Source organism: Triticum urartu, chromosome 5A (assembly GCF_056163025.1).
Source record: "Triticum urartu cultivar PI428250 chromosome 5A, HENAU_Tu73, whole genome shotgun sequence".
Taxonomy (NCBI): domain Eukaryota; kingdom Viridiplantae; phylum Streptophyta; class Magnoliopsida; order Poales; family Poaceae; genus Triticum; species Triticum urartu.
Window position 1 is genome coordinate 102,528,746 of NC_141877.1, and position 72,089 is coordinate 102,600,834.

Sequence of the window (72,089 nt, forward strand, 5' to 3'; positions counted from 1 at the left end):
AGGCTCACGGCAAGTATCGTTATTTTCTGACCTTCACAGATGATTTGAGCAGATATGGGTATATCTACTTAATGAAACACAAGTCTGAAACAGTTGAAAAGTTCAAAGAATTTCAGAGTGAACTGGAGAATCATCATAACAAAAATAAAAGTTTCTATGATATGATCGCAGGAGTAAAATATTTGAGTTACGAGTTTGGCCTTCAGTTAAAACAATGTGAAATAGTTTCACTACTCACGCCACCTGGAACACCACAGTGTAATGGTGTGTCCGAACATCGTAACCGTACTTTATTAGATATGGTGCAATCTATGATGTCTCTTACCAATTTACCACTATCATTTTGGGGTTATGCATTAGAGACAGCTACATTCACGTTAAATAGGGCACCATCTAAATCCGTTGAGACAACACCGTATGAACTATGGTTTGGCAAAAAACCTAAGTTGTCGTTTCTTAAAGTTTGAGGTTGCAATGCTTATGTGAAAAAGTTTCAACCTGATAAGCTCAAACCCAAATCGGAGAAGTGCGTCTTCATAGGATACCCAAAAGAAAATGTTGGGTACACCTTCTATCACAGATCCGAAGGCAAGATATTCGTTGCTGAGAATGGATCCTTTCTAGAGAAGGAGTTTCTCTCGAAAGAAGTGAGTGGGAGGAAAGTAGAACTTGATGAGGTAACTGTGCCTGCTCCCTTATTGGAAAGTAGTTCATCACAGAAATCTGTTCCTGTGACTACTACACCAATTAGTGAGGAAGCTGATGATGATGATCATGTAACTTCAGATCAAGTTACTACCGAACCTCGTAGGTAAACCAGAGTGAGATCCGCACCAGAGTGGTATGGTAATCCTACTCTGGAGTTCATGTTACTTGACCATGACGAACCTACGAACTATGAGGAAGCGATGATGAGCCCAGATTCCGCGAGATGGCTTGAGGCCATGAAATCTAAGATGGGATCCATGTATGAGAACAAAGTGTGGACTTTGGTTGACTTGCCTATTGATCGGCAAGCAATTGAGATTAAATGGATCTTCAAGAGGAAGACGGACGCTGATAGTAGTGTTACTATCTACAAAGCTAGAATTGTCGCAAAAGGTTTTCGACGAGTTCAAGGTGTTGACTACGATGAGAGTTTCTCACTCGTATCTATGCTTAAGTCTATCCGAATCATGTTAGCAATTGCCACATTTTATGAAATCTGGCAAATGGATAAACAAAACTACATTCCATAATGGATTTATTAAAGAAGAGTTGTATATGATGCAACAAGAAAGTTTTGTCAATCCTAAAGGTGCTAACAACATGTGCAAGCTCCAGCGATCCATCTATGGACTGGTGCAAGCATCTCGGAGTTGGAATATACGCTTTGATAAGTTGATCAAAGCATATAGTTTTATACAGACTTGTGGTGAAGCCTGTATTTACAAGAAAGTGAGTGGGAGCACTACAGCATTTCTGATAAGTATATGTATGACGTATTGTTGATCGGAGATGATGTAGAATTATTCTGCAAAGCATAAAGGAATGTTTGAAAGGAGTTTTTTCAAAGAAAGACCTCGGTGAAGCTGCTTACATATTGAGCATCAAGATCTATAGAGATAGATCAAGACGCTTGATAAGTTTTTCAATGAGTACATACCTTGACAAGATTTTGAAGTAGTTCAAAATGGAACAGTCAAAGGAGTTCTTGCCTGTGTTACAAGGTGTGAAGTTGAGTAAGACTCAAAACCCAACCACGGCAGAAGATAGAGAGAGAATGAAAGTCATTCCCTATGCCTCAGTCATAGGTTCTATAAAGTATGCCATGCTGTGTACCAGACCTATTGTATACCCTGCCCTGAGTTTGGCAAAGGAGTACAATAGTTATCTAGGAGTAGATCACTGGACATAGTCAAAATTATCCTTAGTGGAATAAGGATATGTTTCTCGATTATGGAAGTGACAAAAGGTTCGTCGTAAAGGGTTACGTCGATGCAAATTTTGACACTGATCCAGATGACTCTAAATCTCAATCTGGATACATATTGAAAGTGGGAGCAATTAGCTAGAGTAGCTCTGTGCAGAGCATTGTTGACATGGAAATTTGCAAAATACTTACGTATCTGAATGTGGCAGACCCATTGACTAAAATTCTCTCACAAGCAAAACATGATCACACCTCAGTACTCTTTGGGTGTTAATCACATAGAGATATGAACTAGATTATTGACTCTATTAAACCCTTTGGGTGTTGGTCACATGTCAATGTGAACTATGGGTGTTAATCACATGGTGATGTGAAATATTGATGTTAAATCACATGGCGATGTGAACTAGATTATTGACTCTAGTGCAAGTGGGAGACTGAAGGAAATATGCCCTAGAGGCAATAATAAAGTTATTGTTTATTTCCTTATATCATGATAAATGTTTATTATTCATGCTAGAATTGTATTAACCAGAAACATAATACATGTGTGAATACATAGATAAACAGTATGTCACTAGTATGCCTCTACTTGACTAGCTCGTTGAATCAAAGATGGTTAAGTTTCCTAGCCATAGACATGAGTTGTCATTTGATTAACGGGATCACATCATTAGGAGAATGATGTGATTGACTTGACCCATTCCGTTAGCATAGCACTTTATCGTTTAGTTTGTTGCTATTGCTTTCTTCATGACTTATACATGTTCCTATGACTATGAGATTATGCAACTCCCGTTTACCAGAGGAACACCTTGTGTGCTACCAAACGTCACAACGTAACTGGGTGATTATAAAGGTGCTCTACAGGTGTCTCCGAAGGTACTTGTTGGGTTGGCGTATTTCGAGATTAGGATTTGTCACTCCGATTGTCGGAGAGGTATCTCTGGGCCCTCTCGGTAATGCACATCACCTAAAGCCTTGCAAGCATTGCAACTAATGAGTTAGTTGCGGAACGAGTAAAGAGACTTGCCGGTAACGAGATTGAACTAGGTATTGAGATACCGACGATCGAATCTCGGGCAAGTAACATACCGATGACAAAGGGAACAACGTATGTTGTTATGCGGTTTGACCGATAAAGATCTTCGTAGAATATGTGGGAGCCAATATGAGCATCCAGGTTCCGCTATTGGTTATTGACCGGAGACGTGTCTCGGTCATGTCTACATTGTTCTCGAACTCGTACGGTCCGCACGCTTAAGGTTTCGATGATAGTTATATTATGAGTTTATGAGTTTTGATATACCGAAGGAGTTCGGAGTCCTGGATGAGATCGGGGAGATGACGAGGAGTCTCGAAATGGTCGAGATGTAAAGATCGATATATTGGACGACTATATTCGGACATCGAAAAGGTTCCGAGTGATTCGGGTATTTTTCGGAGTACCGGAGAGTTACGGGAATTCGCCGGGGAGTATATGGGCCTTATTGGGCCATACGGGAATAGAGGAGAGAGGCCAAAAGGAAGGAGGCGCGCGCCCCCCTCTGGTCCGAATTGGACAAGGGGTGCAGCCCCCTTTTCCTTGTTCCTCTCCCCCTCTTTCCTTCTCTCCTACTCCCGGTGGGAGTAGGACTCCCCCCTTGGCGCGCCCTCCTCCTAGGTCGGCCGCCTCCCCCCTTGCTCCTTTATATACGGGGGCAGGGGCACCCCATAGACACAACAATTGATCATTGATCTCTTAGCCGTGTGCGGTGCCCCCCTCCACCATAATCCTCGATAATATTGTAGCGGTGCTTAGGCGAAGCCCTGCGACGGTAGAACATCAAGATCGTCACCACGCCATCGTGCTGACGAAACTCTTCCCCGACATTCTGCTGGATCGGAGTTCGGGGATCATCATCGAGCTGAAAGTGTGCTAGAACTCGGAAGTGCCGTAGTTTTGGTGCTTGATCGGTCGGGCCGTGAAGACGTACGACTACATCAACCGTGTTGTGCTAACGCTTCCGCTTTCGGTCTACGAAGGTACGTTGAAAGGGCATTTCCCTACCTTATGTTTTGGATGATGATGACAACCCTTTGTGGTCTAATCGTGTGCTATATGTTTCAGGTTCTTGATGCTTAGGTTTACATCGGATTGCTATTGCCTCTCGAAGGAAAAGATCGAAGACGTGTCCTCTACGCTTTTGTTTTCTTTGGTCGTAGAGTACCCATACTATTAAGAGGGAATCCTCATTAGGAAGCTCTAGGGGAATCAGTTCACGTACACTTTTCTCACCCTCTCCTTGCCTTCCTCAGGTGTGTGTGAGAGAGAGAGAGTTTTCCTTGCCTCTTCCCCTCTTTTCTGCTCACTGTGTCTGCCCAGCGGTTGTACCGCTCTCCGGAGCGGTTGTACCGCTGGGTCTTGTCGCTCACCAGCTTCGCTCGAGCGGTTGTACCGCTGCCTCCGGGAGGTGGTACCGCCACCATGCTCTGCAACAGCTGGGGCGGTGGTTCCGTCCATGCACCGCTCAAGTACCGCCCTCGCTTCTGGTGTGATGCGGTTCTTGGGCGGTAGTGGCCCGGTTGGTCCGGTCGTTCCATGATGACCGGTACCACCGGTGGTCTGAGCGGTTCTTCTGCTCAGTACTTAGACGCCCAAGAGCTCAAGGCCATGCGGTTGTTCCGGCCAGGCACCGCCCAAGTACCGGTCAAGCTCCTGTTTTGATGCGGTGGTTGTGCGGTAGCCAGGCGGTTAGTCCGGTTATTTTTCTTAGCCGGTACTACCGCCTGCCTGTCCGGTTGTACCGCTTGGTAGGGTTCTGCAGTTACACCGTGAGTCCCGGTTGTACCGGGACGAGGACCGGTTGTACTGCTGCAGTGCAAAAAACGCAGTAACGGTTGGAAATGAGGGGTGACTATTTAAGGGGGCTTCTCCCACCTACCACTCCTACCTTTGACCTCTCTCACTCCACCATTAATGCCCTTCAAGCTCTCTTGCCTGATCTCTCTCTCTAGCCACTCAAACTTGTTGATTTGCTAGGGATTGAAGGAGGAGACCTAGATCTACACTTCCACCAAAGGATATTTGCTTCCCCCGTACTTTCTTGTGTGGATTTTGTTACTCTTGGGTGTTTGAGCACCCTAGACGGTTGAGGTCACCTCGGAGCCACATTCCATTGTGGTGAAGCTTCGTGGTTTTGTTGGGAGCCTCCAATTAAGTTGTGGAGAGAGCCCCAATCTTGTTTGTAAAGGTTCGGTTGCCACCTTCAAGGGCACCAATAGTGGAATCACGGCATCTCGCATTGTGTGAGGGCGTGAGGAGAATACGGTGGCCCTAGTGGCTTCTTGGGGAGCATTGTGCCTCCACACCGCTCCAACGGAGACGTACTTCCTCTCAAAGGGAAGGAACTTCGGCAACACATCCTCGTCTCCACCGTCTCCACTCTTGGTTATCTCGTGCCTTTATTTAAGCAAGCTTACTTGTTTCATATCTCTTGCTTGCTTGTGTATCTATCCTCGTTGCATCATATAGGTTGCTCACCTAGTTGCATATCTAGACAACCTACTTTGATGCAAAGTTTAAATTGTTAAAGAAAAGCTAAAAATTGTTAGTTGCCTATTCACCCCCCCCCCTCTAGTCAACCATATCGATCCTTTCAATTGGTATCAGAGCCTCGTCTCTTTATTAAGGACTTTACCATCCAAAGAGTATGGTTGATACCATAGACGGTGTGGAGGAACACTCCGGTGTGAATCCGATCTCGTCTACGGGAGATGGGGGAACTTCGGTCTCTCATGAGGAGTTCAATGTGGCCTTGGAGACATTGAAAACCTCCATGACGACCGAAGTCGAAAGCATGTTTACTAAATTTCTTGAGGGGCTTAAACTAAAGTGGGTGATCCCGCCAACAAGGTGACGGATGCTATCCCCGACAAGGGGGGAGCTAGTAGTGAAAAGGCTCCTTCTTCTAGTGGCAAGAATGGCACCGGCATCTTTGCCCATGTGGAACCACCACTTGTTTATGGTGGACCGGTTCCTTCCACTCATTTGAATCATGCCGGTCCTCCCCCTAAGATTGTGAAAAATGAGGATTTTGATTCTTGGGTTTACCACTTTAAATGTCATTTAAATCATGTGAACACTAACCTTTGGAGAATCATTGAAGAAGGTTTCTATCCACATGATCCAAGCAACTTCACTCCTCGAGAAGCCGCGGACAATTAATTCAATGAGAATGCTCTCTTCATCATTCAAGATGCAATTCCACCCGAAGACCTACCTCATCTTCGTCCTTTCGCCTTGGCCAAAGATGCATGGCATTGTGTCGTGTCTCTCTACCGGGGAAGCGCAAGCATTCAACGCTCCAACTATGAAGTGGTACAAGATGAGGCCGGTGAGTTTGCAATGAAGGAAGATGAAGAACCTCGTGAGCTCTATCGGAGAGTAACCAAACTCGCGGTCTCACTACGAGATCACGGGAGCAAGGACACGGATGACAATTGGATCAAGCGCAAATTCCTCAAGGCAAGGATGCCCTATCACAAGGCCATGTCCTCCGTCATTCGTCAAAGACCGGACCTCTACACTTTGACCTCAAGCGAAGTGTTGGATGAGTTTGTGGCCATGAACATTTTGGACAAGACCGCCGACAATGCGGTGCTCCGTTCTCAACGGGCAAAGAAGCCTAACCTTGCATTGAAGGCCAAGCTCATCATGGAAGACGAAGAAGAGGAAGAAGAGGATAGCAACCCCGAAGATACGAAGTATGCATATCATGAACACATGGCACTTGCTTCAAGGCAATTTTGGAGCAAGAAAAACTCGAGGACAAACTTTAGCAAAAACAACTCGAGTGGTACAAGGGGCAAGCAACGTGTAAGGACTTGCTACAATTGCGGCAATGTGAGTCATTTCGTTGCGGAATACCCGTATGAGAAGAGGGAAGACAATGGTGGCAAGCTCATCCGAAAGGACAAGGCCAAGTCGTTCCCCAACAAGAACAACTTCTCCAAGAAGACTCCTCCCAAGGCTTTGGTTGTGCAAGAAGAGTACAATGAGGATGATGACGATGATGAAGATGATGAGTCAGTTGCCATGGCCTCCGTTGCCATTGCAACAACGTCACGGGTGTCTCTCTTTGACTCACCCAACGAGAGCATCACCGCCAAGTGCCTCATGGCTAAAGCCACCAACAAGGTAACCTCCAACATCAAAACTACCATCATTAATCATCCTTCCCCGACGGATTGCATTAATGAACTTGAGGGAGCTAATGTGGAGGCTAACGAGTTTGAGGCCTTTATGGGCAAACTCAAGGGAAAATCCAAGAAGCACTTTGTTGCTCTCTTGGAACAACTTGGTGAAGCCAATGACATGATTGAGGCTCACGAGGACACCATCTCTAAGATGGAAGGGCATAGTCGTGACTATGCCGATGAGATCTCGGATCTTTCCAATGCTCTTGAGGAAGAGCGTGGTCTTCGTTTGGCTCTTGAGGAGTCACACAACGTTGATCATGCTAAGTTAAAGAAAGATTATGATCATGACCTCATTGTTTCTCGTGTGCTAAATTCCGAGAAGGCCAAACTCGGAGTTGATCTTGCTAGACTCAAAGAGGAGTTTGATATACTTGACAAGGCCCACAAGGCCTTGAAGGGTATTCACGCTAGTCTCAAGGAGTCTCATGATCAACTCCAAGTGAAGCTAACTAAGGAGAAAGCAACTTTTCCTCATATGGTTTTAATTGATAATGCAAATGCTACTAACCCGTGTTGTGAGCATATACATCTTGTTGAGGAAAATGCTAAGTTGAAGGAGCAACTTGAGAGAGGTCTTGCGACTTGCAAACAAGGCAAGAAGAACCTCAACGATCTCTTGATCAACCAAAAGGGAGTTGTGGCCAAGGAAGGGGTTGGGTACGTGCCCGACTCCAAGAACAAGAAGAAGAATGACAAGACCAAACGACCTCCTCCTCTCATGCAAACCTTTGTGAGGGAGGGAGAGAGTGCCCCCGAGGAGAAGAAGAAGAACAATGTCAAGAAGGGAAATGTCACCCCTCCCAACAAAGCCGGCGATTTTAATCCTTCTTATGTGTTATGCCGTGCTAGTGATGGGCATGTTTATGCCAAATTTGTTGGTTCTCTTCATGAATACATTGAATGGTCTATTTGGGTTCCTAAGACCCTTGTTGCTAACATCAAAGGACCCATTACAAAATGGGTACCTAAAACCAAGCATTGATCTCTTGTAGGTGTTTGCTTCCGGTGGTGGATCATGGTTGCTTGATAGCGGAGCTACAAATCATATGACCGGAAGCAAGGACTTGATGGTGGACGTGCACAAGGTTCCATCTATGCCCACCAATGTCGAGTGGGGTGACGCCTCATCTTCTAAGGTATTGGGACTTGGCAAGGTGGTCATCTCTCATGATCTCACGATCGAGAAGGTCATGCTTGTTGAGTCCCTTGCATACAATTTACTTTCCGTTCATCAACTTGCAATCATGGGCTTTGCCACTTTCTTTGATATCGATACCGTGGCCCTCTTGTGGAGCAAGACTCTTAAAGTAGCCTTTGTTGGGCATGTCAAGAACGGTCTATATGTGATTAACTTTTCAGAGCGACCCACTAAGACCGCGACATGCCTAATGGCTAAAGTTGATGTGGGATGGCTTTGGCATCGCCGTTTAGCCCATGTCAATATGAGATCTTTGCAAAGTCTCCTCAAGGGGGACCATGTCCGTGGACTAACGAATGTTAGTTTTGCTAAAGATCGTGCTTGCAGTGCCTGTATCGAAGGAAAGCTACATGAGAAGGCTCACCCTCCCACGACTATCATTTATTCAAAGAGGCCTTTGGAGCTCCTTCACATGGATCTCTTTGGGCCTCCATCCTTCGATAGTCTTGGATGTAGGAAGTATTGCTTGGTGATTGTGGATGACTACTCAAGGTACACGTGGGTGTATTTCTTCAAGAGGAAGAGCGAGACCCAACAAACTGTCGTTGACTTTGCAAATGAAGCACAACGTTAACACAATGCAAAGATCTTGACAATAAGAAGTGACAATGGCACCGAGTTCAAGAACTACACCTTGGATGAATTTCTTAGTGATGAGGGAATCAAGCATCAATTTTCCGCACCATACACCCCTCAACAAAATGGTGTTGCGGAAAGGAAGAACCGGACGTTGATGGATGCGGCAAGGACCATGATGGCGGAGTTCAAGTCTCCGTACAACTTTTGGGCCGAAGCCATCAACACCGCGTGTCATGCATCCAATCGGCTCTACCTCCGCAAGGGCTTGAACAAGACTCCATATGAGATACTCACCGGTAACAAGCCCAACCTCAAGTACTTCCGGGTATTCGGGTGTAAGTGTTTCATTCTCAAGAAAGGTGTTCGGTTGTCTAAATTTGAGGCTAGAGCTCATGAGGGCATATTTGTTGGTTATGCTACAAACTCTCATGCTTACCGTGTCCTCAATAAATCCACGGGACTTATTGAGGAGACATGTAACGTGGAGTTTGATGAGAATAACGGCTCCCAAGTGGAGCAAAGTGGCACTTGCGATGTAGGTGATGAAATTCCTCCTCAAGCCATAAGAAGAATGGGTGTTGGTTTTATCCTACCCATTGAGGAACCCCTTGTGGCCGAAGGAGAAGGACAATGCTCCACTCAAGTGGAGCCATCACCAACCCAAGGCCCACACGCTTCCGAAGAACAAAGTGAAGGCCCTCAACCTCATGAACAAGACCAAGGGCAAGATCATACTCAAGACGGTGTTGACACACCAAGTGATGCCCAAGGTCAAGTTCTCTCCCCCGAGCAAGTTCAAGATCAAGAACAAGTTCATGACGGCGCTCAAGATGATCAAGTAACCGCTCCTCAACTCACCACCGAGGAGTAATTAGAGCGTCATGCCGCCAAGATTGCATCCAAGCTCTCCACCAAGGATCATCTCATGACGAATGTGCTTGGAAGCTTAAGAAAGGGGGTAAGCACTCATAGACAATTAGCAAATTATTGTGAGCATCACGCGTTTGTCTCTTGTGTGGAACCCCACAAGGTCTATGAGGCGCTAGAAGATCCGGATTGGCTCAATGCCATGCATGAAGAACTCAACAACTTCGAGCGCAACAAAGTGTGGAGATTGGTGCCAAGGCCAACGGGGAACCACAATGTCATTGGAACCAAGTGGATATTCAAGAACAAGCAAGATGCCCATGGGATTATCATTCGCAACAAGGCTTGTTTGGTAGCACAAGGCTACTCCCAAGTCGAGGGTATCGACTACGGTGAAACCTTTGCTCCCGTTGCTCGTCTTGAATCCATTCGCATGTTAATTGCATATGCTTCTCATCATAATTTTAAGTTACAACAAATGGATGTGAAGAGTGCTTTTCTTAATGGTCCCATTAATGAATTGGTTTACATCAAGCAACCCCCCGGGTTCGAGGATCCCTACTTTCCCGATCATGTGTATCAACTCGATAAGGCGCTCTATGGCCTTAAACAAGCCCCACGTGCGTGGTATGACCACCTTACCGAGTTGTTACAAGACCGTGGTTTTGAAGTTGGGCTAATCGACCCCACTCTTTTTACTAAGAAGGTCAAAGGGGAGTTGTTTGTGTGCCAATTATATGTTGATGATATTATCTTTGGTTCTCCTAACAAAGCTTTCAATGTGGAATTTGTCGCTCTCATGACCTCAAAGTTCGAGATGTCCTCCATGGGAGAGTTGAAGTTCTTTCTAGGGTTCGAAGTGAAGCAAAGAAGAGAAGGAACCTTCATCAATCAATCCAAATACACTCAAGACATGCTCAAGAGATTCAAGCTAAGTGACGTCAAGCCGGCTTCCACTCCAATGCCCACCAAGTGCCAACTTGACTTAGATCCCAATGGTAAAGTGGTGGATCAAAAGGTATATCGTTCCATGATTGGATCCTTGCTTTACCTTTGTGCATCTAGACCGGACATCATGTTGAGTGTGGGAATTTGTGCACGGTTTCAAGCCGCACCTAAGGAAAGTCACTTTGTGGCGGTCAAACGAATCTTTCGATATTTGGCTCATACCCCAAACTTTGGCCTATGGTACCCTAGAGGATCAAACTTCAAGCTTGTAGGGTACTCGGATTCCGATTGGGCGGGAGACAAAGTGGATAGGAAGTCCACTTCCGGAGGGTGCCAAATCCTTGGTTGCTCTTTGGTAAGTTGGTCTTCCAAAAAGCAAAGTTGTGTGTCTCTCTCGTCCACTGAGGCGGAGTATGTTGCCGCCGGTAGTTGTTGTGCTCAACTCCTATGGATGAGGCAAACTTTAAAGGATTACGGTGTCACTTGTGACAAAGTGCCTCTTTGGTGTGACAATGAAAGTGCCATCAAGATCTCTATCAATCTGGTGCAACATTTCAAGACGAAGCATATTGAGATCCGGTATCACTTCATCCGGGATCACATTAGACGAGGAGAGATCGAGCTCAACTATGTCAACACTCATGACAACCTTGCAGATATTTTCACGAAGCCCTTGGATGAAGCAAGATTTCGCGAGTTAAGGCATGAGCTAAATATCATTGATTCGACCAATGTGGCTTGAACCCTTGCACACCCTACCACGCTCAACTTGTTATCTAGTTTAGGTGTAGGCATGGACATAGGGGGAGTGTTGTTCTCTCAATGAACTCTCCCTCCCCCCATTATGCATAAATTGATTGTGTCTTTCACATTAGCCATATTTGATGGTACTTGTGCTTCAAAGACGAGTTTTGGTCATGGACCCAAGGATAATTCTTCGCGGTGCCATACCAATTGACTCAAACATAGGTGGCCTCGGCCACCGTCCTCTCTTCGGGAGGTTGGAGTTAGCCTTGTTGTTCTCGTGTTGTTTTCTCTCTTTCTCTCTTTGCTCTTTGTGTTAGGTTCTCCTAGGGTGTTGTTTCTCTCCTGTTTTGTGCCCCTTCTTCCTCCCTTCGGATTGCACTCATTTGATCTTGGCTTGGGCTTAGGTGGTCGGGCGGTACAACCGGTACCACGAGCGGTTCTACCGCTGGTACCGGGTTGTGCCGTCCCAAGGGTCTCCGTTCGGTGCTTGGGCGGTTCCACCGCATAAACCCATGGTAACCCATGTCCGATACTACCGGTTGATGCCGTGCGGTACTACCGGTGCCTCCCAGGCACCGGAAGTACCGCCTCCATCCACCAGTCTGTACCAGACGAGCGGTACAACCGCTCCCCTAAGCGGTTCTACCGGGGCGTGTGTACGGGCCTATATATACTTGACGGGGCTGAAGGGTTGTCTTTTTCCCTTCGTCCTCGTTCCTCTTTTTCTTGCCCTAGCCGCCGGCCATCTCTACCCCTGCCCCGGAGTGCATCTCGCGCTTCAGATCCTTGGCTCTCCGTGGATTCTCTCCGTGGAGGCCTCCCGATCTCTTCCCATGGATGGTGGTAATGCCTCGTGTTCTTTGTCTCTAGATTTTTTTTGGGGTTCTTCCTTGTCTAGGGCTTTACTTATCTTTTCGCGTTTAGTGTTCGTTCTATGGCTTAGAAGAGTTCTTTGTTAGCCTCCTGTCTTGTTTGCAGCACTTAGAACTCGGAATATTACTTGTGTGATTCATATGCCTCGGTTAGATCTATCTTCCCTGGTAGTGCCACTGTCAGCGGTTCTACCGTCCCTACGGGCGGTACAACCGCTGGAGCGGTACTACCGGCGGAAGATCCGGTACAACCGTAGTATATCAACCACTAAGCACTGTTCTATCTTCTCTGTTGTTGCAACTTGTTCCTTTTCTGCTAGTGGGTGCAATCCTCTCATCCTTGTTGGGTTTTTGTGTGTTCTTTTCGTGTGTGTGTGTGTTCAGGTGGCTCTAGTTCTCGCTCTGCTCCTCGCAAGACCAAGAAGAGGGCACGAAGGACCTTGCGCCCGGTTGTATCTGATGATGAAGAAGAAGTTGTGATTCCCACCAAGCCCACTCGCCGTGAAAAGTCTGCAGCTGCTAAGCAACGTGTGGTTATGCCGTTGCATCGTTGGAAAGCCAAGGATTGGGAAGCCTTCCGCTCAAAGAATCCGTATGAGGTTCCCATTGCTCCCCGTTGGACCACTGTTCAGTTCCGGAATGAGATGCAAGTGTGGATTGTTCATGAACTCTTTGAGCACAACAAGAATAGATATGCCAAGCAGTGGACAATTGATTTTGATCATTGGAGAAACAATATGGAGTATTTTGGTGAGGCGCTAGCTCTCTTCAAGGAGTTTGATCTTGTCAAGATCATGTCAGTCAACTGTGACTTTGATGTTCAACTCATCCATCAGTTCTATGCCACGGTTCATTTTGGGGAAGATGATGCGCGCACTCTCACCTTCATGTGTTGCGATGAATTGTTTCACGTTCCCTGGAGGGCTTTCTGCAATACTATTGGGTACGAGGATACCGGTCTGGAAGGAAGGGGTGGCATTCGCCCTCATGATTTTCCTGAGTTCATGCCTAAGGAGAAGCTTGCCCCTCTATACATTTGGGGTCGTGGGATTATTGGAGAATCCAAGGATTTGGAGAAGGTCTATGACATCATGCACCGAGTGTTCCGAAATGTGCTCTTGCCCAAGGTGGGCAATCAAGATGAGATTCATGGCTATCTGGTTGATTTGATGGTTGCTATGAAGACCATGGTGGGGACAGGGCAACGTTTGATGTGTCAAATTGGCTGTGGCATGAGATGTACAACATGGTCATCTACCGTAAAGTCCCAATCTACGCTCCGTTTGTCATGTGCTTTCTGAACTCTGTGTGGGCTATTCGTCGTCCTGGAGAGCTCCTCACTTCTCCAGACAACCTCACAGTTCATGAGGTCAAGCTCCTTAAGAAGAAGAAGCATGCCGAGCCTCGCTTCCCTGAACATGCTCCTGAGGATGTCTATGCTACTTCTGACAATGAGGACTTTGAGCTGGAGCCAGGGGCCCAGCCTTCGTGGGTGGCCAAACTTACTGCCAAGGTGAAGAAGACCTTTTGTCTCCAGGCTGACATCCAGAAGAAGATGTATGAGGCACATGTCAATGAGAAGCTTGCACGGCGTCGCCAAATTGCAATGATGAAGCACCTCAACATGCAGGTTCAGAGTGGCTCTGAGAAGAGCATCACCCCAGAGGAGCGTTGGATCTCTATCCATAGCACCTGGACTGATGATGAAGCTCCTCCCCAGCCATCATCCTCGTTTGCAGCAGCTGACAATGCCATGGAAGAATCTGATCACGACGACGATGACGACTCTGATGATGAAGATCCAGATGCAACCGAGGAGTCAGAGGAGGACGCCTGAGCTTTGGGTCGCTAGCTTCGCTCTTTTCCTTTTTGGTGTCTTGATGCCAAAGGGGGAGAGGGTTCTATAGGTCTCGGGGTTTTGCTTGAGTTTTTCTCGTGTTTGTGTTTGGTTGTGGACCTGTTTCGTTCCGTGCTGTGTGTGAGACTTGTTTGGTTGTGGACCTGTTTCCGTTCGTAGGTCATTATCGTTTTTATTGCCTCTAAGTATTATATTGTCTATCCTTTTGAGCTTAGAGTGATGAGTCTATAAAATCTAGGGGGAGTCTAGTCCTGAAGGTGTGCCCATGCTTTCTAACAGCTAGTACTTGTTGGGCACACATCCAGGGGGAGTTCCGTCTAGATTTCATTGACTTATCTCTTGCAAATCGTGTTGTTGTCATCATCCACCAAAAAGGGGGAGATTGAAAGGGCATTTCCCTACCTTATGTTTTGGATGATGATGACAACCCTTTGTGGTCTAATCGTGTGCTATATGTTTCAGGTTCTCGATGCTTAGGTTTACATCGGATTGCTATTGCCTCTCGAAGGAAAAGATCGAAGACGTGTCCTCTACGCTTTTATTTTCTTTGGTCGTAGAGTACCCGTACTATTAAGAGGGAATCCTCATTAGGAAGCTCTGGGGGAATCAGTTCATGTACACTTTTCTCACCCTCTCCTTGCCTTCCTCAGGTGTGTGTGTGAGAGAGAGTTTTCCTTGCCTCTTCCCCTCTTTTCTGCTCACTGTGTCTGCCCAGTGGTTGTACCGCTCTCTAGAGCGGTTGTACCGCTGGGTCTTCTCGCTCACCAGCTTTGCTCGAGCGGTTGTACCGCTGCCTCCGGGAGGTGGTACCGCCACCATGCTCTGCAACAGCTGGGGCGGTGGTTCCGTCCATGCACCGCTCAAGTACCGCCCTCGCTTCTGGTGTGATGCGGTTCTTGGGCGGTAGTGGCCCGGTTGGTCCGGTCGTTCCACGATGACCGGTACCACCGGTGGTCCGAGCGGTTCTTACGCTTAGTACTTAGCCGCCCAAGAGCTCAAGGCCATGCGGTTGTTCCGGCCAGGCACCGCCCAAGTACCGGTCAAGCTCCTGTTTTGATGTGGTGGTTGTGCGGTAGCCAGGCGGTTAGTCCGGTTATTTTTCTTAGCCGGTACTACCGCCCGCCTGTCCGGTTGTACCGCTTGGTAGGGTTCTGCAGTTACACCGTGAGTTCCGGTTGTACCGGGACGAGGACCGGTTGTACCGCAGCAGTGCAAAAAACGCAGTAACGGTTGGAAATGAGGGGTGACTATTTAAGGGGGCTTCTCCCACCTACCACTCCTACCTTTGACCTCTCTCACTCCACCATTAATGCCCTTCAAGCTCTCTTGCCCGATCTCTCTCTCTCTAGCCACTCAAACTTGTTGATTTGCTAGGGATTGAAGGAGGAGACCTAGATCTACACTTCCACCAAAGGATATTTGCTTCCCCCATACTTTCTTGTGTGGATTTTGTTACTCTTGGGTGTTTGAGCACCCTAGACGGTTGAGGTCACCTCGGAGCCACATTCCATTGTGGTGAAGCTTCGTGGTTTTGTTGGGAGCCTCCAATTAAGTTGTGGAGAGAGCCCCAACCTTGTTTGTAAAGGTTCGGTCGCCACCTTCAAGGGCACCAATAGTGGAATCACGGCATCTCGCATTGTGTGAGGGCGTGAGGAGAATACGGTGGCCCTAGTGGCTTCTTGGGGAGCATTGTGCCTCCACACCGCTCCAACGGAGACGTACTTCCTCTCAAAGGGAAGGAACTTCGGCAACACATCCTCGTCTCCACTCTTGGTTATCTCGTGCCTTTATTTGAGCAAGCTTACTTGTTTCATATCTCTTGCTTGCTTGTGTACCTATCCTCGTTGCATCATATAGGTTGCTCACCTAGTTGCATATCTAGACAACCTACTTTGATGCAAAGTTTAAATTGTTAAAGAAAAGCTAAAAATTGTTAGTTGCCTATTCACCCCCCCCCCTCTAGTCAACCATATCGATCCTTTCATACGTGGACAACACTCTCCTCTCTCGTTGCTATGCATCACCATGATCTTGCGTGTGCGTAGGAATTTTTTTGAAATTACTACGTTCCCCAACAAATGCCACATGTCCTAGTGCCGCATCATATACGTTATGAAGTATTCTGTTTGGAAGGGATTTACTCAAAGAAGGAGTAATGTGACTGAAAGTGCGTTATATCGACTAAGGGGGGGCGAATAGGCGATTTTTACAAATTCGTCGCTGAGGAATTTCAGGGTGAGGAAATTCCTAAGCAACGAACTACTTAGCAGCGGAATAAGTACTCAGATGAAACCATAACAGAATAGTAGCACAACCATCATGAAGAAATGAAAACAAGCACAGAGTACAAGAAGCGTAAACACAGGATAAGCAGGCTGAAGACAAACTGACTGAAGAAATTGAACTGAGGAAATTGAGAAAGTCTTCAGTCAAAATCTTCAAACAGTAACGATCTGGTACAACAACACAATAATGAGGAAATGAAAGGGTTGAGGAAATAGAACCAGTTAGCTCGGTGAAGACAATGATTTGGTAGACCAGTTGCAACTGCTGTCACAGTCGTACGTCTAGTTGGAGCGGCTAGGTATTTAAACTGAGAACACACAGTCCTCACCATATTCTCCTTGAGCTAAGGTCACACAGACCTCTCTCAATCACTCGTGGTAAGTCTTCAGGTGACTTCCAAACCTTCACGGACTCGGTCACTCGGCGATCCACAATTTCCTCTTGGATGCTCTAGACCATGACGCCTAACCGTCTGGAAGATGCATAGTCTTCAAAGGTAACAAGCGTCGGTTCCATACAGGAACAATCTCTTCAATGATGCTCAATCACTTTGGGTTTGTAGGTGTTTGGTTCGGGGTTTTGGGTTTTTCCTCACTTGATGATTTCGCTCAAAGTCCTCCGAGGATGGGATGCTCTCAATGACAAGTGTCAGTTTCTCGCGGAGCAGCCAACCAGCTAGTGGTTGTAGGGGTGGCTATTTATAGCCTAGGGAACAACCCGACATGATAAGACATAAATGCCCTTCAATGATATGACCGTTAGGTGGGTAGATATTTTGGGACAACTAGCGCAAAGCACAACAACGGTCAGAAATTTGAGCTCTCAAATTCCTCAGGGCTATCATGTTCCTCACTTGTAGGTAATCCGCAATGGTGAATTCCTAACTCCTTAGTCAGAACAAATTCCTCAGAGACCAGATGATCTTCGTCTCTGTCTCTGAAGAAATTGACTGAACTGTATGAGATTTCCAATGGCTTCACTCGAAAGGATTGGTAGGTGTAGGATTTTGAGATGAGCATCACTTGGAAATTTTTCCTTAGTTTTACCTCGACCCCCTTTAACAGTACGGTGTTTCCTATGACTCAAGAAAGAGGAAAATGAAACTACGAAAACAAAAGTCTTCACGCTTCATAATCCTCGCATGAATATCAAGTCTTCATGATCACACCAATTTTTTCACTTTCAAAGTCTTCAGAAAGCCAAAGTCTTCAGTTGAAGACATTCATTTTTAGGGGTCGACTTTCTCTGTAAATATCAAACTCCTCATATACTTATAGACCTGTGTACACTTTCAAACACATTAGTTCCTTAACCTATAAGTCTTTAATACACCAAAAACACCAAGGGGCACTAGATGCACTTACAATGACGCATTGGAGATGGTTCAACTGTAAACATACATCACGAAAACTGGATACCAAGGAGTGGTAGTCTCAAACCTCTGGGGCAGAATTATATGCATAGGGTTACTAGGGTTAACGACTTAATGACTACAGATGGCACAGCCTGGGATCAGACCAAAGTTAGACGCTATGTTCTCTGTGGATGACACAACTGACATAAAACAGGTGGTAATTGGAGGCCCTGGATGTAGTGATTTCTTGGCATGGGACTATATAAAGAGTGGTCAATTTTCCGTACGGTCAGCGTATCATTTGTGCATGAACATAAAGCGAGCGAGTTCTGGACGGCCAGAATCCTCGTCCTCAGTACAACAACATAGAAGTTGGCTCTCGTTGTGGAATACAAATGCTCCAGGGAAGTCCAAAATCCACATGTGGCGCTTAATGAGAAATGGACTGGCAGTTGGTTTTGAGTTGCATCGGCGAAGAATTAAGCCTGGAGTGTTTTGTGTGGCGTGTGGCAGAGAGGAAACACTATACCACCGTTACTAGGCATGTCCACACTCTGTGTTGTTCTGAAAGGTCTTGCGTGAGGAAAAGGGGGCACCAGCGGCGATCCCACCGGAGATGGACGAGTCCCCAGTCGCACTATCAAAATGGCTACAACTATGGTTTGCGGAGGCGAGCGAGGATTCAAAGGAGTTAATGATCCAGGCGGTGTATGGTCTTTGGTTAGCGAGGAATGAGGCACGAGATGGACGAAGGATTGCTGATGCTCGGGATGTTGCTGACTCGATAATCAGGCTTGCTGAAGAATGGATGCTAGTACATGGAAACAAGGTAAAAACTCCTACCCCAGCACTGGCTGTGAGGTGGAAAACACCGGAGCAAGGATGGATAATGGTCAATGCAGACGGAGCGATGCCCAAGCATAACGATCGAGGTGGTGGCGGTGTAGTTGCTCGAGACCATGACGAGGCGTTCAGAGCTACTGCATGCTTTACCTTTCCGGGCGTAACTAACCCAGAGCTAGCTGAGATTCTAGCTTGCAGGGAAGCTATCAAGCTGACGATGCAAATAGACGCTCCCAGGGTGCATGTGGAGGGGGACAACAAGAGTGTGGTGGCCATGCTTAATGACGAAAAGAAGAATCTTACAGCTGCTAGATCAATCATCGAGGGGATGAAGGAGTTGCTTCGATCAAAACAAGCTTCCAAGGTAACATGGGTTCGACGAAGTGGGAATAAAGTTGCCCATGTTCTAGCTCGGGAGGGCGTGTGTTTAGATTTAAATAAGGTTTGGCTGAATATGCCACTAGACTGCATTCTTTCTTGTGTTTCTGATGACATTCCGAACTTGTTTTAAGCAATAAACGGTGATGTGATCCTCAAAAAAAGTAGTAATGCCAACATAAAAAATCCTAAGGATTGTAATAGATTGCTTACGCTAAACCTACTTTGACCATCTAGTATCTTATACCAAGCATATTTTAAACTTTCTTAACCTTTTTGTTTAAAATTTAGCACTTCTAGCTCGGGTCTGGTGACAGAAAGTGGAGAACTAGCCATGATAGCAAGGTAAATAGGAAGTGCGGTGTAATTCCTTTTGGTATTTTTGGTAAGAAAATAATAAATCAAAAGTAACTAGGCAAGAAAGATAACAAGGAAGTGATGCGATAGTGTATAACACCAGTTTATTTGAATAGAAACTCCCCGATAACGGCGCCAGAAATCTTGCTTACTCTCTCATAAGAGTGTTTGGGTATACTCCAAGTGTAAGGGTGAAGTAACCTTGCAATAAGTATTTTCCTCAATAAAAAATCAAGGTTTATCGAACCGGAAAGAGTTCTTACAACAAACAATTTCACTTGTACATGCACACAAAACAGAAAAACAATTTTGTCCCTGGCACTCAAGAAGGTGGCACCGTGTCCTGCAGGTGAAGAAAGAAGCCGCCTTCACGGAGATAAATGAGGCGGCGACGGAGTTTTACGACGGCACGGACGACGTCTCCAGCTCCGCATCAGCCAAGTCCCGTTGCCACGGCATGTCCGCGGACGTCACCGACAGTGAGGAAGAGTAGAGCATACGAGGCCGCAGATACTTGGGCCCCACGAAGGCCACCACTCCTCCCCTCCTCGTTGAAGCTAAGCTTGACGCGGTCATCATCGTTGATCGATTAGTCGCTTGGCCGCTTCGCGGAGGCGGAGTTTCAATTTCTGGGTCTCATGGTCGGTCAATGATCAATTAGACTAGGTTAGAATAGGGGCAACTCAAGTATGTCAAAAATCATCTGGTTTTATGTAAAATTTATCCAAGTTTGAATGAAATTCATGCAATCATCTGGCATATATTTGTTTTTTAAAATCATTCGAAATGTAATGGGATGGCCAACTCTCGCATCATTGTCACAGACTGGTCCCTACTCATCCACGGACGGATGCAGTGTGTGATTTAAGAGTCGACCTTGGGGGAGCAACTAGTTAACAAGCGCTCCTTCTCACCAGGATGGAGGAGTGCGCTGTGAAGATTGAAAGAAGAAAGAGAATCTGCTGCATCCTTTGTTATTGCTTTTGGTCAGATACCTCCTGCGTGAGGATGTTGTGGGGCATGTTGCTCTGATGTGAGCAGTGGTCTTTTGAAAACCCCGAGTTAGATGTTGGGGTCTGGGATTTATAGTGTCGTCGGGTTTTCGCCCCATGGTGAGTAATCTCGATGGCGAGTGTTCATGGTGGATTTCCCGACGATGCTTGAACCCGCTTTCCTCTTTCCTGTCCTATTTGCTGAACTTGGTTGTATTTCCGTTATGTTCAAGTAATGGAAAGGGGATTTGCCAGGTTAAAAAAAACAAGCACTCCTTCAGAGCCTCGCAATGATCAGCGCCACTTGGCGTGCTCTCAGCCATTCTTCACGTGTCGCGCTCTGGACGCTTCCTTCGAATTTTATTTTTTTTTATTTTTCCGCACACGTTTTTGGCTTTTAAACGGTTTTTTCGATGTTTTGGTTTTCCCCCGGTCTTCCTTAGTTTTTTGATAAAAAATCGATTTTTTTGCGCAAAAAAACGCGTTTTCTTTTTTCTTTCTTTCGCGAAAGTCATGGTTTTTTCCGCGAGAGGCGCGGTTGCGCTTTAGCGAGAGTCACGACCGTGCATTTCGGAAACGAAAAAAACGTGTTTTCTGTTTTTTTTCTTTCGCGAGAGTCACGACCGTGCCTCTCGGAAAGGGAAAAACAAAACGCGTTTTCTATTTTTCTTTCTTTCGCAAGAGTCACGGTTTTGCTTCCGCGAGAGGCACGGTTGTGCTTTCGCGAGAGTCACAGGCGTGCCTCTCAGAAAGGGAAAAAATTATGCGTTTTCAGTTTTTTTTTCTTTCGCGAGAGTCACGGTTTTGCTTCTGCGAGGGGCACGGTTGTGCTTTTTGCGAGAGTCACGGCCGTGCCTCTCGGAATCGGAAAAAACGCATTTTATTTTTTTTCCTTCCACAAGAGTCACGATTTTGCTTCCACGAGAGGCACGGGTGTGATTTCGCGAGAGGCATGGACGTGCCTCTTTCGAAAAGGAAAAAAACCGTGCTCCGGTTCATTTTTTTCGCCTGGTTTTTTCGTCCGTTTTTTCGTGAAAAAAAAGTTTGTCAAAACCTATCAATATGGGATTTAATTTTGAAGATCTCAACGCGAGGAATCCAATGATGAAAACAGTTCGAGATTTGGACGCACGGTTTAAAAGATAAAACATTTTAAATAAATGAATCTACGAAAAAAAAGAAAACTCTCATGTTGCGACGAGTGGCGTGCTGCATGTGCGCCACTTGTCACGGCCTGGGAAAATGGAGTGTTCTTTGTAACGAGTATCTCTACTCCTAATTAGACCTGGCCATCCTCCGGGCCGGGCCGGGCTTCGGGCCGGGCCTGACCAAGCCCGAGGTAGAAAACTCAGGCCCGAGCCCGGCCCGGCCCGGCTGTCGGGCCTAGTTTTCAGGCCCGAGCCCGGCCCATCACAGCAAAAACACATCGGGCCTCGGACCGGGCCTCTTCAGTAAATGGCATAAACAGCGGGCCCAGGCCCGGCCCGATCTAGTCTTCGGGCTCAAAACCTAGGCCTAGGCCCGGCCCGGGAGCAGCGTCGGGCCGGGCTTTTTCGAGCTGGGTCGGGCCGGGCGGGCCATGGCCAGGACTACTCCTAATGGAGCAGTTGATAGTCTCCGCCGGTTAATTTTCGTCCCATCACTTTCGTCCGGTTTTTTTCGTAGGTTAACCTTCATAGATTTTTTTTCGCACCACCCCTCCCGCAAAAACCAGTACAACGCCCCCACCTCTCGATCCCGATGCGACCTCTCTCTTTCCCCCATCTCCCGTGCCGTCGTCGCCCTCATCTCCCGCTCCGCTGCGCCCCTGCTGCTCCGCCGGCCCGACCTCTTCATCGGGCGCGGCTGCAGGAGCATCTCCACCTCTCCACTCCCTCACGCAACAGCACTCCAACCCCCCACCCCCACGCTCGGCTGCCGCTAGGGTTTCTTACCCTCGCTGCCCCGCCGCGATAGCTTGAGAGTGCAGCCGGCGGCGGCGGCGAAGGCGGCTCCTCAGAGCGGGGACGCGTCTCCCGTCGAAATCCAAGTCCGTTCGCGCGAGCTTCTCCTCCCCTCGATCCGATCTTCACCTTCGCTCATGGTGGCCGTCAGCTGCCCTCCCGCCGGCGGCCAGCTTGACCCACATGGCCCACCTCCTCCCCATCGCGGCACTCTGCGCGGCACTTGTTGGCCGCCGTTGGGCTTGCTTGCGGCGCACAGATCGGGTCGCGCGCGACAGCTACATCATCGTTGGATCTGTCCTTTCGTCCGACAGCGACCCCAACCCCAGCGCCCTCCTCCACCGCCTGCTTCCCCCACTCCCGCTTGACTCCACGGGCCGGTGGCGATGCTCTGCCCGGAGATCCATGGATCTGCGTCTGCCAGCCGCATTTGGCCCTCCGTCCACTGTGCTCTGCCGGCCCTGGCTCGCGCCGGGGTGGCCCTTGGCTCGTCACCAGGCTCCTGTGTGGCTTGCTCTCGCACGTCTAGATGCACCATCGTCGGGTTCGCTGTTGCCCCTCTGATATGATAAATGCATCCACCCCTCGCATCCATTGGCTTGGGTACCTGATGGATTTGGTCTGGTCCGCCTACAAAGATGTTGGTTCCATTGTTTGCACATGTATCCTGATGCCGGTTTCTCGCCGTGGCTGTCAAGTACCGCCTCGTGAAGGAGTGGAGAAGACAACGTGCTCTGGTTCTCCTCCAGGTCAGCCGACAACTTGTCGATTTGTTGCTCTTCCCTTACAAGGCATGACATCCCCTTCCTGTGTGCTCATGCAAACATACAGTTCTTGATGTTGAAAGTAGTCTAGGATTTGGCTATTTCTCTTCGGAAATTGATTATATTAGTTCAATTACGTAAATATCTTCCTTGACAAGGTTAGATTAATTTCCCCACTCTGTGATTTGGATTGATTTCTTGAATTTAGCCAAATACCTTTGCTTGTGCTCCTAATTTTCCATCACTCTTTTTGTCACAGCATGGTCAAAACAATGGTGCCTTCACCCTTGCTTGTGCCTCAACCCACATGGTCATCTTTGAGACGTGGTATTCAGTCACATGACAGAGTTCTCTTTGTAAGTGATTAGATGATTTGGAACTCGCTCACTTGATGCATGTTCTGGAAGCTGCATCCACCACTGATTCTTCATGTCACTCGTGTGGGACTCTGTCATTTACTGATTTGAGTATATGTTGTGGGTTGATGTGTTGCAGATCCTTGAGGTCAGGTGCGGAAACTAGCGACATGTGCTGGAGCTTCTGGCGGTGGCATCACCTGCATCAACCTCTCCCTGGTCGCCTTCGAGAGTGTGTGCGGCTGACCATCAAGCTTGTTATGACGCACTTTGAATTTCCGAGCAAGTCGTAGCCTTTTCAGATTCATCAACACAGGTTACATCAGTAGTCAATATGGTTCAGATGCATAATAGTACGTACTTCATTTCCTTTTTGTTGTGTACGGTGTCCTACAACATGGATCATATATATATATATATATATATATATATATATCGGTTATCTTTCAGGTTCAGTTTGCTGTGGTGAATTCTTCTTGAATTTGTTGCAGCAAACTTGTGGTCATGTATGGTTTTTAGTTTTGTAAGCATGCATAGTTTAGAAGTTAGAAGCCTCGTTCATGTATTGTTCTAAACTGAAAGTTTAAGTGACTTTTCCACCCATGGTATTGTGGTGGTCATAATAGCACACCTCACAATTATAGATGGCCAGATCTACAAGCCCTGAGCGGTGTGTTTTTTAGCCCCCTCTGTTTCTCCTGGGCATCAATCTATGCACAACAAGCTCTTCAGTGCTTGATGGCAAATAAAGGTTGCATCTTAGATAGTTGCTTGATTTGAATGAGCCATTTTGCTGTCAGCTAAACTGTTAAAAGTCAGATGTAAGATTATGTTTCTTGGCACATGAGTTATTTTTCAGTCAACGCGTGGCGAGTCCACTTCAAACTGATATATGCACTTTTTATTTGAAACTGAACCACCATGGTTTAATTTTATTTTCATTTGGACAAGTTACCCCAAGTATCATCAGTTCATGATGACTGGTTTGGTGTGGTGAATTGATCCTGGTGTTGCTTTAAGAGTTTTTTATGACACTGTCTTGTAAGGGAGTAAGGTCTGGTATCTATATGGCTATTATTTTATCTCTTACAGATTGCCATATATGACATGCTAATTGTTTTTAGCTCTTGATATAGTTAAACTTTTTTTTCCGAAACGAAGGCAAAAGATTTGCCTCATCCATTATATGGGAGGAGAATAGAGTTAAACTTTGGATGCACCAGTGCCTGATGCATATGTTTGTTTACTTGGTTTGAACTCTGAATGATATGTTGTTATCCTGATTGCATGCCTGATGAGTTGGTTCTGCTGGTATTTTGAGGAGGCAAGCTGTGGTTTTACTCCTGGCCCTGAGAAGGGTGAACTAGGCCATAGCGAGGGCGCCTTCAGGAACATCAAGTCAGGGTGCCTCACTTTCTATTTCAATCTGCAAGGTAATGAAGGCAAAAAAAAGTTTCTACTCGCCCTGTTCTTGCAACTAAACAGAGAAAAACTGTGTGGTTACTGAAGCATTATGGTTTGTAGTTACCGAAGCATTGCATTTGTTGAGAAAGTGTTCCTTATACCATGTAAGTAGGGACAAATACTATTTAACTAGGTACAATTAATATTTAACAAGCCACAATTGATCAAGCAGTCAATGCTTAAATATGCCCGTACTCTGTCGTATCCAGGATGGAGCTTTGCTAGCTTATGAGTTGGATTCTCTTTCGACTACACCTAAATATGACAAACCAACAGTAAATGAGCTCATTTTAAAAAACTGCAGTTTAAAGGAAATTATTACAATATACTTGCTAGACCTTCTCATTACACTCTTTCACTTTTTTGGCCTAATACTATCCTGTATAGACCTAATAACAGAAGACATGGGAAATGCTTTTGTAACATAATGTTTTTTTGTTAGATGCTCTGTTTATTTAGTGTCGTTGATCCAAAAACTTGAAAGTGTAGAAATGTAACTGCATGGGACTATAGAACCAAGTATTTCTCGATTTGGTGATGCTTTATTCAGAGTTCTTGTGCATCAGATTGGAGTGTTACCACAAACATGTTATTTATTTCACTTCATGTGAGTTAATGCCAAGGCCTTTTTTGTGTCCCCTCTAATCATTGCATTTGTATCTTGATCATTGTATTAACGAAAAGCAAAATATTTCTCATGTTTTGCTCAGTGTGTCTACTTCTCTTCTTTATTATATTAACTATTTTTGGATGATATTTCACAAGAATGACATTGTTAGATTTAGATTTGTTAGGTTTCAACGCATTTGAATATGACAGTTATATGCCTATGCCTCTATGCAAGTTTTACCCAATGGTACATCAGTGTTTCACTATGAACGACTTCACTGATTGTTAGGAATATTTCTTATTTCACACTGAAGTGTTTATCAGTATGTTGGAAGAACATCATAGCCAATCAGAGAATGCAGGTGCTAGATGTGCTATAATTACTCATATGTTGGCTGGCAGACGTATGAGCTTTGATGAACCTAGCTTCAGGAAAGTCGTTCTATGCATTCCAATCCAAAAATAACTTCAGAAAACTGATTTTCATTTCTGAACATTATTCCGCTATCGTGGATATTTCCACTCTGTTTCATGTGTGATTAACATTTTTAGTTTGCTATTTCATTACTATCTCCACATAGACAGGTAGACTGGTAGATAGTCACTCAGAGTGTTTGATCCTCCTAATCACATCATATCCGTCTCTACCTGCGGCTTTGGACAAAAACGTCCATGCTCAATATAGCTGGTTCCCCCAAGTTCAGCAGTGACCGTATGATACACCAGTACGCAAAAGATATATGGGATATCATCCCCGTCATCATGCTCTGAATAATTTAAGCAGTTTACAGAAACCTTGAGTCTGTGAGGCGCAATCAGTCACAGATTTGCCTCGACTCCTCATTGGGAAGGTGTTGCTGCCCCAGCTTTGTGTAGGAACATGCAAGTTCTGACATGGACCTGAGAGCTGAGAGCATGTAGTTTCGTCACTCACTCGCTGATGGTTATACTAAATCAAACCAATTTGTGTCAAGCATCTCTATGAACAGGGAACATTTTTTTGGTAGAAATTCCAGATGAACTTGATAAGAGAGCAACATCAGGATTTTATGTTTGGAACTATTGAAATTATTTTGCCTTCTCTACTGATGGCACAAAGAACATGAAGAATACGAGATATAATAGATAGAGCAATGAATCTTAGCACCAAAAGATTACAGAGGACAGTTATCCCACATTTTGGCATGGTGATGTTACCGGACGGTGTTCTTCCATGCTAACTATAATGCACCCACATTTTGTAGCGACAGAGCTAGGACATACTATAAATCTATGATAGATGCAGAAACATGTTCTTCTATAAGCATGTGCTTGTAACATGGGCATACTAATAATTCCATCATGCTCCCTTCTCTCTCGCTCTTCTTTTGAAATCCCATTATATGAATAATAACATGAAAAGAATGGGCGTTTTCCAGAGCTTGGCCTAATTTAATATGTTCTTATGGTACTACAAAAATGTTAATATGTTACTACAATGTATTTTCCAGAAATCTCATTGTTCATTTACTGAATAATACTAATTGCTATCATTTTATTTTTCAGAATACCTCTAATTATTTTTAATGTGATATGTTTCATTGCAGGGTGATACGTATGAAGGAAAAGAGCCAGAGCGGCGCTTGGATAAAAGTCAGTGCTGGAATTTGTTTGGCATATGCGGAAATCTTGGTAAAGGTAAGTTCAGTCTTTCACTCGCTCACCATGTTTTTTTGGTCTGCATTATTTTTTTCTAATCTACATTTCAGGAGTGGCTATAGTCAATGCTTTCATGTACATGATTGGTATGAACTTCTCATCATAGCTTGGACATATCTCTTTTCACATGCGATCTTATTTACTTGAAAAATAAGTTATATACTCTGGGTAATAATTTGACGGTAGGCCATTTCAATAATTCTATTTGTTTCAGGCATTGGTAGATTGTGTTACAACTGAAGAGTTTCTTGTGCTAATACTTGCAGATCTCGACACACCCTGAACAATGAGCACATGTTGCCAGCCACATTCCACACATGATGTGTTCTTTTCAAAACAAAGATACCCTGATACATGACAAAGTTGTAGCGTTAATCTCAAAATTATGCTTCTGTAGTATGTAGTGTAGTATACACTATAAACCTAAGAGTGGGTAGCTTTAGCTTGCTTCTGTATTATGCTTCTCATTGATAACCTAGCCCATGCTTGATTATAATACACATTATTCCTGTTGAAAGCTATATTAAATCCTAACTTTTGACTCCTCTGATAATGAAGTGAAGGTGCAGAACCACATCTTCCATTGACTCAAAAAAACGTTTAAATATTATGATTTTTATAATGTTCTGAATGTATTTTTCTCAGGATAAGGACGCACACGGCGGTGAGGTTAGTAGGGGCGTAACAAACGAGAAGGGCGGGCGTGGCAATGGCCATTCATGTGTCAGACGAAAATTGTACACCCACATGTGTGACGAGGCTGGACTTGACATATGCAACGAGCATGGTGATGAGGTGAGAGTTGGAAGCGTGGATGTACTTGACAAGGAGCAAGTAGATGCGAGCAAGCATGGTGGGCAATGTCGACGATGTTCACGCGAATGAGAAGACCAAAGAGGAAGGTGATGCATGCCTGTGCATATTTGTGGCGGAATGGACAGTTTGTGGGTAATTAGCCAGTGTCTTTGGACAAGTTGTCGACAGATAAAAGTTCTATAGTTTGGCTTGAGGAGTAACATAGACAGGCATGCTGGTGCTATAAGGCTATATCTCTCTTCGTGGACAAGAGCATACAATGCTCAAGTTTCATGGAAGTTTTTAAATTCCATTATGAGGCTCAATCTGAAATAAAATGGTGTCTTGCTTTACCAAACTCTTGATGCGTCTGTGTTTGAACTTGTTATGTTGTCCTTATGTAGGATCGAAAGTATGTCTAGAGGGGGGGTGATTAGACTACTTGACCAAATAAAAACTTAACATTTTCCCAATTTTAGTTCTTGGCAGATTTTAGCTATTGTAGGACAAGTCAAGCAATCATCACACAATTCAAGCAAGCATGCAAAGAGTATATTGGCAGCGGAAAGTAAAGCATGCAATTTGCAAGAATGTGAAGGGAAGGGTTTGAAAAATTCAAACGCAATTGGAGACACGGATGTTTTTCCCGTGGTTCGGATAGGTGGTGCTATCCTACATCCACGTTGATGGAGACTTCAACCCACAAAGGGTAACGGTTGCGCGAGTCCACGGAGGGCTCCACCCACAAAGGGTAACGGTTGCGCGAGTCCACGAAGGGCTCCACCCACAAAGGGTCCACGAAGAAGCAATCACCCACAAAGGGTCCACGAAGAAGCAACCTTGTCTATCCCACCATGGCCATCGCCCACAAAGAACTTGCCTCACTAGCGGTAGATCTTCACGAAGTAGGCGATCTCCTTGCCCTTACAAACTCCTTGGTTCAACTCCACAATCTTGTCGGAGGCTCCCAAGTAACACCTAGCCAATCTAGGAGACACCACTCTCCAAGAAGTAACAAATGGTGTGTAGGTAATGAACTCCTTGCTCTTGTGCTTCAAATGATAGTCTCCCCAACACTCAACTCTCTCTCATAGGATTTGGATTTTGTGGAAAGAAGATTTGAGTGGAAAGCAACTTGGGAAGGCTAGAGATCAAGATTCATATGGTAGGAATGGAATATCTTGGTCTCAACACATGAGTAGGTGGTTCTCCCTCAGAACATATGAGTTGGAATTGTGTATGTGTTGTGATGGCTCTCTCCACGAATGAAGAGGAGGTGGAGGGGTATATATAGCCTCCACACAAAATCCAACCGTTACACACAGTTTTCCAATCTCGGTGGGACCGAATCAACAAACTCGGTCAGACCGAAAATGTAAACCTAGTGACCGTTAGAGATTTTCGGTGGGACTGACATGCAACTCGGTAGGACCGATATGGTTAGGGTTTGGGCATAACGTAATCTCGGTGAGACCGATTACACAAACTCGGTGGGACCGAATTTGGTAATTAGCTAACCAAAGAGTTGGTCAGGCAAACTCGGTGGGACCGATTTGCTCTTTCGGTGAGACCGAAAAGTTACAAAAGGGAAACACTGAATTTACATTGCAATCTCGGTGGGACCGATCCGCTCTTTCGGTGAGACCAAAAAGTTACGAAAGGGAAACAGAGAGTTTGCAATCCCATCTCGGTGAGACCGAGATCCCTATCGGTAGAACCAAATTGTTAGGGTTTGGCAGTGGCTTATGACAAGTGAAACTCGGTGGCGCCGGATAGAAAGAATCGGTATGACCGAGTTTGGCTTAGGGTTTAGGTCATATGTGGATATGGGAAAGTGGTTGAGGATTTTGGAGCATATCACTAAGCACATGAAGCAAGAGGCTCATTAAGAAACACCTCATCCCTTCTTGATAGTATTGGCTTTTTCCTAAAGACTCAATGTGATTTTGGATCACTAAAATATAAAATGAAAAGTCTTGAGCTTTTGAGTTTGAGCCAATCCTTTGTCCTTAGCATTTTGAGGGTTCCACTCTCACATCCATGCCATGCCAATCATTGAGCTTTCCTGAAATAATCATCTTGGAATAGCATTAGCTCAATGAGCTATATGTTGTTATGAATTACCAAAACCACCTAGGGATAGTTGCACTTTCACCTTACCCTAACTTTTTCATTCTTAGTTGTAAGATACTACATATATCTAATGATCCTCTGAGAAAGTAATGATCCTATGGAAAAGGAACCCACAAATTATGTGGTTAGTGCTTGTAGGGTAATGTGGATTTAAGACAACAACATATCACTTCTTCCTCGTTAAAATGGAACATACGGACAACATTCCCAATAAGTAGTGTTATTTAGAAACCAAATTTGTTTGTTTGCTTAAGTGAATCTGTTTAATGTGGTGTGGTCAGAGCTGGTTGCACCATTGATAGTGGTGATAAGTTTGGATAAGAGAGGGGGAGATAGTGGATAGAGGAGGAACAACAGGAAAAGAGATTTAACGGGTAAACAAATAATGACACCGTCTCATGTGCATCAGAATTATCTCTACTATTAAAGAGGAGTTGGTAGTCTGATATCCATGGTTTAATTTTACCTCATCATTCCTGCTTGTTCAAACATGTTTGATGTACTTACACATTAACAAGAGTGTATGAAACCCTTTACAAAGAAATTTGTATCCAGTCTCCTATAGTAATAAATATACTGCATGCTGGCGGAGTTGAGAATTGTTGTTAAAATTTTGTAAGTGGTAGCAGTACAATGGTTTGCAACATTTTCATTGTGCCTTTAAATGACCTATAACATTCATGCCTAATTATTTGGTTTTGGTCCTCTGCTTTTTTACTCTTTACTTACTGATGAAGATAGCATATGTTCCTGCTTTTAAATGTAGTTATCTATGCTTGCTTTTAAATGTAGTTATCTGTGCCTCCAGTTGGTAGAGATTAAAGTATTTTAGACCTTAAGCATTCTAAATCCTATATCCTTTGCTATTATTTATGAGCTAGATAGAAGGGAAAGCAGAGGGAGCACAATGCCAAGCAAATGTGGCGGGAAAGGTAAGGGATAGCGTCGCTCAAGCGGGGAAGGGCAGGGAGATGGCCCGTGCATAGGGGCGGCACTTCTACTACACTACTGTTGATATTCGTGCCGCTGCTGCTACACTACTATTAATGTTCATGCCGCTGCTACTGATACATAAAGAAGGGAGTGTGTGTGTGAGAGAGATCCCAATGGGAGAGAGATGTTTGACAAAAAGAAGTGTGTGAGAGAGAGATATGAGATTCTTTACTCTATGGTATTGTCGCTGCCACTATTCGAGGGAGTTCGGACTATCCACATGGATGAATTTTAGGAAGCCTGCCGGGCGCCCCGTTTGATATCTGTGTTTGATTTATTTATATGCATTGTAGCGGGTGAAAAGGTACACATTATTAACATGTTTGTATTTGGCCAGATAAAAGAATACGGAAAAAATATAGACCCATCAAAATATCGTCACATCATACATCATGTTAATACTTATCTACAGCAACTTATGGTTAGTCTTGTCTCGTTATCCATGCATATAATTATGGATTGTTTTTATTTAATTCATATGTATAATGATTTATTAATATTTATATCTAATTGTGACTCCGACTTGTATGATATTTACAACAGTTATTCCTTCCGATTAACATTCTGAGCTACCATTGGATAATAGCAGTCGCCAATGCGAAAAACGTGAGATTCAAGTATTTGACTCACTTGGTTCTTGGGTCAAACACAATGACCTTGCTACTACAGTAACCATCTATTGTTTTTTCTTATCTTAACATATGTTTTGTTTGACCTTAATCCCTAATATTTCTCGTATATAAAATAGTTACTACAACATAGTCCGGAGTTTAACAAAGATCATAAGTGGCCGATCTCAATGTTACAAAATGGACGGTCGTAGAGCAATTTTATGAGGCAATACAAACTGATGGGTAAGCACTTGTTACAACGGTTTGGTTATTTGATTCGTCTGGGTGATATTCTAAAGCATTATTTTATAATATTATAGCGTATCATGTGGACTGTTTATGCTAAATTATATGGAATATTGGACATCAGATGCACTATCAGACCAGTTCATCCAGGTATTTTATTTTTATACATTATCGCATTATTTTATCTCAAAATATTATATCAATATATATATATATTTTTTGTAGGAAGATATGAAACACTTTCGACGAAAATTAGTTGTCATTTAGCTGAATAAGCTAAAAGGAGGTCCCATATACCATCAACCGGACGATGAAGAAACTTTAGCTAATGATGATCTCGAGATCCTCGAGAATCCATCTGACGTAGTCAAAGACAAACGTCTTACCCCAATTACTATCATACCCACGGACCAACGTGAATTACTTGCCGGCCTCTGCAACTACATCATGTCGATCGATGATGTCGGATGTTTGGAGTAAGTTTCATGTATCAATATTTAATGTGCGCATGTACATTATTATTCTTCTTACCATCCAATTTTTAGGAAGTAATGGGTCCGGAGCTCGACACCCCATCCAATGGGCTTAAGTCTTAAGAAACTTCAGTGCATACTTAACATGGAGCAGCCTATAGACAATGATTGCTTCAACACCGCCGTGTGTATACTGGCATGTGACGAGGGAGTATTGTTCAAAGACCCTCCTATACACTACATGGATCTAAGATTTTGTGTAAGTTATCGCAACTCTCCATTCTATGTAGCATTAGTATCAACATGTTGAAAGAATATTTCTTTTTTTTACTTAGTCCATGATGCTAGAGTCAACACGAGGTCAGAAGTTTTGCGAGAAGAAAACTATCCAGACGTTGGCACCATTATTTGATAGTTGGCCTGGGATAGACAATGACATCTCATCGTGTAACATAATAAGTAAAGTATTTTGTCTATTGTTATCATTGTTTATTTTTTTTATGGGGGATAATGGTTTATTATTGTTTCTAACAGCTCCACTTGTAGATTTATCTTCCCTATGCATCTATCGGCCGATACATCTTATACGTCATCGACAAAGAGGCACGTCGTCTATATATTATGGAGCCTATTCAAACATCACAATCGTTAGAGGATAAAATTTTAAGGCATGCACTGAAATTTAGAAGTTTTGCAAGGGATTTCAAAGAAGCACATGAATAAAGCGGCCTGGTTGGAATTCCGATATATCTAAATGACAACATTTATTTTCGTTTGGTATTTCAATGAGAATAGACGGGTAATGAATTCATAATAAAAACATTTATTTTTGTTATCACTATATTCTTTATATTATTAATTTAAAAAATTGCAGGAATGTGTCTGGCTATTTCGTTTTTCATTTTATGCTCCGATGGAACGGTAAAGAATTGGTCAAGCCGGTTTGCGGGGTGAGTATTGTCCGTTACATGTTTTAGGACCTTCAGCGTAAAAAATTTATACTAACTACATATATTGTTTGTGCAGGATGGGTATGAGTTGAGGAAACAATTTTTATTATACTTACTAAAACATCGCGCGAATGAAGCTAAAAACAACTTTTCTGATATTGTGAAAGAATTTTTTAAGCACATCATCTAGATATTGATAATTTTGTAATAGATGTTATGGTCAAACATCGCTCAGTTTGTTACATGGACATGTCGTTAATCTTTCTTTTTGTTATCAATTTATATTGCAAAAATGGACTTCAATTATTCAATAATTGTGTTTGGGTTATATTTGTTTGTACGTGTGAAATTTAACATGTAATTCTTGTAAACTATTTCAAGAGCCCGTGGCAACGCACGGGCACTCTACTAGTACTCCTTAATTAGTGATTTCGCAACCTTGGAGATGTCCTTATGCTTGGTTTTTTTTGAGGGTTTAGCCAAACTTTATTCATCAAAAGCCACATGGAGTGGGATACGGTTCACATCATGGGGTTGGCCAAACCACACATGGCGCCCCTGACCGAGATTAAGTACATATTTGGCTAAACTATGTGCTTCAAAATTGATAGCACGACTTTCGTAAATGAAAGAACAAGTAAAAGTTGAAGCTTGAAGCTTTATCTCCTTGATAATGGCTCCGTAGTCTCCCATAGCTCCCCCATTGATGTCGCCGATGGCTTGTTTAGAATCAGAGGAAATGACAAATTGATGGACGTTCAGGTCCGAAGCAAGAGTGAGAGCCTCTCTACATGCGATGACCTCCAAAGTAGCAGGGTCGTGGAGACCGTGAATTGACAGGGCTGAGCTCCCCAAGTAGTTCCCGTCGCTATCCCGGCAGACTGCTACTGCCACTCCTCTTTGACCCGGTCGCACCCCGGCATCGACGTGTATCTTGCAGTGGCCATGTGGTGGAGCTTTTGGCCTTCTTGCTGTAGTAGTGCGAGCTGCTGGGTTGGCCCGAACCTCTCTTCCTCCTTCTTCCCGAATCATCTCCAGCTCCTGAATAAATCGGACCATAAAAGAGTGTATAGCATGGGGGCTTTGGAAAATACCCTCATGGATGGCCTTTCTCCTAGCCGCCCAGATTGCCCATAGCGTGACCGCAAGTTTTACGAACAGCGAATGGGATAATGACTGCATGTGTGTGAATAACCATTGTTTCGCATTGGGTTCAGAGGTGGCTGCTATTTGCTGTCCGAGTTCTTCATCAACTAGTGCCCACGTACACCTTGACATGGTGCAATCGACTAGAGAGTGCTTCCATGAATCTGGCGCCCCACATATTCCGCATGCACTGGAGTCCGACATGTGCCTGTGTGCTCTTACATCATTTGTGGGTATTGAGTGTTGTGATAAACGCCAAAGGAACATTCTAACTTTTCCGGGGACCGCCGTCTTCCACAGCAACTTCCACTCCTTCTCCTCTTTGGCCGAGTTAGACGGGCCGGCAGACCCCTCGAGCCAGGCTTCCCTTCTCTGCCGGATTGCCACAAGCATGTTATATGCTGAACGAAATGTAAAGTTTCCTTTCTTGTCGAAAAACCAGCTCCAGAAATCGGGGATGTTTCTTGTGCATATGGGGATTTGTAGTATGATCTTCGCATCCATAGGCATGAAGAACTCATTAACTTTTTGTGTGTTCCACTTGGCTGACGTTGAGTCAATCAACTCCGAAACAAGGGTGGGCGGATTCTGTGATATACATCCATAGGGGCGCATCATCTCGCCCCGTGGCAGCCATTGATCTTCCCAGATCCTCGTGTCACCTCCATTGCCAATCCTCTTAATCAAACCCAGTTTGAGCGTATCTCTTCCTTCTATCATTGCCCTCCAAATTTGACTCGGGTGGTTTCCCAGGACCGCCTCAAGTATTGTTGTGTCTGTTAGTAGATGCACTTCAGAATTCTGGCACTAAGCGATTCCAGGTTTTGTAGTAGTCGCCAGGCTTGCCTAGCAAGCATAGCCATGTTAAAAAGCTCAAAGTCTTTAAAGCCGAGACCCCCATGCTCTTTGGTTGCGTCATTGTTTTCCAAGACACCTAATGTGGTTTCCGTTGTCCCTGTTTGGAACCCCACCAAAACTTCCTGATAAGCATGTTGAGGTGTTCACAAAGGCCCCTCGGAAGCTTAAAGCATGACATAGAATATACAGGAACAACCTGGGCAACCGCTTTCACCAACACCTCCTTACCGACCGCTGACATGGTATTTTCAATCCAACCCTGAATTTTACTCCATAATCGATCCTTCAAATATTTGAACGACCCGTTCTTTGAAGAACCAATATCAGATGGCATACCCAAGTATTTTTCATTGAGAGTCTCATTTGGAACGTGTAGCAACGTTTTGATCTCCTGTCTTGTCCCATCGGGAACTCCCTTACTGAAAAAAATAGATGATTTGGAGTAATTTATCCTCTGACATGTAGCTTGACAATAGATGTCCAAGACGAGGTTCACCTCGGTTGCTCCCATACCATTTGCCTTGAAAAACAGCAGGCTGTCATCAGCAAATAAAAGATGGTTCACTGAAGGCGCCGAGGGTGCCACTTGTAAACCTTGCAAATTGGATGACTCACTTCTAGATTTTAGGAGGCACGAAAGGCCCTCTGCTGCCAACAAAAACAAGTATGGAGAGATCGGGTCCCCTTGTCTTATACCTCTGGTAGGGTTGAATTCCTCCAGTCTCTTGCCATTGAACATTACTGAAAATTTCACCGAAGAGACAAGACTCGTGACTATTTGTACCCATCTGTCCGTAAAGCCTAGCTTGAGCATTATAGCTTGCAGGTACCCATCTGTCCGTCAACCCTGTTATAGGCCTTCATCATGTCTAGCTTCAGAGCACATGATTGATGTTTCTTCGCCTTATTCCTCTTCATGAAATGCAAACACTCATAAGCCGTGATGATATTATCCGTTATTAATCTCCCTGGCACAAAAGCAGACTGCTCTTCTGATATTATATCAGGTAACACTACCTTCAGGCGGTTAGATATTACCTTCGAAGCAATTTTATATAAAACATTGCATAAGCTAATAGGGCGGAATTGGGTCAGCATAGTTGGATTCTTTACCTTCGGAATCAGAACCAATATGGTCTCATTGATGCATTCAGCCGACTCCTTCCCCTCCACTATTTTAAGGACCACTTGTGTCACTTCATCGCCACATACCTCCCAGTGCCGCTGGAAGAAATGCGCTGGAAAACCATCCGGGCCAGGTGCTTTTGTCGGGAACATTTGGAACAGTGCCGTTTTGACCTCTGCCTGTGTGTATGGTGCGTTTAACATGTCGTTCATCTCCGGAGTGACCTTGCATGGAACTGTATCGAGCACCTTCTGCATGTTTTGGACCCCTTCAGACGTATGGAGGATCTTTATAAAAAGTGTTTGTCAGGGCTTCCATCTGGATGGTATCTTCTGTCATCTCTCCATCCGGGCGTAACAGAGCTTTAATCTGGTTTTTACGTCTCCTCCGGCTGGCTCGTAAATGAAAAAAGTAAGTGTTCTTGTCTCCGTGTACTAGCCAGTCCAGTCTAGCTCTCTGACGCCATAATATCTCCTCGCGATGGTATAACTCTACCAGTCTATCCGTCACTTTAACCTCTGCATGCGATGGCCCAGATCGCCCTTGGATCTCGCGCAAAACTTGCAGCTACTTTTTTAAACAGTTGATCTCATGGCGGATGTTCCCAAAGTGGCCGCGTTCCCAATCTCCCAGATCGCTAGAGAGGTTCTGCAATTTTGTATTCAGTGCTTCCACTGTGTCTCCTTGGCTTCTAGCCTAACTAGCACTCACTGCATTATTGAGCGTGGGGTCTCGCTCCCAGCATTGCTCATATCTAAATATCCGCGGGGCCCTCCTGCATGCATGCACGTCTTGCAACCGGAGCAAAATCGGTATGTGATCTGATGTAGCCGCCTGCTTGTGTTCTACTTCGGCTGTGGGGAAGGCCAAGAGCCATTCTGAAGTAGCGACCCCTCTATCTAGTCTCACTCTGGTGTATGTGCTTCCGGCTACTTTCTTTTCGAACGTCCAGTTGGAGCCTGAGTAGCCAATATCTGACAGACCACATGTGTCAAGTGTGTCCCGGAATGCATCCATCTGAGCTTGACTTCTCCGACCGACTCCATCGTGCTCATGCGCGTGGAGGACTTCGTTAAAGTCGCCAATGGCCACCCATGGTAGGTTGCTGACCCCCACTATGCCACGAAGCATGTTCCAAGTCTTGTAACGCTCATTCACCTGGGCCTCTCCATAGACAAAGGTGGCCCTGAACTGTGTTTCGGCGAGGTCTTTGATCGTAACATCAATGTGATATTCCGAATAACCGATAACTTCAACTTTTATTTCATCTTTCTAAAATATTCCTTATGCTTGGTGAGTAAAAAAGAAACCGAACACACACTTTGTTGGGCCCAAGCCCCCAACCAAACCCAAGGCCTCGTGCTGCGAAACCGGTTATGCACGTCGCCGTCTTCTCTCAATCAAAAAGAAAAAAAGAGGTACCCTAAAAAAAGAGAAAAAAATGGTTATGCACGGCGCCGGAGCGTGCGATTGCGCCCCACTGGCAAGCGGGTCCCGAAGTCAGCGATGTGCGGCATAGCCCTCGTCCTATCCGGCGACTGCCTAGTCGTCGCCCCCTCCACCGCCGCCGCCGCCGAAGCCGCTGCATCCGGAACACCGTTCTCCGACGAGGTACTGTCACTAGTATCCGTTAAAACCTACCAAAGCAGAGTTAAATCCCTCCCCGTTGTGGTTTCCCAGACCCTAAACCCTAATCGAGCCAAGCTGTACATGTGAGTGCAGGGGAAGGGCGTGTCCGTGGCTGAGCTCAAGGAGGCCCTGCGGCGGCGAGGCCCGGACAGCCTTGGATGCCATAGGTTCCACCTTTGCGCGGACGGCACCATCGTAGGTGCTACAGGTGGTGGTTCCCTCACTGATGTTTTGTAATGCTTTGGAGTTTTGGTCGCTTTGACCATCTCTTATGACGACTGTTGTGTGTTGCAGATGGCGTAGATTGTGACGGTGGAGATAAGGTTGGTGGTGGTGTTGGTGCCACGGAGTTGTGCTTCATTGGCGCGACACTGCAGCTCAGGGGAGCTGAGCCGGTTTCGCAGCCACTGGTGGCGCAATCAGGAAGTGTTCTAGTGTATAATGGTAATGCTTTTATAAACTAAAAAGACGGTATTGTTTTCCTTTTTCTTTTCCTTACAAATCGATGTCTTCTGATATGTTTCATATATGCTGTTGTATACTGGGACATACACATTTTTGGTAGTGCTTATAACAAGTTCCACCATATTCAGTTACATATTTAGTTGATTATGTTTCTTAAATGGTTTGTTGATCAGATTTACATTCAACAGCAACCGTAATCCCTTTTGCATGATTCACATATATCTGACTTCAGTACACAGGAAATGCTTCTGATGGTTCAGTTAAAATCACACATCGATGTATCAATGGCATATTATTGTTGCTTTCCTTTAATCCAAGTATCTAAGGACCTGAGTTATTACGTTACATGAAAATTCACACTGCTCTTATTATTTTCATTATAAGGTGAGATATATGGAGGAATTAACATTGCCAATGATCAGAATGATACACAATCGCTCTTGTCTTCACTGGAATCTTGCTGTTGCTGTGACCTCCATGTTGCTGATAGAGATGAAGCATACCCTTGCCGTGAGAGCGTAGGGAAATCAGTTCCACGGATCCTCTCCACTATTAAAGGACCATGGGCTTTGATATATTGGCAGGCAGGTAATTGTGATGTTTGGCTTGTTTTCATTTCATTGTAGATTCTGTTTCCTAACATCAATGTCGCATTGAACTTCCAGACAGACTCAAAAACATTGTGGTTTGGCCGGGATGCATTTGGGAGAAGAAGCCTGTTGGTACATTGGCCCACTCCTGATGATTCACGCTTTATATTATCATCAGTATCACCCCCTTCGTTTTCAAGGAATAACTCTGGTAAGATAAGCGTGAGTTGATGTATCTATCTTAGTATCTTATCAATGGTTTGTTCATCATCTTTTTCAAAAGGTGAAAACATTCCTGAACTGAAAATAAACTGTGATGTTTCTGAATTTGTACATGCTTTCAATGTTGTAACTCATATCTAATTGTGCATGTCCATTCTCATATATACTCTTCTTCACTCTTGCAGCAACAGAAGTAAGTGGTTTGGAGGCAGGAGCAGACCCTGATTTTTCTGACCACACCAAAGTTAGCTACTGGGAAGAGCTTCCTTGTGGGATATACAGCATTCACCTGAAAGACCTTGATAGTAATGCCGCATGTACGAAGGAAGGATGTGTAGTTAGAAAACATGATTGGACGGATTCTTCGTTGCATACTTTAATACGATGGGAGAGAAAATCGACAGTTCCTACTGTGGATGGGTTGATTTCGGCTATGGGTTCGGTTGACAAAGGGAACCATCACTTGTCGTCGTGTTTCAGAAACTCTAGAGAAGCTGAAGACAGTACAAGTAATGGGTTTGAGAAAAGAGATCTCCCATCAGATATTTGCTTATCTCCAGGTATACAGTCAGGTGCATCAGATGTTTGCTAAAAATTACCCGAGATATTTTAACTTTACGAAGTTACTAATGGTGAGACTTTTCTATCATGTTTCAGCACATAGAGTATTAATTGCACTAAGGGAATCTGTAATGCTGCGAACCAATGTGAACATACTGTATCAGGTGAGTAACCAACATATTCGTAATATTGCCTTCTTTTTTTACAACTCCACCAGTGTTTTGAGACCTTCATTGAAATGGTTCTATCTTCTTTCTTGGAAGGAAAATGCTGCTACCTTTTTCATGTTGCATTTTCTGTTACTAGTCTATCAGGCCAACTTTACAGAGTCCTTGTTGTGGACAGGGTGATCTGAATAAACTCGAGGAAGCGGAGTTGGCCCCGATAGCAATCCTTTTCTCTGGTGGCCTGGACTCCATGATACTTGCAGCATTATTAGACCAGTGCCTTGATTCCAAATGTATGTTCAAGTGTGTTCCTACTACATTTTATTCATCACTATCTTCTTTTTAACATAATAGCATGGAAGTTAGCTGCTACATAGTACACCACAAACTTTGGTTTTTGAGGAAAACTAACTAAGATTTTGCGCAGGGACAATTGATTTGCTGAATGTCAGTTTTGATGGGCAGCTAGCTCCAGATAGAGTTTCTTCACTGGCAGGACTGAAGGAGCTTCAGAGAATCTCCCCTCTGCGGAGGTGATTTGACCTGAACTTTCCATATTCTTTGCCTTGATGGCTTGTATCTGGTGCTGAACATAGATGATTTTGTATTGTTGCTGGTTTGCACATATCAAAAGACAGACAGTACTTTCATCATGTTTCTGTGCAAAATGAATTCTGGACTCAAATTCTGGCACTTGTGCTATAGCCTAATGAATTCCTCATACATGATGAACCTTATGTTGTTTACTTTGCAAGCCTTCTATCCATCAGATGATCAATATGCTCTAATGTGCATAATCTGTCATCTGCGTCTTGCATTATTTTACAGTTGTGCTTTCTTAGTTCCTCGTTCATGCCCATCATTCACTGTAAATGTTCTGTTGCTTTAATTGGAGTGATTGATACTGTATCCTTGTGATGCATCGTTCACTTATCGATTAACTTTTTTTGTCCTGCATTTTTATTTTACCATGCTAGCATATTATGCTCATGCATTGGTCTGGCCATGTAAAAAGAAATTTGTATCAGAGTGTCAGACTAATACTAAATGAAGTGTTCACTATGATATTCATTTCACTGTCTTATTTGCAGATGGCGTCTTGTTGAGATTGACAGTAATTTGGCCAACTTGAAAGAGGAAAGTGAACACGTGATGTCACTGATATACCCTTCAAATACCTATATGGTGTGTATCTTCTTATATCCTACTAATGCTTCATTAGGTTAGTTTCCTTGGTTTACAAGGCTGAAGGCCAAACAACATATGAACGATCAAGTCATCCATGCAGTGTCACTCGATTTAATTCATCTTGGATTTGGATTTTGGAATGGTGCTGTAAACTTCGAATCATGCATCTTTTTTTTCTTTGCATATGACAATACCAAATGTCAAGACTCGAGACCATCTTTTCTTTTGGGATCACATTTGGTATATAATAAAAGATAAGAGTTTAGTCTGGTCTAATTGACTATACCTGTTTGTTAATACTCCCTCCGGTCCTCAATAGTCTGCGTATAAATTTTTTCAATTTTTCCCTTAATAGTCTGCGTACTAAGCCACCGCAGCTAGTCTTTCCATCCATGCCACTGCCCTTTCCATCCCATCCCTTAATTAGCACCTGTCAGTAACCAATTGGCATGCAGAGCATGCATGCAGGGGCGTGCGCTATGAGGAGTCAAAGGAGGACAGCCAATCAAAGCGTCTGCAGTTATTTTTCAGCAGGGTATCCGTATACACAGATCACACTGTTGTGGGGGTAAAATTGTCCAGTTTTTTGCATGGCTGCCTCTCCTTGGTATCCGGGCTTTGTGTTATGCGCAAGGTAAAAAGGACCGGAGGGAGTAATTGGGAGATGGAGTTTAGAGGAGGAAGTTTAAGGTAGGATTTGAAATGGGTGTTTGCTTTTAGTCCTGGTACCCTGTTTTGCAATAGACGAGAAACTCTTGAGGAATTTGATTTGTAGTTTTAAGACATCCCAATTTATGATGAAACACTAAGATTTATTAAACATTCTTTGAGCAACGATGCACATTTGGACCGTTAAACTTCCAGTACTCATCTCACTTACATCCGCATGCCCATCAACTCCCGACCCCCTGAATTCCCCATCCCTTCTAACCAAGTTTTTATTTACTTATAAAAATACCTGGTTATTATGTGCGTTTGTTATGGTGGTTGTGTCTTCCTAGTGGTTCTGTGGGAGATTATGTGTAAGAGGCTGCAGTAAGATCAGTGGTGGACTGATGGGAGTAGAAATCTGAACACCCTTTGGCATCCTTGAGACTACAGTTCACCATAGTTCCGTCATATGACACAATCGTCTTCATGTGTGTGCACCACGTACTGGACAATAGAAGATAATATTTAGCACTGCAGCTCTATTCATTCACACATATCTGTTTAATTTGAAAATATGATGGACTGTTGGTAAATCTTTACTATGCTCTTTTGCTCCTGTTAGATTTATTTGAGTTAAAATGCTGGATCTTTTGCACAGGATTTGAACATTGGTGTGGCCCTATGGTTAGCTGCTAGCGGGGATGGTTGGGTGAATGGGCAAGATGGTGATCGCTACAAACACAAGTCAACATCTAGAGTCCTTTTAGTCGGTTCTGGAGCTGATGAGCAGTGTGCTGGTTATGGTAGACATCGTACTAAATATAGAGTTGGAGGGTATGTATGCATTGATTTAGTGCACTGCATTGCTAAATAATGTGACTGTCGTTTGAGATATTTTTGCAGATATTGCAAAAACAAATTAAATTCATTTTTTGTACCTCTATTTAGATGGGTTTCACTGGACGAGGAAATGAGACTAGATGTGCAAAGAATTTGGAAAAGAAACATGGGAAGAGATGATAGGTGCATTTCTGACCATGGCAAGGAGGTAATCTTCGTCATGCTTTTTTAGTTCAGCTTTGGCTATAGGCTTTTAGTGGCTGATGTGTACCCATGTGCCCATGACAGGCTCGTTTTCCATTTCTTGATGAGAGTGTGATCAGAACATTGTTGGAAATCCCACTATGGGATATCGCTAAACTTGATGAGCCCGTGGGGAAGGGTGATAAGAAGATTCTGAGAGAGGTTTGCATTCCGTTTTTCTTAACTCTATCTATATTTAAGTTGTTACAGACTATGTTCTGATCTCCATCCCCTTTTGCTGATTCAATAATGTGACACTGTTGCAGGTTGCAAAGCTGCTGGGTCTACAAGAAGCTGCTTTTTTGCCAAAGCGAGCAATCCAGGTACATAATTTATAACCATTTGTTTCCTTCAGTAGAATAGTTGTAGTGTTGTGTGTTGATAAGTTACACTATTTGGATTGTACTCCCTCCGATCCATAATACTTGTCGCTCAAACGGATGTATCTAGACGTATTTCAATTCTAGATACATCCGGATGAGCGACAAGTAATATGGACCGTAGGGAGTTGTAGACAACAATATGTGTCCTCACTTACAATCCATCTGATGCTTTGTGCAGTTTGGTTCAAGAATAGCAAGGGAATCAAACCGCAAGAACTTTGGCAGCAACCGAGCCGCGAACCTGGCATCGGCAGGCAGCGTGGAGGTCCACAAGCGTAACCACTGACGGGGCAAACAGACCTAAATCGACATGCCAGATGCTGCATTGCCACATGTTCCCAGCGGCACAGATGCCGGTGATCGGTCCGGTTCTTCTGTTCAGTTCATCCTGTTATGGGTTGTAGTCATGTTGGCATGAAGCATGCCAATGCTTTATCACTGGCTGTTCAGCCATGAAAATTTTGTTCTTTCTCATACCGTCTTGTTCATTGCAACCATGGATAACAGAACAGAGGAATCTAGTTTTTATTTTCCAGTTTATGTCTGTACTATTTTTATTTTTTTGAGGCAAATTTTCTGTACTATTTTAGTGTTGTCCTTTGGCATATTTCACTTGTAACTGGGCCAGTTGGGCCGCCTTCCTCTGCGGAGGCCCGAGCAACAGAACCCCGTCGTGGAGAACACGGCGTCCACGCTGGAAAGAGTCCACGAGGCGAAACCAACCGTCCATCGCCACGTGTCCCCGCCGAGCTCCGCGCACCCGGCTCGCGCACACGGGATTTCCACACGCCCTCCTCTATAAAGTCAAGCGGACGCGTTCTTCCCTTCTCCCCAAGGCCTTCGTCTCCACCTCCCCTCGCTTCCCCGCCCGCGTGCTCGGATCAGAGAGAGCCCCACCCAAACCCCCCGCGCGTGCTCCCCTCCCCAAACCCTAAATCCCCAACGGTCTCCTGCTTCCAAACCCACCCCGCTCCCGATTTCCCGCCCAATCCCCGCCCCCAGCCACCGCGTCGTCTCGCGCCGACCGAATTCGAATCCCGCCGGTGGCGCGAGCTCGAGGCGGGCGGTCGGGCGCGCAATTCCGGCGCGCGGCTGCGTCTAGCTCGCCCCGGCTCGCCCTGGATGGTGGCGCGGACGGCGTGGCCCGAGCAGAGATCTAACCCTAGCTCCGGATCTGGGACCGCCACGCCCGCCAGGTGCTCGACGGTATGACCGGTCGGGAGCGGCGGGAGGACAAGAGGGAGCAGTATGAGTGACCGCGCGGACACCAGCGGCAGCGGCAGCGGGGACGAGTTCGGGAGGGCGGTGGCGCGGGCGGCGGTGGCGCAGGCGCTCGAGGCCGCGGGCTTCGACTGCACGCACCGCTCGGCCGTGGACGCGCTCGTCGACGTCCTCCTCCGCTACCTCACGCACCTCGGGAGGGCCGCGGCCTTCCACGCCAACCTCGCCGGCCGCGCGCTCGCCAACGAGTACGACATCATCCAGTCCCTCGAGGAAATCGGCACCGACTTTGATGGCTTCGCCGGGGCCGGCACCTCAGGCCGCTGCCTCGTTGGCTCAGGCGTCGTCAAGGACCTCATGGCGTTCGTCGACTCCAAGGACGAGGTGCCATTCACGCGTCCATTGCCCAAGTTCCCTATACCCCGCGCTCCGCAGCCCACGCCCAGCTTTGCTGTGGCTGAGAGGGAGACTGGGATGAGGCATGTTCCTGAGTGGCTACCGGCCTTCCCGGACCCACACACCTACGTCAGGACAGAGGTGTGGAGTGAGCAGGCGGCCAAGGACAGGGTGGACATGGTCGAACAGGTGCGGCAGCGGAGGAAGGCCGAGAAGTCGCTGCTCAGTTTGCAGCAACGATTGGCCCTTGCGGGCGCTGATGGGTTTCGGCCAGCGGTTTCTGAGGATAGTGCAGCCAAAGGGAAGGAGATACAACCGGCTGGGAGCAAGAGAAATCCTTTTCTTGAGCCTGCTTTGCCGCATGGAGACAAGGAGGTGTCAGAGGTTGATATCCCTTCTGAGCGGAAGAAACTTTCTGTCCTTGATGCATTTGCACCAGCAATTCAGGGTGCAAATGCTATGGAGCTTGATTCTGGGACAGGTTGGGACCAGAATCAGAACCAAAAGAGCATTGTTCCAAAGGTGAGGGCACCAGTGCACCTGAAGATTGGAGTAAACAAGAAGCCCCTGGCAGTGGCCCTCAATTCAAATTCCATGGATCTGAGGGAGGACCCGTCGTTTTTGAAGGAGGAACAAAAGGATGACCGGAAGCGGAGGGCTGGGATGATATTGAGGGCATCAATGGATAACCCACAGGAACTGCCCCAGATTTAATATGGTTGGTGGAAGAAGTGCAGTGCCCAGAATGGAGTTGCATTATGGCGAGCTGGAGTGTGGGAGAAGGGATCTATGATCATTTCAGTTTGACGGTGGATCTCCAATTTGTGGACTCTTGAGGTATGTTGAAATGTTTCACTTGTGATAATTGCTGCTGGCTATCAGTTCCTTACTTGCTTTGGAGTTTCATTTAAACTGAACATAATCAAATGAGATTGAGCCCACACCAGTTTGTTCTAGGCAATGCAGCGCACGTCTGTTGTGGTTACCTGAAAGTCAGACAAGGATACCCAACTGTAGTAAATAATCTTATGTAGACTTTGCACTACATGTCGTATGGTAGAAACTTTAGATTGGGAGTTTTATGTGTTGATATGTGTCACAGCCTGCTTTTAAACTAAGGGCGCCTGGATTATTGTGCCCTAATGTTTGTCAGCGATGAGAAGAAATTTTGAGCAATAGCCAGGGTTTAGGGGGTTTCCGATGGTAGTAAGCATAGTCATGATTACTCTCTGTTGTTGGGTTTCTGATGATAGTAAGCATAATCCTGATTACTCTGTTGTGGGTTAAGACCAAAACAGGTACAGTAGTATTTTGACCAACTTCTTAGAAATTAGAAATGTGCTAGTACTTGATTATTAAGAGAGAGAACATTCTATGTTGGCTGCATCAGTGACATTGCATGAAAGTTGTGTGCGTTTAAGTGGGAAAAGGCACTAGGCATGCGTCTTGAGTGCAATTATGCGCACATTAAACGCCTGTCTAGGCATGCTTTGTTCTTTTATCAATGGCACAGTAAACACACGAAGAGAGTTGGCCTATACCTATATGAAGATTAGTGACTAAGTTCCTACTTTTCTTATCTCTGTATGATTCCTTACCTAAAGGATCAAACTCATGGTTATGCAACTCAAATGACAGTATCCTGGAGAGATTGAGGGAGGGAGGTACTATTGACAGCAGAATTTCTCCTTTATGTTGCTTGTTACATGTGTTCTGTTTGAGTTTGATTTTTGTAGCATTTGGCGCAGCGGTGAAGCTGTTCCTTGTTACCATCAGGTCACAGGTTGAGTCCTGGAAACAGTCTCTTGCAGAAATGCAGGGAAAGGCTGCATACAAAAGACAAAAAGTGGTCGGACCCTTCCCCGCACCCTGCGCAAGCGGGAGCTACGTGCACTGGGCTGCCCTTTTAATTTTTAATTTTTGTAGCATGCTAGATTATGTTACAAATTAATACTCCCTCCATAAAGAAATATAAGAACATTTAGGTCACTACTTTAGTTATCTAAACGCTCTTATATTTCTTTACAGAGGGAGTACAATCTAAAATAAAATAGAACTTCCAATAACTTTTTGGTAGCATCAGAAGATTTGGTGGCGCTAGAAACCAATAGGTCAGTTCTATCCTTAGGTAGTTAGGCACCCCTGTAGGCCTTGTACGTACTGCATGTAGCAGAGTAAGCTGTTTGTGCTCGAGTGTTGATGCTGCTTTTACTAATAACTCGTCAGGCTAGCATGTCCTTTTTATCCCACGAGTGTTAGTTCAGCAGTATAATTTGTGGGATGTCCTTGCATATATAATCATATATTGCCATACATTTCTGCTTTGGTTTGGCTCTATGAAAAAGTTATGACTTCCCATTGAAAATTATGGAGTGGACAGAAATTAACTGGGAGCTGGCTTTGGCATCCTTTTCAGAATTCAGTAAGCAGTTATAGTAGCTGGCACAGTATTTAACACTTGTGTGTGCAAGTGACTGAAAAATAACAAGCAGAATAGTTGAGAACCATTCTGAAATATGATGTCATCTTTGTTTGGTGATTTGTGCAGGCCAGGTATCCTACGATGCAACCTTCGGCCTACTGACAAGCTTGAACCTTTGTAACCTCCACCCAGTCTCTCCTGTCAGCATCAGCATTGGGATCCCCAGAGATTATTAGGTTTGTAGTTCCTGCTCGTTCCGACATATCACTGGAATGAAGCAAGCCTTTTTCGTAGGGAGCTGATTTTGGAGACCATCCAAAGGCATGATGCTCCTCCTTTGTAGCTAGGAAGACAGAGAGGAGATGTTTGTACAAAAACTGACTTGATTTTTCTGACCAACGCTCCTCTCAACACAGAGGAAGGGATTTACGTGTTGATTTGGTTGGCTTATCCAGCTGCATCCGTGTAATGGTGATCACCCATTCGTTGTATTGCTTTCTGTGATTGGAGCGTGTTGATTAGTGCTCCCCTGCTGAGGCTGTAACGGCATTGTACTATACATCATTCTTTTGGCCTGTTTCATTCAACTCTGTATCTGATCCGAGCTGGGCACCCCTTGATTCATATATGTTGATTCCATCTCTGTCACTCCTATCTGCTCTCTTTTAGTAGATGGTTTATGTATGTGCTGGTAATCTGGATGGTTTGTATGTGCTGGTAATCTGGACTTGATATTTCTGTGATATTTGCTGCTGATTAGCAGTTCTTTATGGGTTTTCTTCCGAATGAAATTAAATCTACGCGGGATTTGCTGCTTGTATGGGCAGCTCGTTGCCCATTCAGTATCTGTCAGCTGGTATGTGAATCTATTTTGTCGAAAGACTCCGAGCTTAGTTCAGTTCTCCACATGATATGATCCCGTGACAACATTTCACTCTTAATGTGTCATTCTATTTCCCAAGCTCAAATGCTCCTACCATGAATAGTAAAATCCACAAAGATGGCAAACAATTCATTTTTATTTTTATGGTAACAAACATTCCTTTGCTTTCTACCTATGTGCAATTTTTTGTGATGTAATGGCATTCATAGCAGTCTAGCAAAAAAGAACAAAATTGGTACACTAAAATGTTTTCAGAAACAATTTTTTGGAGCATCCATTATGTTATTGTTGCACATAGCGTTATAAATGATTAAACTTTGCACGCAGATGAAACATGTTAATCACACAAAAGTTAAAAAATAATTGCTATTTTTTTCTTAATTTACTGTTCATTCGGGTGCATGTGAGAAAGTCGAGCATACTGAGTTGAAAGTGAGCAAACGTACAATGGGCCGCAAATCTGTTTAGGCAGTGTGGGTCATAGCAGACGTACCAATGGGCCACAAGTCCATTTAGCAGGGGATGACCTGCTAATAGGCGTTCTTTTCAGAAACGGAGGGGTACCAAGTTTTTTTTTTTTTGAGACAAGGAGGGGTACTAAGTTACCCGATGTCGAAAGGTTGTTGAGTTCTTTCGGCAAGGCGATGATAAATCATTGTGTGCGTGATGTAAACGAGTGTGCTCATATTATGCTCGTTTTAGTTTTTTGGGTCAGGAGTCAAGGGTGTGGCATGATAAACTCCCTGATTTCCTTATTCCGCTTATTGTAAAGCATATGATTATTAATTAAATAAACTCGCCGAAGTTCAAAAGAAGTTACCCGATCTTTTTAAAACCTAGTCAGTTTTAGTCTAGCTATTGGATTTGCATATGACAAATGCTATTTTGTTCTTTTCATTTTAGTAGTAAATCAAGCTTTTACAATTGTTTTTTACCAGCTCCAACACTCAAGAACGAACTACGCCAATAAGCACACACACAAAAGATACATTTTACTAAACATGGCTAGATTGCATTGGGGGCAATGGAATTAGCAACTTTTCTAACTTTATCAATCAAAATTTCCTTGTTTTTGACTGAATATGTTTTTGTTGTTGTTTGTGAATCAACCAATGGTTTGATGGTTAGGAGGACAGTGATATCACCAGCACAAGTCCTAGACTTGATATTGGTGCTCGCATTTTCCTGAATTTATTTCAGGTCTTTCGGCGATGTGCGTTTAGTGGGAGGAGACGCTCCCGTCGACACTGAAGGTGTTGTTGGTGACTTTGTCAATCTCAGTCTCTCGGAGGTGCTCATAAGGGTAGGGTGTGCGTGCGTGCCTTTATATGAGTGAACGTATGCTCGTGTATGTGAGCGATTTCAATTGTATCATGTTCAAAAACATATGGATTTTTTCATTCATAGCATGCCTACAAGTAGGGAAAATTTTGTTTTTTCCACTCTAGATTTTGCCAATTTTTCTTATGCCACTCTAGATTTTGACATTTCACTTTTGCCACTCTTAGATTTTGACAATTATCACAATTGCCATTCCGTGGCAAAAGCAAAATAATTTTATTTCATTTTTGCCGCCCTTAGCTTTTGACAATTATCACAATTGCCACTCTCAACATTTTGCTTTTGCCACGGGAATGGCAATTAATTGTCAAAAACTAAGAATGGCAAAAGTGAAATGTCAAAATCTAGAGTGGCATAAGGAAAATTGGCAAAATCTAGAGTGGCAAAAACAAAAATTTCCCTGCCTACAAAGGTAATCCAAAATCATAAAAAGACAACCTACATAATAAAAAAAAGATGAGCATATATTAGTTGAAAAAAATTATCTATCTTTTAGAAGAGATACATTTTATCTATAATAGATAAAATTCCTGGACTTGACCTACCTTTGTAGAAAAATAAAAATAAACAAGTCATAGTAAAAACAAAATGAACCATATAATTCATTATATACAAGTTACACACAATATTCATAAAATTTGCATTGCTTGAAGACATGGAAGAACCAATACAAGCTAGTGCAATTTTTAAAGGGAGCCGCTAGGTATCAGATTACTGATCGTTGCATTTTATCAGACTAGTGATAGACCGTATGATGGGATGCATGATAGCCATCGGATCTGGGAGCCCCCTCACGTGATGCAGTGGTGTGTTTATTGCTTCCTTAAAATGTGCACCCCTTAATTATATCGCATGCATGATTTTGTACTACTCCCTCCTTTTCGGTTTATAAGGCTTATCTTAAAATCTTAGTTTTTCCATTTTATAAGACTCAATTTGGTTGTTCCTCATCACAAGTTCAGATTTCAAGATGCATTAAATAATTGCATGCAAGTATTAAAAAAATTGACCAATGCATGTACTTTATGCATACATGCATTGCAATACATTGGTAAACATAAATTTTTAGGAAAGCAAAAGCATTAATTGGGTGCTTTTGTAAATTACAAAAAGTATTCCACCACTCACAATCTACCTTGGTTGGTGAGATTTTTGAATTGAGCCTTATAAACCGGAAAGGAGGAAGTAATTACGATCTGTTTATTTCCTAACAACTACTCCTATAAATCATGGCATATCAAATTGATTAGGCGTCTTGCTATCTGTTTCCAACTTTCCATGCACGTGATTTGCTTCTATACTTGTCTCGTACACATGATCTTGTTTTTTCTGCCGGCCTCGGAAATTGCTTGCTTCCATGGAAAATAGAGATTGCTTCCGTCTGGTTAGAATTTGTTTGCCAATGTAGATTCCTTCCATCTGGATAGAATTTGTTTGCTTCGGCCAGCCAAAATATTTGCTTCCACAACAACCGACGATCGCTTCGATCTAGTTCGATTGTATTTGCGCCCAGTGTACACAAACAAAAACATGAAGGCGTCGCCAGGAGCGACATGAACCCGTGGGTGAAGCATAAGAAAACCACGAAGCACATTATGTTTCCATCGATAAGAGAATTTGTTTCCACACTTAATAAATTGTGCTTAAATTTAATATATTTTTATCACAAATTTAGTGGGAAACAAGTTCTACAAAACCAGGTCATGATATTGTTTCCATCAACGAGACTGTTGCTTCCAACGTGATACAACTTTATTTCCATCAAAAACATAATTATTACCATTTTTGAGTGAAAAAAGGGAATTAGTTTCATCATATGATTATGCATATGCTTCAACCCAGTTGGTAATATGCATCTAAAGAAAAAACATTTGCTCCCACTATAAGAAAATAATTTGCTTCCATGTAATCATAAAAATTGTATGTGGTAAAATCCTTAATCATAAATATTATGCAACATGCTTCCTCTTTGCTTATCTAAACCTTGATGTTGTGGCCATGTCACCTCCAACACATGCTTCCAACTTGCTACCTATTTGCTTATGTGAAGCTATGAGCTTGACAACATGCAGTTATCTGGCTTGCTATTTCCACGTGTTAGGAAGCAAGCGGCACCAGCGTCTCAAGAAAGGTTCTCCCATGCCAGGGGTAACCACGAGGACTTCATGCCCCAAATTACTGTTGTCGACTTTGGCCCCCTATTTGGTATGCATGTGTTGGGGAACGTAGTAATTTAAAAAATTTCCTACGCACACGCAAGATCATGGTGATGCATAGCAACGAGAGGAGAGAGTGTCGTCCATGTACTCTCGTAGACCGTAAGCGGAAGCGTTATGAGACGCGGTTGATGTAGTCGTACGTCCTCACGATCTGACCGATCCAAGTACCGAACGCACGGCACCTCCGAGTTGAGCACACGTTCAGCTCGGTGACGACTCACGAACTCCGATCCAGCAGAGCTTCGAAGGAGAGTTCCGTCAGCACGATGGCATGATGACGGAGATGATGATGCTGCCGACGCAGGGCTTCGCCTAAGCACCGCTACGATATGACCGAGGTGGATTATGATGGAGGGGGCACCGCACACGGCTAAAAGATCAACCGATCAACTTGTGTGTCATGGGATGCCCCCTGCCCCCGTATATAAAGGAGCAAGGGGGGAGGCCGGCCGGCCCTAGCAGGGTGCGCCAAGAGGAGGAGTCCTCCTCCTAGTGGGAGTAGGACTCCCCTTTCCTAGTCCCACTAGGAGGGGGAAGGAAGGAATGGGAGAGGGGAAAGGCAAGGGGGGCGCCGCCCCCCTTTCCTTGTCCTATTCGGACTCAAGGGGAGGGGGCGCGCGGCCTGCCCTGGCCGGCCCCTCTCTCTCTCCACTAGGGCCCAACAAGGCCCATTAACCCCCAGGGGGTTCCGGTAACCCCCCCCCCCCGACACTCCGGTAAAATCCCGATTTCACCCGGAACTATTCCGATGTCCAAATATAGGCTTCCAATATATCAATCTTTATGTTTTGACCATTTCGAGACTCCTAGTCATGTCCGTGATCATATCCGAGACTCCGAACTACCTTCGGTACATCAAAACACATAAACTCATATTACCGATCGTCACCGAACGTTAAACGTGCGGACCCTATGGGTCTGAGAATTATGTAGGCATGACCGAGACACGTTTCCGGTCAATAACCAATAACGGAACCTGAATGTTCATATTGGCTCCCACATATTCTACGAAGATCTTTATCGGTCAAACCACATAACGATATACGTTGTTCCCTTTGTCATCGGTATGTTACTTGCCCGAGTTTCGATCGTCGATATCTTAATACCTAGTTCAATCTCGTTACCGGCAAGTCTCTTTACTCATTCGGTAATACATCATCCTGCAACTAACTCATTAGTTGCATTGCTTGCAAGGCTTATAGTGATGTGCATCACCGAGAGGGTCTAGAGATACCTCTTCGACAATCAGAGTGACAAATTCTAATCTCAATCTATGCCAACCCAACAAGTACCTTCGGAGACACCTGTAGAGCACCTTTATAATCACCCAGTTATGTTGTGACATTTGGTAGCACACAAGGTGTTCCTCCGGTATTCGGGAATTGCATAATCTCAAAGTCATAGGAACATGTATAAGTCATGTAGAAAGCAATAGCAATATACTAAACGATCGAGTGCTAAGCTAACGGAATGGGCAAGTCAATCACATCATTCTATAATGATGTGATCCCGTTAATCAAATGACAACTCATGTCTATGGCTAGGAAACTTAACCATCTTTGATTCAACGAGCTAGTCAAGTAGAGGTATACTAGTGACACTTAGTTTGTCTATATATTCACACATGTACTAAGTTTCCGGTTAATACAATTCTAGCATGAATAATAAACATTTATCATAATATAAAGAAATATAAATAACAACTTTATTATTGCCTATAGGGCATATTTCCTCCAGTCTCCCACTTGCACTAGAGTCAATAATCTAGTTTACACAGTAATGATTCTAACACCCATGGAGTCTTGGTGCTGATCATGTTTTGCTCGTGAGAGAGGCTTAGTCAATGGGTCTGCAACATTCAGATCCGTATGTATCTTGCAAATCTCTATGTCCCCCTCCTTGACTTGGTCGCGGATGGAATTGAAGCGTCTCTTGATGTGCTTGGTTCTTTTGTGAAATTTGAATTCCTTTGCCAAAGCAATTCCACCAGTATTGTCACAAAAGATTTTCATTGGACCCGATGCACTAGGTATTGAAGGAAATATGCCCTAGAGGCAATAATAAAGTTTTTATTTATTTCCTTATATCATGACAAATGTTTATTATTCATGCTAGAATTGTATTAACCGGAAACATAATACATGTGTGAATACATAGACAAACAAAGTGTCACTAGTATGCCTCTACTTGACTAGCTCGTTAATCAAAGATGGTTATGTTTCCTAACCATGAACAATGAGTTGTTATTTGATTAACGGGATCACATCATTAAGTGAATGATCTGATTGACATGACCCATTCCATTAGCTTAGCACCCGATCGTTTAGTATGTTGCTATTGCTTTCTTCATGACTTATACATGTTCCTATAACTATGAGATTATGCAACTCCCGTTTACCGGAGGAACACTTTGGGTGCTACCAAACGTCACAACGTAACTGGGTGATTATAAAGGAGTACTACAGGTGTCTCCAAAGGTACATGTTGGATTGGCGTATTTCGAGATTAGATTTTGTCACTCCGATTGTCGGAGAGGTATCTCTGGGCCCTCTCGGTAATGCACATCACTTAAGCCTTGCAAGCATTGCAACTAATGAGTTAGTTGCGGAATGATGTATTACAGAACGAGTAAAGAGACTTGCTAGTAATGAGATTGAACTAGGTATTTGGAATACCGACGATCGAATCTCGGGCAAGTAACATACCGATGACAAAGGGAACAACGTATGTTGTTATGCGGTCTGACTGATAAAGATCTTCGTAGAATATGTAGGAGCCAATATGAGCATCCAGGTCCCGCTGTTGGTTATTGACCGGAGACATGTCTCGGTCATGTCTACATTGTTCTCGAACCCGTAGGGTCCGCACGCTTAAGGTTACGATGACAGTTATATTATGAGTTTATGCATTTTGATGTACCGAAGGTTGTTCGGAGTCCCGTATATGATCATGGACATGACGAGGAGTCTCGAAATGGTCGATACATAAAGATTGATATATTGGAAGCCTATGTTTGGATATCGGAAGTGTTCCGGATGAAATCGGGATTTTACTGGAGTACCGGGAGGTTACCGGAACCCCCCGAGGAGCTAGATGGGCCTTTATGGGCCTTGGTGGAAAAGAGAAGAGGCAGCCCATAGTGGGCCGCGCGCCGCTCCCCTCCCTTGGTCCGAATTGGACAAGGAGAGGGGGCCGGCCCCTCTCTCTCTTTTCCCCCCTCCGCGAGTCATATTCCAACTAGGATTGGGGGGGGGGGGGAATCCTACTCCAGAGGGAGTAGGACTCTCCTGGCGCGCCCTATGTGGCCGGCCGGCCTCCCCCCTTTGGTCCTTTATATACTGAGTCAGAGGCACCCTAGAGATAAACAAGTTGATCCACGTGATCTTTTCCTTAGCCGTGTGCGGCGCCCCAGCCACCATAGTCCTCGATAATATTGTAGCGGAGTTTAGGCGAAGCCCTGCTGCAGTAGTACATCAAGATCGTCACCACGCCGTCGTGCTGACGGAACTCTTCCCCGACACTTTGCTGGATCGGAGTCCGGGGATCATCATCGAGCTGAACGTGTGCTAAAACTCGGAGGTGCCGTAGTTTTGGTGCTTGATCGGTCGGGCCATGAAGACGTACGACTACATCAACCAAACGCTTCCGTTGTCGATCTATTAGGTATGTAGACCACACTCCCCCTTCTCGTTGCTATGCATCACATGATCTTGCGTGTGCGTACGAATTTTTTTGAAATTACTACAAAACCCAACAGTGGTATCAGAGCCTAGGTTTTATATGTTGATGTTATATGCACGAGTAGAACACAAGTGAGTTGTGGGCGATATAAGTCATACTGCTTACCAGCATGTCATACTTTGGTTCGGCGGTATTGTTGGATGAAGCGGCCCAGACCGACATTACGCGTACGCTTACGCGAGACCGGTTCTCCCGACGTGCTTTGCACAGAGGTGGCTTGTGGGTGACAGTTTCTCCAACTTTAGTTGAACTGAGTGTGGCTACGCCCGGTCCTTGTGAAGGTTAAAACAGCACCAACTTGACAAACTATCGTTGTGGTTTTGATGCGTAGGTAAGATTGGTTCTTGCTTAAGCCCGTAGCAGCCACGTAAAACTTGCAACAACAAAGTAGAGGACGTCTAACTTGTTTTTGCAGGGCATGTTGTGATGTGATATGGTCAAGACATGATGCTGATTTTTATTGTATGAGATGATCATATTTTGTAACCGAGTTATCGGCAACTGGCAGGAGCCATATGGTTGTCGCTTTATTGTATGCAATGCAATCGCGATGTAATGCTTTACTTTATCACTAAACGGTAGCGATAGTCGTGGAAGCACAAGCTTGGTGAGACGACAACGACGCTACGATGGAGATCAAGGTGTCACGCCGGTGACGATGGTGATCACGACGATGCTTCGAAGATGGAGATCACAAGCACAAGATGATGATGGCCATATCATATCACTTATATTGATTGCATGTAATGTTTATCTTTTTATACATCTTATCTTGCTTTGATTGACGGTAGCATTATAAGATGATCTCTCACTAAATTATCAAGAAGTGTTCTCCCTGAGTATGCACCGTTGCCAAAGTTCGTCGTGCCCAGACACCACGTGATGATCGGGTGTGATAAGCTCTACGTCCATCTACAACGGGTGCAAGCCAGTTTTGCACACGCAGAATACTCGGGTTATACTTGACGAGCCTAGCATATGCAGATATGGCCTCGGAACACGGAGACCGAAAGGTCGAGCGTGAATCATATAGTAGATATGATCAACATAACGATGTTCACCATTGAAAACTACTCCATATCACGTGATGATCGGTTATGGTTTAGTTGATTTGGATCACGTGATCACTTAGAGGATTAGAGGGATGTCTGTCTAAGTGGGAGTTCTTTAAGTAATTTGACTAATTGAACTTAAATTTATCATGAACTTAGTACCTGATAGTATCTTGCTTATGTATGTTTGATTGTAGATAAATGGCCCGTGCTGTTGTTCCGTTAAATTTTAATGCGTTCCTTGAGAAAGCAAAGTTGAAAGATGATGGTAGCAATTACACGGACTGGGTCCGTAACTTGAGGATTATCCTCATTGCTGCACAGAAGAATTACGTCCTGGAAGCACCGCTGGGTGCTAGGCCTGCTGCTGGAGCAACACCAGATGTTATGAACGTCTGGCAGAGCAAAGCTGATGACTACTCGATAGTTCAGTGTGCCATGCTTTACGGCTTAGAATCGGGACTTCAACGACGTTTTGAACGTCATGGAGCATATGAGATGTTCCAGGAGTTGAAGTTAATATTTCAAGCAAATGCCCGGATTGAGAGATATGAAGTCTCCAATAAGTTCTATAGCTGCAAGATGGAGGAGAACAGTTCTGTCAGTGAGCATATACTCAAAATGTCTGGGTATAATAATCACTTGATTCAATTGGGAGTTAATCTTCCAGATGATTGCGTCATTGACAGAATTCTCCAATCACTGCCACCAAGCTACAAGAGCTTCGTGATGAACTATAATATGCAAGGGATGAATAAGACTATTCCCGAGCTCTTCGCAATGCTGAAAGCCGCGGAGGTAGAAATCAAGAAGGAGCATCAAGTGTTGATGGTCAACAAGACCACTAGTTTCAAGAAAAAGGGCAAAGGGAAGAAGAAGGGGAACTTCAAAAAGAACGACAAGCAAGTTGCTACTCAAGAGAAGAAACCCAAGTCTGGACCTAAGCCTGAAACTGAGTGCTTCTACTACAAGCAGACAGGTCACTGGACGCGGAACTGCCCCAAGTATTTGGCGGATAAGAAGGATGGCAAGGTGAACAAAGGTATATGTGATATACATGTTATTGATGTGTACCTTACTAGAGCTCGCAGTAGCACCTGGGTATTTGATACTGGTTCTGTTGCTAATATTTGCAACTCGAAACAGGGACTACGGATTAAGCGAACACTGGCAAAGAACGAGGTGACGATGCGCGTGGGAAATGGTTCCAAAGTCGATGTGATCGCGGTCGGCACGCTACCTCTACATCTACCTTCGGGATTAGTATTAGACCTAAATAATTGTTATTTGGTGCCAGCGTTGAGCATGAACATTATATCTGGATCTTGTTTGATGCGAGACGGTTATCCATTTAAATCAGAGAATAATGATTGTTCTATTTATATGAGTAATATCTTTTATGGTCATGCACCTTTGAAGAGTGGTCTATTTTTGATGAATCTCGATAGTAGTAACACACATATTCATAATGTTGAAGCCAAAAGATGCAGAGTTGATAATGATAGTGCAACTTATTTGTGGCACTGCCGTTTAGGTCATATCGGTATAAAGCGCATGAAGAAACTCCATACTGATGGACTTTTGGAACCACTTGATTATGAATCACTTGGTACTTGCGAACCGTGCCTCTTGGGCAAGATGACTAAAACATCGTTCTCCGGTACTATGGAGAGAGCAACAGATTTGTTGGAAATCATACATACAGATGTATGTGGTCCGATGAATATTGAGGCTCATGGTGGATATCGTTATTTTCTCACCTTCACGGATGACTTAAGCAGATATGGGTATATCTACTTAATGAAACACAAGTCTGAAACATTTGAAAAGTTCAAAGAATTTCAGAGTGAAGTTGAAAATCATCATAACAAGAAAATAAAGTTTCTACGATCTGATCGTGGAGGAGAATATTTGAGTTACGAGTTTGGTGTACATTTGAAACAATGCGGAATAGTTTCGCAACTCACGCCACCCGGAACACCACATCGTAATGGTGTGTCCGAACGTCGTAATCATACTTTACTGGATATGGTGCGATCTATGATGTCTCTTACTGATTTACCGCTATCGTTTTGGGGTTATGCTTTAGAGACGGCCGCATTCACGTTAAATAGGGCACCATCAAAATCCGTTGAGACGACGCCTTATGAACTATGGTTTGGCAAGAAACCAAAGTTGTCGTTTCTTAAAGTTTGGGGCTGCGATGCTTATGTGAAAAAACTTCAACTTGATAAGCTCGAACCCAAATCGGAGAAATGTGTCTTCATAGGATACCCAAAGGAGACTGTTGGGTACACCTTCTATCACAGATCCGAAGGCAAGACATTCGTTGCTAAGAATGGATCCTTTCTAGAGAAGGAGTTTCTCTCGAAAGAAGTGAGTGGGAGGAAAGTAGAACTTGACGAGGTAACTGTACCTGCTCCCTTATTGGAAAGTAGTACATCACAGAAACCTGTTTTTCTGTTTCTGTGACACCTACACCGATTAGTGAGGAAGCTAATGATAATGATCATGAAACTTCAGAACAAGATACTACTGAACCTCGTAGATCAACCAGAGTAAGATCCGCACCAGAGTGGTACAGTAATCCTGTTCTGGAAGTCATGCTACTAGATCATGATGAACCTACGAACTATGAAGAAGCAATGGTGAGCCCAGATTCCGCAAAATGACTTGAAGCCATGAAATCTGAGATGGGATCCATGTATGAGAACAAAGTCTGGACTTTGGTTGACTTGCCCGATGATCGGCAAGCAATTGAGAATAAATGGATCTTCAAGAAGAAGACTGACGCCGACGGTAATATTACTGTCTACAAAGCTCGACTTGTCGCAAAAGGTTTTCGGCAAGTTCAAGGGATTGACTACGATGAGACCTTCTCACCCGTAGCAATGCTTAAGTCTGTCCGAATCATGTTAGCAATTGCCGCATTTTATGATTATGAAATTTGGCAGATGGATGTCAAAATTGCATTCCTGAATGGATTTCTGGAAGAAGAGTTGTATATGATGCAACCAGAAGGTTTTGTCGATCCAAAGGGAGCTAACAAAGCGTGCAAGCTCCAGCGATCCATTTATGGACTGGTGCAAGCCTCTCGGAGTTGGAATAAACGTTTTGAAAGTGTGATCAAAGCATTTGGTTTTATACAGACTTTTGGAGAAGCCTGTATTTACAAGAAAGTGAGTGGGAGCTCTTTAGCATTTCTGATATTATATGTGGATGACATATTACTAATTGGAAATGATGTAGAATTTCTGGATAGCATAAAGGAATACTTGAATAAGAGTTTTTCAATGAAAGACCTCGGTGAAGCTGCTTACATATTAGGCATTAAGATCTATAGAGATAGATCAAGACGCTTAATTGGACTTTCACAAACCACATACCTTGACAAAGTTTTGAAGAAGTTCAAAATGGATCAAGCAAAGAAAGGGTTCTTGCCTGTGTTACATGGTGTGAAGTTAAGTAAGACTCAATGCCCGACCACTGCAGAAGATAGAGAGAATATGAAAGATGTTCCCTATGCATCAGCCATAGGATCTATCATGTATGCAATGCTGTGTACCAGACCTGATGTGTGCCTTGCTATAAGTCTAGCAGGGAGGTACCAACGTAATCCAGGAGTGGATCACTGGACAGCGGTCAAGAACATCCTGAAATACCTGAAAAGGACTAAGGATATGTTTCTCGTATATGGAGGTGACAAAGAGCTCATCGTAAAAGGTTACGTTGATGCAAGCTTTGACACTGATCCGGACGATTCTAAATCGCAAACCGGATACGTGTTTACATTAAACGGTGGGGCTGTAAGTTGGTGCAGTTCTAAACAAAGCGTTGTGGCGGGATCTACATGTGAGGCGGAATACATAGCTGCTTCGGAAGCAGCAAACGAAGGAGTCTGGATGAAGGAGTTCATATCCGATCTAGGTGTCATACCTAGTGCATCGGGTCCAATGAAAATCTTTTGTGACAATACTGGTGCAATTGCCTTGGCAAAGGAATCCAGATTTCACAAGAGAACCAAGCACATCAAGAGACGCTTCAATTCCATCCGGGATCTAGTCCAGGTGGGAGACATAGAGATTTGCAAGATACATACGGATCTGAATGTTGCAGACCCGTTGACTAAGCCTCTTCCACGAGCAAAACATGATCAGCACCAAGGCTCCATGGGTGTGAGAATCATTACTATGTAATCTAGATTATTGACTCTAGTGCAAGTGGGAGACTGAAGGAAATATGCCCTAGAGGCAATAATAAAGTTATTATTTATTTCCTTATATCATGATAAATGTTTATTATTCATGCTAGAATTGTATTAACCGGAAACATAATACATGTGTGAATACATAGACAAACAAAGTGTCACTAGTATGCCTCTACTTGACTAGCTCGTTAATCAAAGATGGTTATGTTTCCTAACCATGAACAATGAGTTGTTATTTGATTAACGGGATCACATCATTAAGTGAATGATCTGATTGACATGACCCATTCCATTAGCTTAGCACCCGATCGTTTAGTATGTTGCTATTGCTTTCTTCATGACTTATACATGTTCCTATAACTATGAGATTATGCAACTCCCGTTTACCGGAGGAACACTTTGGGTGCTACCAAACGTCACAACGTAACTGGGTGATTATAAAGGAGTACTACAGGTGTCTCCAAAGGTACATGTTGGGTTGGCGTATTTCGAGATTAGATTTTGTCACTCCGATTGTCGGAGAGGTATCTCTGGGCCCTCTCGGTAATGCACATCACTTAAGCCTTGCAAGCATTGCAACTAATGAGTTAGTTGCGGAATGATGTATTACAGAACGAGTAAAGAGACTTGCCAGTAACGAGATTGAACTAGGTATTTGGAATACCGACGATCGAATCTTGGGCAAGTAACATACCGATGACAAAGGGAACAACGTATGTTGTTATGCGGTCTGACCGATAAAGATCTTCGTAGAATATGTAGGAGCCAATATGGGCATCCAGGTCCCGCTGTTGGTTATTGACCGGAGACATGTCTCGGTCATGTCTACATTGTTCTCGAACCCGTAGGGTCCGCACGCTTAAGGTTACGATGACAGTTATATTATGAGTTTATGCATTTTGATGTACCGAAGGTTGTTCGGAGTCCCGGATATGATCATGGACATGACGAGGAGTCTCGAAATGGTCGAGACATAAAGATTGATATATTGGAAGCCTATGTTTGGATATCGGAAGTGTTCCGGGTGAAATCGGGATTTTACCGGAGTACCGGGAGGTTACCGGAACCCCCCGGGGAGCTAGATGGGCCTTTATGGGCCTTGGTGGAAAAGAGAAGAGGCAGCCCATAGTGGGCCGCGCACCCCTCCCCTCCCTTGGTCCGAATTGGACAAGGAGAGGGGGCCGGCCCCTCTCTCTCTTTTTCCCCCTCCGCGAGTCATATTCCAACTAGGATTGGGGGGGGGGGGAATCCTACTCCGAGAGGGAGTAGGACTCTCCTGGCGCGCCCTATGTGGCCGGCCGGCCTCCCCCCTTTGGTCCTTTATATACTGAGGCAGAAGCACCCTAGAGATAAACAAGTGGATCCACGTGATCTTTTCCTTAGCCGTGTGTGGCGCCCCAGCCACCATAGTCCTCGATAATATTGTAGCGGAGTTTAGGCGAAGCCCTGCTGTAGCAGTACATCAAGATCGTCACCACGCCGTCATGCTGACGGAACTCTTCCCCGACACTTTGCTGGATCGGAGTCCGGGGATCGTCATCGAGCTGAACGTGTGCTAAAACTCGGAGGTGCCGTAGTTTCGGTGCTTGATCGGTCGGGCCGTGAAGACATACGACTACATCAACCAAACGCTTCCGTTGTCGATCTATTAGGTATGTAGATCACACTCCCCCTTCTCGTTGCTATGCATCACATGATCTTGCGTGTGCGTAGGAATTTTTTTGAAATTACTACGAAACCCAACAGGTATGACACCTAAATCGGATATGAACTCCTTCATCCAGACTCCTTCATTTGCTGCTTCCGAAGCAGCTATGTACTCCGCTTCACACGTAGATCCCGCCACGATGCTTTGGTTAGAACTACACCAACTGACAGCTCCACCGTTCAATATAAATACGTATCTGGTTTGTGACTTAGAGTCATCCGGATCAGTGTCAAAGCTTGCATTGACGTAATCATTTACGACGATCTCTTTGTCACCTCCATAAACGAGAAACATTGTGACGCCCCAAGACCGATGCTCTAGATGCTTTCCTTTTATCTTAGTTGTTGTCGTGTGTTTGCTATGTTTGTTGCATTATCATAATGTTTTTGCATATTTCATTTCTATATGTTTATGCCATAATCATGATGAGTCCCATTGTCATATTATGCTTCTTGCATCATGTTCATCATCGGTTATATTGCATTGCCATGCATATCTCTTGTCATATTGCATTTGGTCATTCATGTTGCCATGAGCATCATGTGTATTGCAACTCCTTCTCTTTGATCCTTTGTATTTTACTCATTGCTCAACTTTAACTTGGTTTAGCCCAAGTTTCCAAATCCCAAAGTGCTACTTCCTTCGTTCCCTGCTCTTCCTCTATTTGAGTTGCATTTCCACTTCTCCAATTCTTACCCAAACCCTCTTCTTAATGCAAGTTTTATATGTCCAGCCACCCTGTAAAATTTTGTCCCAACCAAAACTCATTGATAGGGTTTTCGAATTCAACATATTGAACTCAATTCATTATGTTTGGTTTTCTTACTTCCTCCATAAATGTTCATCTTGTGCCCATAAATCATATCTATTATGTAGGGCCATCCTATAAAAATTAATCCCATTTGGGTTCGGTTTGGTTAGTTATAAATTCATGCAAGTTTGGATTAAATTCAAACATGTTTAAATTTATAGTCTGTAAAATCCTCACACCACTTTTCTTTAATTGGCCATATTCCAAGGACTCCAGAACTATTTTTGTCTCTCCCTAATTCCACTGCTACCTCTCTGTGCATTTATGCAAGTTCCATTTATATCTTATAAATGGATAAGAAGAACAACAGAGAGAGAGAGAGAGAGGAGCCCAACCAGCCTATCGGGCCACCTGGGCCTCCCAACCTCCCAACCACCAGCACCGGCCCATTTGCCCCTTTAGGCCCAGCCGGCCCCTGCCTTCCTAATCCTACGCCTCGAGCCCCGACCTCCTCCTCTCGTTCTCTCCCTCGATCCGCTCCATCCTCATGCCGCCGCCTCGCATCGCCAGGGAGAGGAGCTCCCCAGCGCTCGTTCCCCATCTCCCATCGCCCCTCTCCCTCATCCCCTCCTATGCGCGGCCTCCCAGCCCCACACGCAGCGCTGCGCTCGCCTTGCCTTGGCGTCCGTGCCTCCTGCCCTTTGGTCGCCTCTCCATGGCGCGGCGCCCGACCCCGTGACCTTGCCGCCGTCCCTGCCGGAGTTCCTCGTCTCCACCACCTGATCCGACCGGCCTCCGCCGTCCTCGCCCGTTCCCGGCCGGATCCCGCCAGCAGGGTCCCGTTCCCGTCTCCGGCACCTCAAGACCCACGCCCGAGCCCTCTGCTCGAGCAGGAGCTCCGCCTCCTTGCTTCGCGCCAAGGCCGACGCCAGCCACTTCGCCTTCGCCTCCTGCTACCGGCGCACCATCGTACCTCCGCTGACCGGCGACCCTCTGCATCCACCGGCACGCCTGCATGCCTCGCTGCTGGTCTCGTGCAGAGCCCCTCCTCCTCACGGCCATGGTGCCCATCGGTGCCCGCACGTTGCTGTTGCTTCGCTGCCCCTGGCCCCCTGCCTCGTTCGACCACCACCATCGCCTCCTTGCTGCTGACCCTTGTGTTGTTTCGTGTTGTACCGTCAAGACCGCAAGTACGACTACCACACCAGAACGCCAAGTACTTGGTTATGCCGAGTTTCTCTCTGAACGTGTGTACAACTATCATGGCTGAAGACCCGTGTACGACTACCTTCTACAAAGAACCGTGTAACGGAACCGTCAAGTTCGACTACGACTCGTGTACTACGCGGGATTCTTCGGACGCCAAGTTCAACGATGCGTCAAGTTCTTTGCCGTGACTCTGAACATCTACAGAAACTCATGCAACTATGAACGTGAACGACTACCGTCGACCCCCAAGTTACCCGGATTCGTCAAGTTCCTCTTCGAAACGTGTACCACTACTGTCGAGGACCGATAATACCACTACTTCTACTGCCGTCGCCATGAACATCTACTTCCACTACCGTTGCCGAGATCGCGAGAAACTCTACCCACGACCTCGGAACGTGTACGACGACCGTTGTCGAAGACCAGTATCTCTACCGCTTCCCGAACCTGTACCGTGACTTCCACGATGGCCGTGAACGACTACTTCCCTTGACGAACTCGATACGCTTCGAAAACGCACGCTCCGAAGTTTCGGTTTCGTTCCGGAGGTGTGAGGATTCGTTCGACTACATCCGTTTGTCTTCTTCATGGACTCGTTCTTCTCCCTTGCGGGATCTCAGGCAAGATGATCATACCCTCGAAATCACTTCTATCTTTGCTTGCTAGTTGTTCGCTCTATTGTTATGTTGCGCTGTCTACCACTTGTTATATCATGCCTCCCATATTGCCATGTCAATCCTCTAACCCACCTTCTCAGCAAACTGTTATTTGGCTAAGTTACCGCTTTTGCTCAGCCCCTCTTTTAGCGTTGCTAGTTGCAGGTGAAGTTGAAGTTTGTTCCATGTTGGTACATGGATATGTTGGGATATCACAATATCTCTTATTTAATTAATGCATCTATACACTTGGTAGAGGGTGGAAGGCTCGACCTTATGCCTGGTGTTTTGTTCCACTCTTGCCGCCCTAGTTTCCGTCGTTCCGGTTTTATGTTTCTTGATTTTGCGTTCCTAATGCGGTTGGGTGTTATGGGAACCCCTTGACAGTTCGCTTTGAATAAAACTCCCCCAGCAAGGCCCAACCTTGGTTTTACATTTCCCTAACAACCTATACCTTCCCTTGGGTTCTGCAGACCCGAGGGTCATCTTTATTTTAACCCCCCCGGGCCAGTGCTTCTCTAAGTGTTGGTCTGAACTAGAGCCCCTTGCAGCGCCACCTCGGGGAAACTTGAGGGTTGGTTTTAGTTGTACGGATTTGTTATCCGGTGTTGCCCTGAGAACGAGATATGTGCAGCTCCTATCGGGATTCTTGGCACATCGGGCGGCTTTGCTGGTCTTGTTTTACCATTGTCGAAATGTCTTGTAACCGGGATTCCGAGACTGATTGGGTCTTCCTGAAAGAAGGAATATCCTTCATTGACCGTGAGAGCTTGTGATGGGCTAAGTTGGGACACCCCTGCAGGGTATAAACTTTCGAGAGCCGTGCCCGCGATTATGTGGCAGATGGGAATTTGTTAATGTCCGGTTGTAGAGAACTTGACACTTAACTTAATTAAAATACATCAACCGCGTGTGTAGCCGTGATGGTCTCTTTTCAGCGGATGTCCGGGAAGTGAACACGGTTTTGGAGTTATGTTTGAACGTAAGCAGTTTCAGGATCACTTCTTGATCACTTCTAGCTTCTCGACCGTTGCGTTGCTTCTCTTCTTGCTCTTATTTGCGTATGTTAGCCACCATATTTGCTTAGTGCTTGCTGCAGCTCCACCTCATTACCCTTTCCTACCCATAAGCTTAAATAGTCTTGATCTCACGGGTGTGAGATTGCCGAGTCACCGTAACTCACGGATACTTCCAAATAGTTGCAGGTGCCGAGGATACCAGTGCAAGTGATGCTACCGAACTCAAGTGGGAATTTGGCGAAGACTTGGGTCGTTATTATGTTTCTTTTCCTGATGATCAGTAGTGGAGCCCGGTTGGGACGATCGGGGATCTAGCATTTGGGGTTGTCTTCTTTTATTTTGGTTCCATAGTCAGACCTTTGATTGTACTTTGAATGATGTATGAATTATTTATGTATTGTGTGAAGTGGCGATTGTAAGCCAACTCTTTATCCCTTTCTTATTCAGTACATGGGATGTGTACAGAATTAGAGAAAATTCCTTATTTGACACTGTCTTAAAATCTGGTTCCTTATTTGACACTGGAAAAGTTATTCTTCCCTATTTGACACTAGTCCTAAATTTTATTCCCTATACGACACTTCTGTCCATTTTGAGCCTAAATGACACATGAAAAGACGATTTTGCCCCTCATGCGGTATGTGTGTGCGCGCGCGTGTGTGCTGTTGCGTGTGTGGGTGCACGCGCACATGTGTGCTGCCGCTGCATGTGTGTGTGCATGTGTGCTGTAGTGTGTGTTTGCTACTGCGTGTGTACGTGTGCGCGTGTGTGTGTGTTGTTGCGTGCCTATGTGTTGCCTGTGTGTGTGCTGCTGCTGCGTGTGTGTGTATGTGTGTGTGCTGCGTGCGTGTGTGTTGCTGCGTGTGTGCGCGCGTGCATGTGTGTTGCTGCGTGTGTGCGCGTGTGTGTGTGTGCACGTGCGCGTGCATGTTGTTGTGTGTGTGTGTGTGTGTGCACGTGCGCGTGCGTGTTGTTGCGTGTGTGTTGGTACATGTGTATGTGTTGCTGCGTGTGTTCTCTTGCCCTCGCACTGATGCTGCGTGCGTGCGCGATTGCCCCTCACACACATACCACATGAGGGGCAAAAGAATCTTTTCATGTGTCATTTAGGCTCAAAATGGACGAAAATGTCATATAGGGAATAAAATTTAGAACTCGTGTCAAATAGGGAAGAAAAACTTTTCCAGTGTCAAATAAGGAAACATATTTTAAGATAGTGTCAAATAAGGAATTTTCTCTACAGATTACCCCTCTTGCGACAAGCCTACCATGCGGCTATGCCTCTAAGTCGTGCCCCGACACGTGGGAGATATAGCCGCATTGTGGGTGTTACAAACATATCCTTAGTCCTTTTCAGGTATTTCAGGATGTTCTTGACCGCTGTCCAGTGATCCACTCCTGGATTATTTTGGTACCTCCCCGCTAAACTAATAGCAAGGCACACATCAGGTCTGGTACACAACATTGCATACATGATAGAGCCTATGGCTGAAGCATAGGGAACATTTTTCATTTTCTCTCTATCTTCTGCAGTGGCCGGGCATTGAGTCTGACTCAACTTCACACCTTGTAACATAGGCAAGAACCCTTTCTTTGCTTGATCCATTTTAAACTTCTTTAAAACTTTATCAAGGTATGTGCTTTGTGAAATTCCAATTAGGCGTCTTGATCTATCTCTATAGATCTTGATGCCCAACATATAAGCAGCTTCACCGAGGTCTTTCATTGAAAAACTCTTATTCAAGTATCCTTTTATGCTATCCAGAAATTCTATATCATTTCCAATCAACAATATGTCATCCACATATAATATTAGAAATGCTACAGAGCTCCCACTCACTTTCTTGTAAATACAAGCTTCTCCAAAAGTCTGTATAAAACCATATGCTTTGATCACACTATCAAAACGTTTATTCCAAGTCCGAGATGCTTGCACTAGTCCATAGATGGATCGCTGGAGCTTGCACACTTTGTTAGCATCCTTTGGATCGATAAAACCTTCAGGTTGCATCATATACAACTCTTCTTCCATAAATCCATTCAGGAACGCAGTCTTTACATCCATTTGCCAAATTTCATAATCATAAAATGTGGCAATTGCTAACATGATTTGGATGGACTTAAGCATCGCTACGGGTGAGAAAGTCTCATCGTAGTCAACTCCTTGAACTTGTCGAAAACCTTTCGCAACAAGTCGAGCTTTGTAGACAGTAACATTACCATCAACGCCAGTCTTCTTATTGAAGATCCATTTATTCTCGACGGCTTGCCGATCATCGGGCAAGTCAACCAAAGTCCACACTTTGTTCTCATACATGGATCCCATCTCAGATTTCATGGCCTCAAGCCATTTTGTGGAATCTGGGCTCATCATCGCTTCCTCATAGTTCATAGGTTCGTCATGGTCTAGTAAGATGACCTCCAGAACATGATTACCGTACCACTCTGGTGCGGATCTTACTCTGGTTGACCTACGAGGTTCAGTAGTAGCTTGATCTGAAGTCATATGATCATCACCATTAGCTTCCTCACTAATTGGTGTAGGAGTCACAGGAACAGATTTCTGTGATGAACTACTTTCCAATAAGGGAGAAGGTACAGTTACCTCATCAAGTTCTACTTTCCTCCCACTCACTTCTTTCGAGAGAAACTCCTTCTCTATAAAGGATCCATTCTTAGCAACGAATGTCTTGCCTTCGGATCTATAATAGAAGGTGTACCCAACAGTCTCCTTTGGGTATCCTATGAAGACACTTTTCTCCGATTTGGGTTCGAGCTTATCAGGTTGAAGCTTTTTCACATAAGCATCGCAGCCCCAAACTTTAAGAAACGACAACTTTGGTTTCTTGCCAAACCACAGTTCATAATGCGTCGTCTCAACGGATTTAGATGGTGCCCTATTTAACGTGAATGCAGCCATCTCTAAAGTATAACCCCAAAATGATAGCGGCAAATTAGTAAGAGACATCATAGATCGCACCATATCTAGTAAAGTACGATTACGATGTTCGGACACACCATTAAGCTGTGGTGTTCCGGGTGGCGTGAGTTGCGAAACTATTCCGCATTGTTTCAAATGAAGACCAAACTCGTAACTCAAATATTCTCCTCCATGATCAGATCGTAGAAACTTTATTTTCTTGTTACGATGATTTTCCACTTCACTCTGAAATTCTTTGAACTTTTCAAATGTTTGAGACTTATGTTTCATCAAGTAGATATACCCATATCTGCTCAAATCATCTGTGAAGGTGAGAAAATAGCGATACCCACCGCGAGCCTCAACATTCATCGGACCACATACATCAGTATGTATGATTTCCAACAAATCTGTTGCTTGCTCCATAGTTCTGGAGAACGGCGTTTTAGTCATCTTGCCCATGAGGCATGGTTCGCAAGTACCAAGTGATTCATAATCAAGTGATTCCAAAAGTCCATCAGAATGGAGTTTCTTCATGCGCTTTACACCAATATGACCTAAACGGCAGTGCCACAAATAAGTTGCACTATCATTATCAACTCTGCATATTTTAGCTTCAATATTATGAATATGTGTATCACGACTATCGAGATTCATCAAAAGTAGACCACTCTTCAAGGGTGCATGTCCATAAAAGATATTACTCATATAAACAGAACAACCATTATTCTCAGATTTAAATGAATATCCGTCTCGCATCAAACAAGATCCAGATATAATGTTCATGCTCAATGCTGGCAACAAATAACAATTATTCAGGTATCAAACTAATCCCGAAGGTAGATGTAGAGGTAGCATGCTGACCGCGATTACATCGACTTTGGAACCATTTCCCACGCGCATCATCACCTCGTCCTTAGCCAATCTTCGCTTAATCCGTAGTCCCTGTTCCGAGTTGCAAATATTAGCAACTGAACCAGTATCGAATACCCAGGTGCTACTGCGAGCATTAGTAAGGTACACATCAATAACATGTATATCACATATACCTTTGTTCACCTTGCCATCCTTCTTATTCGCCAAATACTTGGGGCAGTTCCGCTTCCAGTGACCAGTCTGCTTGTAGTAGAAGCACTTAGTCTCAGGCTTAGGTCCAAACTTGGGCTTCTTCACTTGAGCAGCAACTTGCTTGCCGTTCTTATTGAAGTTCCCCTTCTCCCCTTTACCCTTTTTCTTGAAACTGGTGGTCTTGTTGACCATCAACACTTGATGCTCCTTCTTGATTTCTACCTCCGCAGCCTTTGGCATTGCGAAGAGCTCGGGAATTGTCTTATCCACCCCTTGCATATTATAGTTCATCACGAAGCTCTTGTAGCTTGGTGGCAGTGATTGAAGAATTCTGTCAATGACACTATCAGCAGGAAGATTAATCCCCAGTTGAATCAAGTGATTGTTATACCCAGACATTTTTAGTATATGCTCACTTACAGAACTATTTTCCTCCATCTTGCAGCTGTAGAACTTATTGGAGACTTCATATCTCTCAATTCGGGCATTTTCTTGAAATATTAACTTCAACCCCTGGAACATCTCATATGCTCCATGACGTTCAAAACGTCGTTGAAGTCCCGGTTCTAAGCCGTAAAGCATGGCACACTGAACTATCGAGTAGTCATCAGCTTTGCTCTGCGAGACGTTCGTAACATCTGGCGTTGCTCCTACAGCGGGTTTGGCACCTAGCGGTGCTTCCAGGACGTAATTCTTCTGTGCAGCAATGAGGACAATCCTCAAGTTACAGACCCTGTCCGTGTAATTGCTACCTTCATCTTTCAACTTTGCTTTCTCAAGGAACGCATTAAAATTCAACATAACGACATCATGGGTCATCTATCTACAACAACATAGAGAAGCAAATACTATTAGGTACTAAGTTCATGATAAATTAAAGTATAATTAATCATATTACTTAAGAACTCTCACTTAGACAGACATCCCTCTAATCATCTAAGTGATCATGTGATCCATATCAACTAAACCATGTCCGATCATCACGTGAGATGGAGTAGTTTTCAATGGTGAACATCACTATGTTGATCATATCTACTATATGATTCACGCTTGAACTTTCGGTCTAAGTGTTCAGAGGCCATATTTGCATATGCTAGGCTTGTCAAGTTTAACCCGAGTATTCTGCGTGTGCAAAACTGGCTTGCACCCGTTGTATGTGAACGTAGAGCTTATCACACCCGATCATCACGTGGTGTCTCGGCACGACGAACTTTCGCAACGGTACATACTCAGGGAGAACACTTATACCTTGAAATTTAGTGAGAGATCATCTTATAGTGCTACCGTCGATCTAAGCAAAATATGATGCATAAAATATGAACATCACATGCAATCAATATAAGTGATATGATATGGCCATCATCATCTTGTGCCTTTGATCTCCATCTCCAAAGCACCATCATGATCACCATCGTCACCGACGCGACACCTTGATCTCCATCGTAGCATCGTTGTCGTCTTGCCAACTATTGCTTCTACGACTATCACTACCGCTTAGTGATAAAGTAAAGCAATTACATGGCAATTGCATTTCATACAATAAAGCGACAACCATATGGCTCCTGCGAGTTGCCGATAACTCGATTACAAAACATGATCATCTCATACAATAAAATTTAGCATCATGTCTTCACCATATCACATCACAACATGCCCTGCAAAAACAAGTTAGACGTCCTCTACTTTGTTGTTGCAAGTTTTACGTGGCTGCTATGGGCTGAGCAAGAACTGTTCTTACCT

General features: G+C 44.5%; 3 protein-coding genes across 3 annotated transcripts; all 3 read left to right on the forward strand.

The window, feature by feature from the left end:
* The first annotated feature begins 22,153 nt into the window (after positions 1 to 22,153).
* On the forward strand, positions 22,154 to 28,419 carry LOC125520285 (uncharacterized). Its single transcript, XM_087525607.1, has 6 exons — positions 22,154 to 23,124; positions 23,399 to 23,495; positions 23,635 to 24,928; positions 25,931 to 25,997; positions 27,152 to 27,245; positions 27,912 to 28,419. The coding sequence occupies exons 3-6, from the start codon at positions 24,790 to 24,792 to the stop codon at positions 28,149 to 28,151; spliced, it is 540 nt and encodes a 179-aa protein (XP_087381733.1). The 5' UTR covers positions 22,154 to 23,124; positions 23,399 to 23,495; positions 23,635 to 24,789; the 3' UTR covers positions 28,152 to 28,419.
* A 9,615-nt stretch (positions 28,420 to 38,034) lies between these two features.
* Positions 38,035 to 44,071, forward strand: LOC125508079 (Asparagine synthase family protein). Its single transcript, XM_048672662.2, has 15 exons — positions 38,035 to 38,208; positions 38,320 to 38,434; positions 38,521 to 38,670; positions 39,076 to 39,279; positions 39,361 to 39,492; positions 39,689 to 40,063; positions 40,161 to 40,228; positions 40,410 to 40,524; positions 40,659 to 40,764; positions 41,323 to 41,416; positions 42,729 to 42,904; positions 43,019 to 43,118; positions 43,199 to 43,315; positions 43,420 to 43,476; positions 43,715 to 44,071. Exons 1-15 carry the CDS (start codon positions 38,104 to 38,106, stop codon positions 43,820 to 43,822), a joined length of 2,022 nt encoding a protein of 673 aa, XP_048528619.2. The 5' UTR covers positions 38,035 to 38,103; the 3' UTR covers positions 43,823 to 44,071.
* A 292-nt stretch (positions 44,072 to 44,363) lies between these two features.
* TAF8 (TBP-associated factor 8) lies at positions 44,364 to 48,214 on the forward strand. Its single transcript, XM_048672663.2, has 2 exons — positions 44,364 to 45,990; positions 47,702 to 48,214. The coding sequence occupies exon 1, from the start codon at positions 44,785 to 44,787 to the stop codon at positions 45,865 to 45,867; it is 1,083 nt and encodes a 360-aa protein (XP_048528620.1). The 5' UTR covers positions 44,364 to 44,784; the 3' UTR covers positions 45,868 to 45,990; positions 47,702 to 48,214.
* Positions 48,215 to 72,089: the final 23,875 nt, after the last annotated feature.

Coding starts and splice junctions, on each gene's coding strand:
- LOC125520285 (XM_087525607.1), top strand. CDS start 24,790: ATGAGTTGGTTCTGCTGGTATTTTGAGGAGGCAAGCTGTGGTTTTACT. Junction 24,929..25,930: donor TTTCTATTTCAATCTGCAAG/GTAATGAAGGCA, acceptor CAGAGAATGCAG/GTGCTAGATGTGCTATAATT. Junction 27,246..27,911: donor ATGCGGAAATCTTGGTAAAG/GTAAGTTCAGTC, acceptor TATTTTTCTCAG/GATAAGGACGCACACGGCGG.
- LOC125508079 (XM_048672662.2), top strand. CDS start 38,104: ATGTGCGGCATAGCCCTCGTCCTATCCGGCGACTGCCTAGTCGTCGCC. Junction 38,671..39,075: donor AAGTGTTCTAGTGTATAATG/GTAATGCTTTTA, acceptor TTTCATTATAAG/GTGAGATATATGGAGGAATT. Junction 42,905..43,018: donor ACTAAATATAGAGTTGGAGG/GTATGTATGCAT, acceptor ACCTCTATTTAG/ATGGGTTTCACTGGACGAGG.
- TAF8 (XM_048672663.2), top strand. CDS start 44,785: ATGAGTGACCGCGCGGACACCAGCGGCAGCGGCAGCGGGGACGAGTTC.